The sequence below is a fragment of the Oncorhynchus clarkii genome, chromosome 33 (assembly GCF_045791955.1).
Source record: "Oncorhynchus clarkii lewisi isolate Uvic-CL-2024 chromosome 33, UVic_Ocla_1.0, whole genome shotgun sequence".
Classification (NCBI taxonomy): domain Eukaryota; kingdom Metazoa; phylum Chordata; class Actinopteri; order Salmoniformes; family Salmonidae; genus Oncorhynchus; species Oncorhynchus clarkii.
Window position 1 is genome coordinate 25,214,095 of NC_092179.1, and position 72,089 is coordinate 25,286,183.

At 42.8% G+C, this 72,089-nt stretch overlaps 2 protein-coding genes across 7 annotated transcripts; one reads left to right on the forward strand and one right to left on the reverse strand.

The window, feature by feature from the left end:
* Positions 1–10,750: 10,750 nt before the first annotated feature.
* Positions 10,751–19,821, reverse strand: LOC139392505 (troponin I, slow skeletal muscle-like). Of its 6 annotated transcripts, none has more exons than XM_071140511.1 (8): positions 19,025–19,151; positions 18,751–18,774; positions 17,565–17,609; positions 17,049–17,090; positions 16,732–16,863; positions 12,812–12,901; positions 12,369–12,557; positions 10,751–11,955 (listed from the first exon to the last, which is right to left on the reverse strand). In XM_071140511.1, exons 3-8 carry the CDS (start codon positions 17,586–17,588, stop codon positions 11,857–11,859), a joined length of 576 nt encoding a protein of 191 aa, XP_070996612.1. In that variant the 5' UTR covers positions 17,589–17,609; positions 18,751–18,774; positions 19,025–19,151; the 3' UTR covers positions 10,751–11,856. The 6 variants fall into 6 exon arrangements, with proteins under 6 accessions (XP_070996612.1, XP_070996615.1, XP_070996613.1 ...); XM_071140514.1 differs by having other exon boundaries at positions 18,751–18,862; positions 19,025–19,134; XM_071140512.1 differs by having other exon boundaries at positions 17,890–18,862; positions 19,025–19,134.
* A 10,457-nt stretch (positions 19,822–30,278) lies between these two features.
* Positions 30,279–52,937, forward strand: LOC139392819 (ST8 alpha-N-acetyl-neuraminide alpha-2,8-sialyltransferase 1). Its single transcript, XM_071141098.1, has 5 exons — positions 30,279–31,101; positions 32,292–32,436; positions 45,565–45,674; positions 46,370–46,462; positions 48,785–52,937. Exons 1-5 carry the CDS (start codon positions 30,923–30,925, stop codon positions 49,263–49,265), a joined length of 1,008 nt encoding a protein of 335 aa, XP_070997199.1. The 5' UTR covers positions 30,279–30,922; the 3' UTR covers positions 49,266–52,937.
* The last annotated feature ends 19,152 nt before the right edge of the window (positions 52,938–72,089 follow it).

A 72,089-nucleotide genomic window follows, 5' to 3' on the forward strand; every position in this document is an offset into this window, starting at 1 on the left:
TCAACTCCATATACTCCAATAGAATCAACTCCAAATACTCCAATAAAACCAATAGAATCAACTCCAAATACTCCAATAAAACCAATAGAATCAACTCCAAATACCCCAATAAAACCAATAGAATCAACTTCATATACTCCAATAAAACCAATAGAATCAACTCCAAATACTCCAATAGAATCAACTCCAAATACTCCAATAAAACCGATAGAATCAACTCCAAATACTCCAATAAAACCAATAGAATCAACTCCAAATACTCCAATAAAACCAATAGAATCAACTCCAAATACTCCAATAAAACCAATAGAATCAACTCCAAATACTCCAAACTATACCTTTGCCACCCCCAGAGATGACTGCTGTTTACTGGTTTCCTTCAATTGTTAATTTTACTACATTACCGTTTTATTAATAGGAAATAGAGTGGATGGATACAGAGGACCATGTGCATCAACCTTCCATTGAGAGGCCATTATTCTAATGTCGTGCTCAAGGAGGAGTTGTATGGGAGGGTGCGACCGTATTAATGCCATGTGAAATCTTTATTGGGTGCATCTCATTGACCCCGGTGGCTCTCACGTCCAGCTCGATACCAATCACCTCTCCTCACCCCACCCTGTTCGCTCCTGTCCGATCGATAAGGAGGAGGGCCGGGGGCACTGCCAAGAGTGACACGGCCGAGATTAAATCTAGCTATCAGGAGAGCTGGGGGAGAAAAGTGTGGATTGTGCATTTCTTGGATGAAGACACAAATTGGACATCAAGTATTGGGTCTGTGGTTACGGGTTAGGGATAAAGTCCAGTAATTGATTGATTGATCCCCCCCCAACAACTCCAGGTAGCCTCTGCCTGTTTCAAACCGCTTGGTGCCGAATAAACGTTCCGCTTGTCTCCATCCAGGCTGAGAATTAGGGATCCTTTGTGTCAAAACTTGTTTTGCAAGTACGATTTTCTTTCTTGTTCCAAGAAATGTATTGAGAGAGAATTTGCATGGCTAAGATATTCTGACTCATTTCAGTCAATACATTTAAACACACGAAATATAAATACTTACTCAGCTAGTAAATGTAAAATATTTGCTATTTTTATAGCCCTTGCTTGCCAATGGGTCTAGCGATCAGCTTTGATCCAAGTTAGCAGAATAAACTGATAAATACTGAACAGAGGGCTTTTGTACTTCCCCTATACTCATTATACAGGATCAGTCATTAATAAAAGGAGGTCAACACCAAATCATTAGACCCACTATCTAGTGTTTACCATCGTTAATAATGAATGCTCTCTCTTGCTTGCGTACTCAAATAGTACACACACACACACCACACACACACACACACACACACACACACACACACACACACACACACACACACACAAATGGTCTTCACACACACATAGTCTATTCATACACACATAGTCTACACACACACACACAGTCTTGACACATGCAAATAGTCTACAAACACAAATGTGCGCGTGCACACACAAAGATACACACAAAGCATTGATTCATATTGTTCGTTGTAAGCCCAGGTCAGTCCCTTCTTCTTGCACCCAGCTCCCATCATGCTCTGAAATCACCACTGGTGTCCCTAAGGCTTCTTCTTCAGCATGGCTCCTTGCTCTGCTCTATGAGAATAGGGGGGGGGGGGACCAGGATAGACCAAAGTGGACTGGTGGTCCTCTGGGGCCTGGCCCCGTCTTATCCTGCCAGAGCAGTGGCTGATGAAACACCCCAGAAACAACCGCTTACTGAAAAGCCTTGTTATGTCAGTGTCATCTTCTCCCTCACAGATGAAGACTCCAAACAGAAAGCTGTGATCCCCCTCTCGTCCACCCCTGATTTCTCCGAATAGGGCCCGTTGCCCTTGCCTCTTCCCCTGTCGCTACGATTAATTTTACATCAAAGGAAAGCTAGCTGAGACACCGACCGGAGCCCCTAACAACCTCCAAGGAAGGCTCCAGACTATAGGCTGACACAGAAAATCTCTAGTCCCCTCTACAGTCTTCCCACAGAAAATAAAATAACAAAATTATTAACTTTGTTTGGCAACACAAGACGGTAAATTACGCTGTTTATGCACCTTTCTATTTTGTGAATACCGTTTAAACCATATTGTGTAACATTTCTGTTTGTGTCAAATTAGCATTTGTAGCATTAGCACTCACCTTACACTACAGTTCAAAAGTTTGGGGTCACTTAGAAATGTCCTTGTTTTTGAAAGAAAAGCACATTTTTGTCCATTAAAATAACATCAAATTGATCAGAAATACAGTATAGACATTGTTAATGTTGTAAATTACTATTGTAGCTGGAAACAGCTTATTTGTAATGGAATATTTACATAGGCGTATAGAGGCCCATTATCAGCAACCATCACTCCTGTGTTCCAATGGCACGTTGTGTTAGCTAACCCAAGTTTATCATTTTAAAAGACTGATCGATCATTAGAAAACCTTTTTACAATTATGTTAGCACAGCTGAAATCTGTTGTCTGATTAAAGAAGCAATAAAACTGTCCTTATTTAGATTCGTGGAGTATCTGGAGCATCAGCATTTGTGGGTTCGATTACAGGCTCAAAATGGACAGAATGAAAGTACATTCTTCTGAAGCTCGTCAGTTGATTGTTGTTCTGAGAAATGAAGGCTATTCCATGCAAGAAATTGCTAAGAAACTGAAGATCTCGTACAACGCTGTGTACTACTCCCTTCACAGAACAGCGCAAACTATCTCTAACCAGAATAGAAAGAGGAGTGGGAGGCCCCGGTGCACAATTGAGCAAGAGGACAAGTAAATTAGTGTCTAGTTTGAGAAACAGATGCCTCACAAGTCCTCAACTGGCAGCCTCATTAAATAGTACCCGCAAAACACCAGTCTCAACGTCAGCAGTGAAGAGGCGACTCCGGGATGCTGGCCTTCTAGGCAGAGTTGCAAAGAAAAATCCGTATCTCAGACTGGCCAATAAAATGAAAAGATTAAGATGGGCAAAAGAACACAGACACTGGACAGAGGAACTCTGCCTAGAAGGCCAGCATCCCGGAGTCGCCTCTTCACTGCTGATGTTGAGACTTGGCCAAACTCTCCGTCAACGCCCAGAGGCCAGTGAGAAGTGAGTGTGTGTGTGAATAACTAGTTTACTAAAATGTACAAATGGAGTAATGATTATAAGTGGTGAGCAAACTGCATTATAAATGGTTTATTACAGACACTTAAAATAAAGTGTTGTCCCATCATTACTTGCATCATTTAATATCCCCCCTTTTTGTTGTTGTTGCCCATTCCACCCCCTCCTCTGGTTGGAGGACCTGGTGGAAAACATTACAATCTAATATACAGTACCAGTCAAAAGTTTAGACACATCTACTCATTCCAGTGTTTTCTTTATTTTGACTATTTTCTACATTGTAGAATAATAGTGAAGACATCAACACTATGAAAAACACATATGGAATCATGTACAGTAGTAACCAAAATATATTTTAGATTTCAGATTCTTCAAAGTAGCCGCCCTTTGCCTTGATGACAGCTTTGCACAATTTTGGCATTCTCTCAACTAGCTTCATGTCACTCGGAATGCATTTCAATGAACAGGTGTTGATTTGTGGAATTTCTTTCCTTCTTAATACATTTGAGCCAATCAGTTGTGTTGTGACAAGGTAGGGGTGGTATACATAAGATAGCTCTATTTGGTAAAATAACAAGTTCATATTATGGCAAGAACAGCTCAAATAAGACATGAAGTTCAATCAATTCAGAATATTTTTTTCTTCAAGTGGAGTCGCAAAAACCATCAAGCGCTATGATGAAACTGGCTGTCATGAGGACTGCCACAGGAAAGGAAGACCCAGAATTACCTCTGCTGCCGAGGATCAGTTCATTAGAGTTACAGGCCTCAGAAATTACAGTCCAAATAAATCCTTCACGGAGTTCAAGTAACAGACACATCTCAACATTAACTGTTCAGATGAGACTGTGTGAATCAGGCCTTCATGGTTTAATTGCTGCAAAGAAATCCCTACTAAAGGAAACCAATAAGAAGAAGAGACTTGCTTGGGCCAAGAAACACGATCAATGGACATTAGACCGGAGGAAATCTGTCCTTTCGTCTGATGAGTCCAAATTTGAGATTTTTGGTTCGAACCGACGTGTCTTTGTGAGATACAGAGTAGGTGAACGGATGATCTCCTCATGTGTGGCTCCCACCGTGAAGCATGGAGGAGGAGGTGTGATGGTGTGGGGGTGCTTTGCTGGTGACACTGTCTGTGATTTATTCAGAATTCAAGGCACACTTTACCAGCATGGCTACCACATCATTCTTCAGCGATAGACGATTTGTGCACTTAGTGGGACTATCATTGGTTTTTCAACAGGACAATGACCCAACACATCTCCAGGCTGTGTAAGGGCTATTTGAACAAGAAGGGGAGTGATGGAGTGCTGCATCAGATGACCTGGCCCCTACAATCACCCACCCTCAACCCAATTAAGATTGTTTGGGATGAATTGGACTGCAAAGTGAATGAAAAGCAGCCAACAATTGTTCCGCATATGTGGGAACTCCTTCAGGACTGTTGGAAAGTAATTCCAGGTAAAGCTGGTTGAGAGAATACCAAGAGTGTGCAAAGCTGTCATCAAGGCAAAGGGAACCTTGAAGAATCTAAAATATATTTGTATTTGTTTAACACTTTTTTGGTTACTACATGATTCCATATGTGTTATTATATTATATTATGTGTTATGATGTCTTCAATAGTATTCTACAATGTATAAAATATATTTTTTTTAATTAAAAACCCTTGATTGAGTAGGTGTGTCCAAACTTTTGACTGGTACTGTATAGACATATACAGTATACATATACATATAAAGCCTCTTCAACAGAACATCTCTAGTGTCCTCCCTTGGAATAAAATGACGTTACAGTAGACAAGGGATGTAGGACAGTGGAGGGGAAATCATGCTGTTTACTCACCTTTCTGCTTTGTGAACACAGTTTACACCATATTGTGTCAAATTTGCGTTCGTGTCAAATTAGCATTTGCATCAAATTAGTGTTTTTGTCAAATGAATGCCAGGATAGTGGGTTCGTTTCCCAGGACCACGTGTAAGTAAAATGTATGCATGACTAAGTCTCATTAGATAAAAGCAGCTGCTTAATGACATACTGTATATTGTATTATAAACTGGCATTTGTAGCATTAGTGCATACCTTAGTTACCAAGCACTTGGCCAAACTCTCTATCAATGCCCAGGGGCCAGTGAAAAATACATTTTAACACCAGCACAGTGATTCAGCTTGAGTCAGAACAGGAAGCAGTTAACCCCTCGAGTGTTAGGTCAAAAGGATTAGCAGCGGTGAATTCCAAACTCATTTAGGGAAGTGAGCTAAAGGTCCATCTCTTTCCCAGGAGCATGTTTCCAGACATCTCGGCGGAAACTAGTCACTAGAGGTGAAAGAGATTCGCAACCTCGTTGGGAATCCAATTAACACTCCAACATGGCTGCCTAATCCCGGTCCGTGGAGGTGTCCTACATGCATTTTTAACCTCTACCCACGCAACACTTTTGGGGAGTTTTACTAAAGTTGGGCATTTCTGTGTATAATTCTTTAAAATAGTACAGATTTACAGGACCAGCACGTGGGTAAATAGGCCTAAAGGATGAGACAATAAGAAGACACAGTGGCAGAATAAGTTCAACCACACTTGTGTTTTATCCCAAAACCGGATAGCAACCTCTGTCCAGTGAAGTCCACAAAGCATATTGCATGTAGAGGTAACAGACAGTTACAAGATCTACAGCATAGTCAAGCAAGTTAATGTTTCCAACATTTTCGGACCACTAAACAACTACAGATTTAGAACCACAGGGAGTTACCGCAAGTCGCAATGAAAACAGGAGCTGCCTCCACTATTCCAGCACCATTTCAACATCATCAAATCACATCTGCTTAGTGTAATACAGTGACAACTAAAAGATACCAAAAACAAATTATTCCAATCAACGTAAGCTAAATATGGTTTGGCTGTCAATGGTTCTGATTTCTCTCTCTCTCTCTCTGTGTGTGTGTGTGTGTGTGTGTGTGTGTGTGTGTGTGTGTGTGTGTGTGTGTGTGTGTGTGATGATTGGCTGTTATTTGATACTTTTTTATCAAGGGAGGCCAAATGCTCACTGGCTTCCCTTGCATTTAATGCTACAGGCGGGAACAATGTCATACTCTTTTTGACCAGACAGCATCAGATAGATGGGCTACACATACAGAGACAGAGGGGCGCTGTTTCGCTCGCTTGGATGCTTTCTCCGGTGAGATACATTCAGCCTGTTGTGAATTGAAGGAAAATTATGAAACACAGATAGATGAAAGATTCATTATTATATATGTAGTTAGAGTATACTGTTTGATTTTTCTTTGATGCCCCTACTTTGACATTGAGCTTTTTATGTTTATGTTAAAAAAATATGATGCCATGTTAGTGTTTGAGACATGTACAGTAAAGAGAGGTGGAAAGGATTGGTCAATCTGTATAAATCTCATGACCATAAATGGAGCTCTTTAGACAGGGGAAGAGATTTGTATCAGTGAAGGCAGGTGGGAGGAACTATAGGAGGATGGGCTCATTGCAATGGCTGGAATGGAATAAATGGCACTGTATAAAACATATGGAAACCACACATTTGACTCCATTCCATTAATTCCATTCCAGCCATTACAATCAGCCCGTCCTCCTATAGCTCCTCCCACTAGCCTCTACTGGTGTGCATGGTGTTACATCGTACTCCTCCCTCCCCCCTGGCCTAGGAACTGGAGAAGCAGAGGACACTTTAATAAGGAACCAAAGATTGATGACATCACATACATACATACACACACACACACAAACACACACACACACACACACAGACACACAGACACACAGACACACACACACACACACACACACACACACACACACACAAACACACAAACACACACACACACACACAGACAGGCATACACACACACAAACACTCCAGTCTGCCCCAGTGTGATCGTTCATGGCAGAGTAAATCACTCATTCTTCCCCTCTTGGGTAATTCCATGGGTGAAATGAACTGAGGGGCCTTGGGAGATCAGCAAGTCATTGTTTATTGTCAGGCTCCACTTCTTCCCCTCACACTGGTGGAAATCCGGTTTCTCTCTCCGCTCACACAGACAGACAGACAGACAGACAGACAGACAGACAGACAGACAGACAGACAGACACTGACATTCACAGACACACAAATACACACACAAACAGACACACACACACACAAACACACACACACACTCACACACGTGAGAGCACACAGCAATCTGTGTAAAAGAGATTTGTATCAGTGAAGTGTCATATGTCCGTCAAGAGGGTGTGTTTGTATGCCATGTTGTATGCTTTGTTGTCGCACTGAATGAAGGATGTCTCCCCAGACTGTGCCGTGAATGTTTGGCCTCGTTGCTTTTGCATTCCATAGGAGATGAGTATGGAATTAGGGATGACTAGACCGTGTTTGCAGCTACAGTGAGTGTGACATGTAGACCTTTTAAAGTCATATCTATGCTTTCCATGGTGACAGTTGAACAGATCAAACTTCCGTCCGTCGCTCATGACCATAGAGATGGACGAAGGGGGCATTTTTTGGGCCCAAAATTACTGTTTTCTTTTAAACTAATTAGAAGCTAAATTGACAAAATAATGTTTGTTTCATTTGCATATGCCATTCTTTGATTTAATAACAGCGCCACAATTAAGTTTGGCACTACAGTAAATTGCTACATTTGAATGATATTTACAGAGTTGTAAGGGGAACCTACCACATGAGTGTGCTGGAGTGACCTTAGATATTCCCCTTTGTCACCGTCTGAACGAAAGGACAACGTGTCTACAATCCAATAGCCCTTGCCACCTCAAATTAATTCAACCCTCTACTTAATCAAGGATAGAGAATGCCTCAGAGCAGGAGAGGTGGAAGAGGGGAGGGAGAGAGAGAGAGAGAGAGAGGTACAGTAGAAAGTCAGGCTGCCTGCCACAATATCTAGAGTGGATGCACACCTAAAAGTAAGTCAATGATCTCATACTTGGCACGAGAAGGGTGAATAGATGGGATGTTCTGTGCTCTGCTCTCTCAAGTCTTCCTCAGAGTGACTAGGAGAACAAGTCCCTTGACCCTCATAGGAATCAATAGGAAGGAGGGCAGCTGGGAGCAGGAAGCATACGTCAAGTGTTTATGCATTGTCAGACAGCAGAACGTTTCCGGCTGCGTTGTGGGTTGAGGGACGAGCGTCGCGTAGGAGTGATGCCAAATTGACGTAAGACAGTGCTGTTTATCATGTTTCAAATGTTTCCATAGTGACTGACAGGAAGTGGTGTTTTTTGAGGGGTGTTGAATCGATCAGTCATTGTCCAAAGTGACACCTACGCCATTATATCATCAATGTCAGCGTGGAGCTTATCAATTCATCGCTGCTCTCGCTTTCAGCCCACACACACACACACACACACACACACGCACGCACGCACGCACGCACGCACACGCACACACACACACACACACACACACACACACACACACACACACACACACACACTTCTGTCTTTTGTAGTGCCTTGTCTCAACCAGACGTTGGCCTTGAGGCCTGTTTCACTGGCTTAATCTCCCACACAGACTAGCGGTGAGCATTCATCTGAGTGATCTCACATTGACTACTGCTCTCTCTTCTACCTGACTTGTGTGTGACAACATCAATGTATGACTATCACTGTGCAAGTAAATATCTGGCTAACTTGTCTGTTCTTTCTTCATTTGACAGAAGTCAGTTGTTTTTAGCTTGGAATCCGGCTTGAGTAAAAGCACACTGAGAGTCTACCAGCCTAAATGAATACAGTTGTCCCAGTTACTACTGTTGACTTGCTGCCATCTAGTGGACACAGCAATGGACTGCAGTTACTACTGTTGACTTGCTGCCATCCAGTTGCCCTGACAATGGACTCCTGTCTTCTCTACCCAAGAAAGCCATTGGTCAACTACAAAACATACAGAATGCTGCAGCACGGGTACTGACCAAGACCAGACGGAGAGCACACATTACACTGGTCTTAAGGTCTCTGCACTGGCTGCCTGTGAGTTTTAGAATTCATTTGAAAATTCTTCTATTGGTTTTTAAATCAATCCACGATTGTGCACCCAAGTACATGTCAGACATGCTTTTATGTTATGTACCCAGTAGGTCCCTCAGGTCCTCTGGCACTGGCCTTTTAACTATCCCAAAGCCTAGGACCAAGAGGCATGGAGAGGCAGAAATGAGTTACTATGCCCCCAGCCTCTGGAATAGCCTGCCAGAGAACCTGAGGCGGGCCGAAACTGGACATATTTAAAAGAGGTCTTAAAACACAACTTTTAACTTTGCTTTTCCTTAGGGTGCTTTTTAGTTGTTCAGTTTTTATTGTTATTCCTTTGTTTTTGTCCTGTGAAGCACATTGCGTTGCAATCCATTTCTTTAAATGTGCTGTATAAATAAAGCTTGATTTGATTTGTGGGTATTGTTCATTTAGGGCTGTGTTGGAAACTACTACTGTATCTTCTTCCCAAAGGTTAGTGGAAGGACAGACAACTACTTTACTTAACAGCTTATCTACATGAACACCAACCACCACACACACACACAGGCGGGCACCGGTAGGTCCCCTGGGTGGCACACACACTGGTGAACCTTCATAGAGGTCTGATGTGTGCCTTTCTGAATAGACACTGAACAGGGGGACAAACACTCACACACACCTGACACCACATTGACTGACATGAACCTGTCAACACTTCCCTCTCACCAGCGGGCCTCTGGCTATTATTGGCCTGGGTGTCTCTCATACTCGGCATGACTGTGTCTGGGTGACAACAGCCAGGCGACCCACGCAGGCCAATAAAGTGAATGATGTGCTCCAGCTCCAGTGTTTGTTTCCAAGGTTGGATTAGACTCAGAGAACAACAGAGCTAAAAATACAAGGTGACTGAGGATTTGATGCAGGGGGACAGGCTTTAAGATTCACCATCTGTTGACAACTGAACTCACAACACCCACAAATGGTTTCTGCTTCTTATTAGGCTGGTGTAGCTGTCTCGTGTGTCCAATAATCTACCAGAAGTTCTGCTGTGATTGTGAGCTGAAGGATAGAGTTTCTTGCATTTCATTCCTATTCCTTAGCTTTAGAAGATTAAAGCGGTCCAACAGTGGGTGTACGACAGTGCTGATGAAGCCTTTGGCCAGGTCATCCAGAAGATCACTACTTTATCATATTAATGTGTTTCCTGGGATATGAAACACTGTGCTGCTGGATCACAACCTTTTGACTGAAGGTCATTGTCAAAGTGTTTTTCCCTCGCCTGTAGGCAACTTCCATTTGAAGTTTACAAAGTAGCAGATGAATAACCCCTAGTATCGCCCAAACCCTTGTTTTTCAATGGCATTGTCAATCTATCGTTTGCCAAATCCATCAACACTGTTAACCCAAATTACAAAAAATGACATGTTGGTTTCCAAACCAATATGATTGCAGTCATACCGTGTCTATAGACTTCTTACAGGGTAAGGAACAACATGTAATTTTGTAATTTGGGTGAACTATCCCTTTAAGCTGCTACCCATGGCCATTCATGCCTCTATTAGATCACTGAGTACCAGACAATAGAAAATAGACACTGATGTGAGTTTGCATAACAAACCAAGGACATCCTTTGGTGATTCATGTTTTATAATGCCATAAATAAAAGACACATACATCTAATATTCCATAATAAATAGCAATAGCTTTTCAAGAAGTGGTTAACTGTCCCAGCGTGATAGGCTAAGTCGTCAATGACAGGGTGGAGAGATCATGTGCAAGGATGTCAGCGAGGGGTTAAATCATGCTGTTTTACCATTGACATTAGCCCTGAAGGAGTCCGAGTCCGAGAGAGCAACATGTTGCTTAATTAGTTAGGAAATCATCATGATATTGACAACTGTAAACGTTCATCAGCCTCAAGCCTTTCCTATTTCTGTAAGACTATCAGCCTAAAGGTTTGACTCAGTGGAGGACTATGATGACTTCACTATTCTACATTACTCCAATCATTCACTTAACTTTTATGGAACTTCATCGTGTTTAGGTAGTTCACATCTTCACGTGCTTTATAAACGCAGCAATTCCTAGTCTCTCGTGGACAGATTATGGAACATAAATGTTATCGTAACGTCTGTCAAAAGTTGGTGGGAAGTGACGACTAACGAGGAGCAGTAGTTTTGGTGCTTTTCCGTCACTGGTTATTTGGACGTATCAGGATTGGGTGAAGATGGTGCTTTAGCTGAGAGTTTCCGTTTAAGGGGTGGAGACTTTGCTAGTCTTGTTAGTATCTTATCTCATACATCTCTCCCCATAACTTAATTGAGCGTTTGACGCAATTACGCAATTTTTTTGGGGGGGGGTTTCCAAGACTACCTCATAAAGTCTCATCTGAGGGCTTTGTGGTATACTGTTTATGTTGGGTTGGGTTCCAAAACGAGTTTATACAGGGTGGTAAAATATTTGGTAAGTAGTACCTGAAAGAAATCGCAGGCTCTGTAAAACTCTTATAGAAACCCTTCCACTCCAGCAGAGAACTACAACCTGTTTTACAAAACTACAAATCCATCTAATGGACTGCTCAGCACTGGACTCCTCACAATTTAACCCCATGCTGCCTTTCTACTGTGGTAGGGTGTGTGGCGGGGCACTTTCAGGGACTACACAGCTCCTCCTCCTCTTCCTCCTCTCTGGACCATGTCCTGCGCGTGGTTCCTGTCCCAAGGCTGTAGCATGGCTTACTGGCCGCCAGATGCGTCAAACATCTTCTTGCGGCCCTCCATGCCAGACATGGCCTCCACATTCTTACGCCAGTCGGTCACCTCAGACGTGAGCACCTGAGAGGGAAAAGGAACAAATACTGTGCTGTCAGACATCAGCGTTTAACTAGCTTTAGCACCCAGGCCTCCTTGTGTTCGTGGAGACTTGTCTCAGGTGGCCACATTACAACCTATCCCCATGTAGAGGGAAAACAAATAAAGAGTAGTGCTATGCTAACTCATGTTTGATTAGCTAGCTAGCTACTATAATAAGCTAACGTTATGGTCTCAGATACTCTCAGTTTAACCATTAGATGCAAATGCTTGGAGGTCCATAGTATCATGGTTTCCAGTACCACGCCATCTCCGCACAAGCCAGTGCTTACTAGTGCCAGAGAGGTTTCAAATTTCAAGGTGAGCTAACTTAAAGCTTCAGGAGAAAGGAAGGATGCATTGGTAAAGTATTTGTACATGGCCCAAGTCCCAGTTACCTTGTCTTTGTCCTTGTTGGTGTCTTCCTTCTTGACAGACTTGAGGTTGGACCTGAGGTCCATAGAGCCTTTGTGTTTGGTTCCCAGCAAAGCTCTCATCATCTCGTCTGCAGAGACGCGCACCTTCCTCAGGGCGGGCTTCTTAAACTTCCCTCCTAAGTCCTGCACCTTCAGCTTCAACTCATGGATCTGTAGATTTAATCGAAATCTACTATTAAATATTATAGCAACTTAAGCCAACACCTAGCAACCTCTTCAAGAAGTGTTGGTTTGATACTTGCTGGACCTGGGTTCCAATCCTGGCCAGGGCCAACCCCAGGAACTGGCACTGACCATTGATTTGGCCCTGACCCAGCTGCAAAACTGAGACTAACACCCATTTGTTGCCTCCACAAGAGGCAGGACCTGAGGATAACATCTCACCCAAAGGGCCGAAGACTTACATCTTTGTTGTGCTTGGTCACTTTGGCCTCACAGTCGTATCTCTCCTCATCTACCACATCTATCTTTCCATGGAGCTGCTTGCATAGGTCCTGAAAAAAATAGATAAACATACTAAGATTAAATATACACAAAAATAGGTGATATCTAGAACCTAAAAGGGTTCTTCGGCTGTCCTCATAGGAGACAGACATGTAAAACCCTTTCCACAGAGGGCCCCAAAAAGGGATCTACCTGGAAACCACAAAGGTTTCTTCTATGGGGACAGCCAAATAACTCCTTTGGAACCCTTTTGTCTAAGAGTGAAGAATCAAATCTCATTGAGATGCAGTACCAGTCAAAAGTTTGGACACACCTGCTCATTCAAGGGTTTTCTTTATTTTTACTGTTTTCTTAATTGTAGAACAGTAGTGAAGACATCAAAACTATGAAACAACACATATGGAATCATGTAGTAACCAAAATAATGTTAAAACAATCAAATTCTATTTTATATTTGAGATTCTTTAGTATCAAATCAAATTTCAAATCAAATTTATTTATATAGCCCTTCTTACATCAGTAGCCACCCTTTGCCTTGATGACAGCTTTGCACACTCTTGGCATTCTCTCAACCAGCTTCATGAGGTAGTTTCTTGGAATGTATTTCAATAAATAGGTGTGCCTTGTTTAAATTTAATTTGTGGAATTTCTTACCTTCTTAATGCATTTCAGCCAATCAGTTGTGGTGTTGTGAAAAGGTAGGGGTGGTATACAGAAGATAGCCCTATTTGGTAAAAGACCAAGTCCATATTATGGTAAGAACAGCTCAAATAAGCAAAGAGAAATGACAGTCTATCACTACTTTAAGTCAATTTGGAAAATTTCAAGAACTTTAAAAGTTTCTTCAAATGCAGTAGCAAAAACCATCAAGCGCTATGATGAAACTGGCTCTCATGAGGACCGCCACAGGAAAGAAAGACCCAGAGTTACCTCTGCTATGATGAAACTGGCTCTCATGAGGACTGCCACAGGAAAGAAAGACCCAGAGTTACCTCTGCTATGATGAAACTGGCTCTCATGAGGACTGCCACGGGAAAGAAAGACCCAGAGTTACCTCTGCTATGATGAAACTGGCTCTCATGAGGACTGCCACGGGAAAGAAAGACCCAGAGTTACCTCTGCTATGATGAAACTGGCTCTCATGAGGACAGCCACGGGAAAGAAAGACCCAGAGTTACCTCTGCTATGATGAAACTGGCTCTCATGAGGACCGCCACGGGAAAGAAAGACCCAGAGTTACCTCTGCTATGATGAAACTGGCTCTCATGAGGACTGCCACAGGAAAGAAAGACCCAGAGTTACCTCTGCTATGATGAAACTGGCTCTCATGAGGACCGCCACGGGAAAGAAAGACCCAGAGTTACCTCTGCTATGATGAAACTGGCTCTCATGAGGACTGCCACGGGAAAGAAAGACCCAGAGTTACCTCTGCTATGATGAAACTGGCTCTCATGAGGACTGCCACGGGAAAGAAAGACCCAGAGTTACCTCTGCTATGATGAAACTGGCTCTCATGAGGACTGCCACGGGAAAGAAAGACCCAGAGTTACCTCTGCTATGATGAAACTGGCTCTCATGAGGACCGCCACGGGAAAGAAAGACCCAGAGTTACCTCTGCTATGATGAAACTGGCTCTCATGAGGACCGCCACGGGAAAGAAAGACCCAGAGTTACCTCTGCTATGATGAAACTGGCTCTCATGAGGACCGCCACGGGAAAGAAAGACCCAGAGTTACCTCTGCTATGATGAAACTGGCTCTCATGAGGACTGCCACAGGAAAGAAAGACCCAGAGTTACCTCTGCTATGATGAAACTGGCTCTCATGAGGACCGCCACGGGAAAGAAAGACCCAGAGTTACCTCTGCTATGATGAAACTGGCTCTCATGAGGACTGCCACAGGAAAGAAAGACCCAGAGTTACCTCTGCTATGATGGAACTGGCTCTCATGAGGACCGCCACAGGAAAGAAAGACCCAGAGTTACCTCTGCTATGATGAAACTGGCTCTCATGAGGACTGCCACGGGAAAGAAAGACCCAGAGTTACCTCTGCTATGATGAAACTGGCTCTCATGAGGACTGCCACGGGAAAGAAAGACCCAGAGTTACCTCTGCTATGATGAAACTGGCTCTCATGAGGACCGCCACAGGAAAGAAAGACCCAGAGTTACCTCTGCTATGATGGAACTGGCTCTCATGAGGACCGCCACAGGAAAGAAAGACCCAGAGTTACCTCTGCTATGATGAAACTGGCTCTCATGAGGACCGCCACAGGAAAGAAAGACCCAGAGTTACCTCTGCTATGATGAAACTGGCTCTCATGAGGACCGCCACAGGAAAGAAAGACCCAGAGTTACCTCTGCTATGATGAAACTGGCTCTCATGAGGACTGCCACGGGAAAGAAAGACCCAGAGTTACCTCTGCTATGATGAAACTGGCTCTCATGAGGACTGCCACAGGAAAGAAAGACCCAGAGTTACCTCTGCTATGATGAAACTGGCTCTCATGAGGACTGCCACAGGAAAGAAAGACCCAGAGTTACCTCTGCTATGATGAAACTGGCTCTCATGAGGACTGCCACAGGAAAGAAAGACCCAGAGTTACCTCTGCTATGATGAAACTGGCTCTCATGAGGACCGCCACGGGAAAGAAAGACCCAGAGTTACCTCTGCTATGATGAAACTGGCTCTCATGAGGACTGCCACAGGAAAGAAAGACCCAGAGTTACCTCTGCTATGATGAAACTGGCTCTCATGAGGACTGCCACAGGAAAGAAAGACCCAGAGTTACCTCTGCTATGATGAAACTGGCTCTCATGAGGACTGCCACAGGAAAGAAAGACCCAGAGTTACCTCTGTGGCAGAGAATAAGTTAAAGTGACCAGCCTCAGAAATTGAAGCCCAAATAAATGCTTCACAGAGTTCAAGTAACAGACACATCTCAACATCAACTGTTCAGAGGAGACTGCGTGAATCAGGCCTTCATGGTAGAAATGCTTCAAAGAAACTACTACTAAAGGACACCAATAATAAGAAGAGACTTGCTTGGCCCAATAAACACAAGCAATGAACATTAGACCGGGTGAAATCTGTCCTTTGGTCTGATGAGTCCAAATGTTTGATTTTTGGTTCCAACCGCCATGTCTTTGTGAGACGCAGAGTAAATGAACGGATGATCTCTGCATTTGTGGTTCCCACCGTAAAGCATGGAGGAGGAGGTGTGATGGTGCTTTGCTGGTGACACTGTCTGTGATTTATTTTGAATTCAATGCACACTTATCCACACTTAACCAGCATGGCTACCTGTTTTTTCAACAGGACAATGACCCAAAACACCTCCAGGCTGTGTAAGGGCTATTTGACCAAGAAGGAGAGTGATGGAGTGCTGCATCAGATGACCTCAACCCAGTTGAGATGGTTTGGGTTGAGTTGTACCGCAGAGTGAAGGAAAAGCATACAACAAATGCTCAGCATATGTGGGAACTCCTTCAAGGCTGTTGGAAAAGCATTCCAGATGAAGCTGGTTGAGAGAATGACAAGAGTGTGCAAAGCTGTCATCAATGCAAGGGGTGCTTACTTTGAAGAATCTAAAATCTAAATTATATTTTGATTTGTTTAACACTTTTTTGGTTGCTACATGATTCCATGTGTGTTATTTCATAGTTTTGAGGTCTTCACTATTATTCTACAATGTAGAAATTAGTAAAAAATAAATAAAAACCCTTGAATAAGTAGGTGTGTCCAAAATTTTTACTGGTACTGTATATTGAACAGAATAACCATGCTGGAATATTTACTTGAGTGTTGTTCAGTTACAGTCTCATTGTTTAGCTTTGTGATTGGCCCACTAGTTTGGCCCAGTCGTATTGCTTGTCTCCCACCTGTAGCTCAGCCAATGACAGTCCAGAGAACTGCAAGGGGGGCAGTCGCTCTCCCAGGTAGCTCAGTTTCTCCTCATCCCTGTCCTGCGTCTCCTGTTCCAGCTGCTCCATCGCCCTGGTGAGCAGCATGATCTGATTGGACGAGAGAAAGATCCGTCATTCCAGGGGTGGGCCAGAGGCGGAGGACGCAGTCTAATACCACCATGCAGTAGTTAGTCGTCCTCCATGCTTCACGGTGTCACTACAGCTGTATCCGTAATAAAGAATGACTTAGTTATAATCAATGTTAATTGTTAACATAATGCATGGTAATTTACCTTCAGGGAGAGCTTACGCGAAGCCGTAATCTTCGACTTTGGCTGTTGGGAAAAGGACACAATGTTATTGCAAATGTGTGCCCAGTGCTGTATACTTAAAAGTGAAAATCGATTTTGTCAAGATCGGTGACCTATTCATTTATTGGGACATTTTTGTGTTGGCCCAAAAAGGTTTAGGTGGTCACACAACTGCCACTCACAACAAATCTACTATGGACCTAAAGCATTGGCCTACAAATGGGCCTGTTCCTGGACACAACTAGTCCCAGAATGAAAAACTCTTTCAATAGAGATTCTCCATTGAGTAAACTTTTTACTCTCTTTATAGCATACGTTTATCCATACAGGGAGCCAGTTACAGTTTAGTCTGAATGTGGTCACTCAAAAAACATTGCCCTTGATTGCTGACAATAACCGATAAGACTGAAGTGGCAACCTTGGGACAACGTGTTCCCTCTCTATATAGGGATTAACACTGTTGAACCAGGGCTGTCTCTAGTTCTGGCTCTAGCTCACCTTGTCAATTAACTTGGGATTCATTGGCCTGGGTTTGTCTTGCTCCTACAGGGACAGAGGGAACATGTCAGAACATTGTTCAAAATTATCGAAGTATACACACTTCTATGAGAGGTAGCCTGAAAAATGTGTCTCCTGATTGATTGGACTTTGTTCAACATTGCATGTAAGATTCAACTAGACGTGAAAGAAATGCTTGGCATAACATACAAGTCCAAATAGAATGAAGAATTTTGGTGTCCTAAATATAATATGATGATGATGACGATGGTCATGATGATGATGATCGTGATGACGGTGAATTTATAAACATTAAAAGACTTACCTCACTTAAATTTGACCAGGTTTATGGGCACAAAAAGACAAGGGAGACACATAAGTAAAAAATAGCATTAGTGAAAAGAAAAACATAATTTGTAACCTGCTGGAGGTACATTACATTGTAATAGGAGACAGACAGACAGACAGACAGACAGACAGACAGACAGACAGACAGACAGACAGACAGTCAGTCAGTCAGTCAGTCAGTCAGTCAGTCAGTTAGTTGCAGCCTTGTCCCCAAGCCCCATCATCATTTTACCCAAGGATTAGGAAAAGGACACTACAGGAAAAAGCCATTCTGCCGCGTATAGCATTGTAGCACCCCCTCAGTTTTAGCTCTGTGTATGGCTAACTGGCAGCTTAATTAACATAGTCATTCTGTGTCATTTGCAAGAGAATGTAAGTTGCAAGAGATCCACAATCAGGTAGAACGGACGTATCATACCCTCAGAAGCAGTTATTCTAACATACATACATTTTAACATTATAACTAGGGTCTACAACATGCTGCTACTGTAAGACTTAAATGGTTTATCATTTCAAGACAATAGGTAGAACACACGTATCATACTCCCAAAAGCAGTTATTATATACTTACATTACGTATATTTTTACTTAGGCTACAACATGCTGCTGTAAGACTCAAATGGCTTGTCATCTCAAGACAATAGGTCCACTTCATTATAATAAGGCTTAGGCTACGTATATTTATAACAGATAATATGATGTATTTTTTAATAGATAACACACTGAGATTGAGCTATACACAATCATTAAAGCGGTATTATTAAAAAATGTACTTGAAGGGAGCTATATGCATAATTAATTAACAGTCAAGCCGACCTATTGTCCCAGATAACAATACTCACTCATCAGCCATTATGAAAACCTTGGTTGGAGAGAGAAAATTTGATTTTGAAATCCGATCCAGGCAATTCAATTAGGGCATCTTCCCTTTGTTGAATCACCTGATCAGCCTGAAACCCTCAGATCATTTCAAATCACTGACAACAGCAACAAAACGCCACCATTCACTTAAGTAATTATTAAGTAAACTAAATAAATTCTTAAGTCATTTACTTAATAAATACTTAAGTTTGATTCTGAATCACAGAATCCCCAACCCAAATGAGTATTACCTGGAATAGGGTGGACCACAGTCGGGTCGGGTACAGTACTCTCTCTCTGTCTCGCTCAAACAACAGAGGGATCTGAGACAATGGGGGGGATTTTCTCTTTTATGTGGGTCTGGGCAGGGCTGGGCAGCGGGTGGACAACAGATATAGCCTAGCACCAGAGTCCTGCAGGAATGGGCTGGCTGGACACCAGGGATGAAATATAACCTCCTGTGACATTGTGACAATGCAGGTCAAAATGTAATAATAAATCATGACCAATGCCTTAATGGCATTGTCTGAAAACTTCTGTGAATTCCTCTCGCTGCCTTTTGCAAAAAGCCCTTGTTCCTATGGAACACTGTAAATGAACAGGGTAATGTTGTTTGGGTTATTTTGTTGATTTGGAGGATACATCCTCTTTTTCACTTGTGTGGTTTATATTCTCATTAAAGCCTATGAAAGTGATCATCTTGTCCTGAAATGAAAAGAATACATGTGTATACTGGTTGTTGTGATTTTGATTATCATAAAATATAAGTAAATGCCGAAATAATGGAAACACCAACATAAAGTGTCTTAATAAGGCGTTGGGCCACCACAAGCCAGAACAGCTTCAATGCGCCTTGGCATAGATTCTACAGGTGTCTGGAACAAGAAGTTCCATCCTTTGGTGTTTTGTTGATGGTGGTGGAAACCGCTGGATCAGGCGCCGCTCCAGAATCTCCCATAAGTGTTCAATTGGGTTGAGATCTGATGACTGAGACGGCCAGGGCATATGGTTTACATCGTTTTCATGCTCATTAAACCATTCAGTGAACACTCGTGCCCGGTGGATTAGGGAATTGTCATCCTGGAAAGACCACGCCCATCAGGATAGAAATGCCGCACCATAGGTTGAAGGTGATCACTCAGAATAGCTGTGTATTAATTGTATAAAATGATTTTCCATGCCAGAACCCTCATTTACTCAAGTGTTTCTTTTATTTTGGCACTTACCTGTGTATCTTAATAGGCTGCTGTGACAATGTACAGTAGTTGAAGCATTTTTTATGTGATGTGACAGGTTTAATAGAGGTTAATCAGGGACAACAAATCAGAAGGCTCGTGAATGTTTTCCACGGCTATTTCAGGCACTTGTCAGAGCCTGTTATTGTGATATATGCAGAAGTGAGATGTGATATTTAAGCAATAAGGCACAGTGGGGTGTGATATATGGCCAATATACCACGGCTAAGTGCTGTTCTTTTGCATGACGCAACGTGGAGTGCCTGGACACAGCCCTTAGCCATGGTATATTGGCCATATACTACAAACCCCCGAGGTGATATTATAAACTGGTTACCAACATAATTAGAGCAGTAAAAACAAATGTTTTGTCATACCTGTGGTATACGGTCTGATATATCATAGCTGTCAGCCAATCAGCATTCAGGGCTCGAACCACCCAGTTTATAATATGCAGCAAAACACTGACATTCATAGTTCCAGTAGGATAGTAAAGTTGTCCTCAACTTTAATGATTGGTATAGCTGAAGTATTGCTAGGCCCAATGTTCTGGAGCCGGTATTCTATGTGGCTCGAGCTTCTTGTGATCTTGTCTCCCCCCCGGCCTCCCTCTCCAGATAATAAAACATGTAGTTATGACAACGGGGACAGGCATGTCCCTCCTGTCACCAGTAATATGCCACATAACTGTTCAACTTATCCTCCAGACATTCCACATGCTTCCCCTGGCCTATACTGTACATGAGTTGTGTGCAAAATGGCAGCCTGTTTATAGTGCACTACTTTTGACCAGGGCGTTGGTCAAAAGTAGTGCACTAGGCTACATCCACGCAATAAGGACCGAGAGGGTGTGGTGTATGGCCAATACCTCGCCTAAGGGCTGTTGTTAGGCGTAATGGGAAGCCATGGTATGTCAAGGACAGCGTAGCGATACTCCAGATACAACAGTAAAGAAGTATTTTTATGTCGTCCCGGCTAGAATGCTGTTTTAGCCAATCAGACTACCCGTTTTATGAATAGGGAATGGGGTACCATATTAGATGTGCTCATGGTCTGTCTTTTTGGAGTTCAAAAGCCAGTAAACACACTCTTATGGTATTTATAAGGAATTTATTATACATTTTATGAGACCATACTTATTATTAGATAGTCAATTGTTGGCATGTCATAAAGTTTCAAGGGATTGGAGGAAATATAGCAGTCAGACACATGAAAACATATCAGTCGCCACAATGCCACTCTGAATCAATCCCCACAATGTCTATAACGTAGCTGTATACTGTAGTGTTTATAGGCCTGTACTGTTGTGTTTGCCCAGGGCTCAGAGCATATACTGGATGGGAACTACAGGGTTCTCATTGGTCACTGAGCTGATACCCCCCTCTCGGATGGAAAAGGGGTACGAGGGACAGGAACAGGGGTACAGGAGGGACAACAATGTCCGAGGGGGGTGGAGGCAAATGTTCTGTCATCACTCCCTCAGTGATCCCCAGCAGGTGGGCTGGCTATTTCTGCAGCAACCTGACACACACACACACACACACACACAGCTATCTGAGACATTCTCAACATGCACTTCTGCTGTCGTTATGATTTCTGATAGGTACTGACGACTCAATATGTTGCCCCGTACGTGCCTCCATAATGTGCTTACGCTTGTAAATCTGATCACCGCAGCCATAACCTGTTCTGTTCATGAGTCCTAGGCTTATTGTCACCTGTGTTTTTGTCATTTGCCTGTTATAAGATGATGCTCTCCTAAGGGGTATACTACGAAGCAGAATCAATGAGCTAACTTACCAGTTGCCTTAGCATTCTGAAATACATTTGGACAAGTTTGAAATGGACATGGTCTAATTAATTCAACAACCAATTAGGTTGAATTCGAAAATCATTAGTTATTTCAGGTTGTTTATCAAAGTTAGCTGGCTAACTCATTGATCCTGCTTTGTAGTATACCCCCCTGGTTCATGTCCAGCCCCGCCCAGAATAAACTTTCTACAGATACTCTGAAACAGTTTGTCAAAAAAATTTGCTCCAATGCTTTGGTGGCAGGTAGCCTAGAGGTTAGAGCGTTGGGTCAGTAACTGAACGGTTTCAATATGTGAGCTGAGCAAGGCGCTTAACCCTAATTTGCTCCAAGGGTGCTGTACTACTGAACCTGTAAAACAACACATTTCACTGCACCTATCTGGTGTATGTGACAATATTTTTTTATTTTTAACATATCGAGATTCCAGAAGGGCACCAAACCTTTCTCTGGCTTGGGAATCATCTAAGAACACAACAACCTTTATATAGGACGTGATGTGACCTGTTGAAGCCAAAGTCTGCCTTTTGACAGTGAGCAAACAACTGGCAACAACTGCTCTGTCTTTAGTGAACAGCTGACGTAGGTTGAGCCCAACATCATGCCAGGTTATTCTCTGTCCAGGAGGGTGGCTAACCTTGATACTACCCACTAGGGTTCGCTAGTGGGGGGGGGCAGAGATGGCACATACCCCTGTATGCCTCAGTACCCCCCCTCACTAAATATATCTCTCTGTCCATATCCCCGCAGCGAGCAGGCTAACCAGGCTAACCAGGCTGTCAAATCCCATAGTTCAGTTCAGTCAAATTCCCTCACGGAACTGGTGGTCTTCTACACAGATCTGGCTCGGTCAAGATGCTTAACATTGAAAATCCAGGCTACAATAATGGGCTGATGATGGAATGCATAATTAAATAGACAGTAGTTTCTCTATGTGATGAAATTCATGCTCCATACTCGGCCTATGGTTGCTTCCCAATAAGCACTCCTTTCTCCCAAAGTGTGCACTTCTTGAATACCCTTCATGGATTTGACAGGAAATGACTTTTATAAGAAACTCCCTCAAGGCCATTCCTACACCAATGCTCTTATATTTGTGAGGAGTAGTAACCTAATAACATAGCTGGCATAGAAAGATGCCTTTCACTGAAAACGGAAGTTAGGTTGAAAATACTGTAAAAAAAAAACAAAAGCATCCACTTTCTGTGGAGGGTGGGGGAGTAGTGAATGAGTGCACACTTCAGGAGAAAGGAGAGATTATTGGGATGCAATCTATGAGGGCTAGAAGTTTTTCCTACCATGTGACTTGACCAGGAAAAACTCTGGGCTATAGTTTTAGGTTATTGCCTGGATGATTTCCTTATCAGCTCATGTGGTCCTACCTCTGAGATAAAGAGCTTATAATGCACTGGCATTCTTAATTAATAACTTCTTATGGCTGGGGGCAGTATTGAGTAGCTTGGATGAATAAGGTGCCCAGAGTAAACTGCCTGCTACTCAGGCCCAGTTGCTAATATATGCACAGTATTAGTAGATTTGGATAGGAAACACTCAAAAGTTTCTAAAACTGTTTGAATGATGTCTATGAGTATAACAGAACTCATATGGCAGGCAAAAACCTGAGAAAAAATCCAACCAGGAAGTGGGAAATCTTAGGTTTGTAGTTATTCAAGTCATTGCCTATCGAATATGCAGTGTCTATGGGGTCATATTGGACTTCCTAAGGCTTCCACTAGATGTCAACAGTCTTTAGAACCTTGTTTGAGGCTTCTACTGTGAAGGAGGGGGGAATGAGAGCTGATTGAGTCAGGTGTCTGGCAGAGTGCAATGAGATAATTCAGGCGCGCTCCCATGAGAGGTAGCTGCGTTCCATCGCATTTCTAAAGACAAAGGAATTCTCCGGTTGAAACATTATTGAAAAATTATGTTAAAAACATCCTAAAGATTGATTCTATACATCGTTTGACATGTTTCTACGAACTGTAACGGAATTTGTGGACTTTTCGTCTGGCCTGCATGTCGTGAATTTGGATTTGTGAACTCAGGGCGCGAACAAAAAGGAGGTATTTGGACATAAATGATGGACTTTATCGAACAAATCAAACATTTATTGTGTAACTGGGTTTCCAGGGAGTGCATTCTGATGGAGATCATCAAAGGTAATACTATTTCTACTATTTCTGACTTCTGTTGACTCCACAACATGGCGGATATCTGTGTGGCTTGTTTTTGTGTCTGAGCGCCGTACTCAGATTATTGCATGGTGTGCTTTTTCGGTAAAGCTTTTTTGAAATCTGACACAGGGGTCGCATTAAGGAGAAGATCGTCTAAAGTTCCATGCATAACACTTGTATTTTCATCAACATTTATGTTGAGTATTTCTGTATATTGATGTGGCTCTCTGCAAAATCACCGGATGTTTTGGAAGCAAAACATTACTGAACGTAACGCGCCAATGTAAACTGAGATTTTTGGATATAAATATGAACTTTATCGAACAAAACATACATGTATTGTGTAACATGAAGTCCTATGAGTGTCATCTGATGAAGATCATCAAAGGTTAGTGATTAATTTTATCTCTATTTCTGCTTTTTGTGACTCCTCTCTTTGGCTGGAAAAATGGCTGTGTTTTTCTGTGACTAGGTACTGACCTAACATAATAATTTGGTGTGCTTTCGTCGTAAAGCCTTTTTGAAATAGGACACTGTGGTGGGATTAACAACAACTTTATCTTTAAAATGGTGACCGCTTCAGCGATATGATAGCATTTCGCAAACCCGCTCCCCCCGTCGCCCCAAGATGAATGGTTTTGGCCACTAAAGTTTTGCTTCACTCCACGTTCAACTGCTTTGATTGGTGTAACGTTAGCTAGAACCATAAAGTGTATATCCAGATAATAAAAGTCACCTGCAAAAGAAAATTCAAGGAACTTATGTCATTTGCGGCGTGCATGATCATGAGCAAAGTCATGGTAGCCTATCATTTCACTTCCCCTGGCAAAATCCTGCCATCCTGCCATCCAGTAAGTAAGCATTTCACTGTAAGGTGAATATACCTGTTGTATTCTTGGCAGGTGACAATAAAATGTTTATTTGATTTACCAGGCGGTGTCAGAGGAAGGCCCTAAAGACTCCAGCCACCCTAGTCATAGTCTGTTCTCTCTGCTACAGCATGGGAAGCGGTACCGGAGTGCCAACTCTAGGTCCAAGAGGCTTCTAAACAGCTTCTACCCCCAAGCCATGAGACTCCTGAACATTTAATCAAATGGCTACCTAGACTATTTGCATGGAGCGCAAAGTCTAGATCCAAGAGGATACTAAACAGCTTCTACCCCCAAGCCATGAGACTCCTGAACATCTAATCAAATGGCTACCCAGACTATTTGCATTGCCCCCCCCTCTTTTACACTCCTTCTACTCTCTGTTATTATCTATGCATAGTCTTTTTAATAACTCTACCTACATGTACATATTACCTCAATTACCTCAACACCGGTGCCCCGCACATTGACTCTGTACCGTTAACCCCTGTATATAGCCTCGCTATTGTTATTTTACTGCTGCTCTTTAATTATTTGTTACTTTTATTTCTTATTCTTATTTTTTGTAGGTATTTTAATTTATTGTTTTATTTTTACTGTATTGTTGGTTAGGGCTTGTAAGTAAGTATTTCACTGTAAGGTGAATTCCTGTTGTATTCGGAGGATGTGACAAATAAAATTGGATTTGAACATGAGCACGGGCTGACTTGGCTTTGCTGTACTGCACCTGAAGCCTGCCTGCAGCCTACCTACCAAAGGTCCATTACAATGCAGAGCTTAATCTTATTCTTTCTAACTATTTATATGGCGGATTCGAGGCCACAATTTATTAAAGATGCTAAAACTTGAGATAACACTAGATGGCGAAGTCAAAGATGGGCCAGTGGTGTCCATATGTGGCCAAGTTTGGCCTAAATCAATGCTTATGACTTATCCAGCTTCAGAACCAGACATTTGTTTCAATAAAGTGTTGTAAAAAATGTTTTATAGCTGTAACAGATAACATTAGCAAGATAGCTAGCTAACTACACTGAGGTCAGCATTCTAGGTACCCACTGGACACCGACATAAATGCAATGTCTATTCCACGTTGGTTCAGTGTGCCCAGTTGGTAGTGACACTGAGAGCTCTCAGAGCCCTATTTGTTGATGTTTATCATCTCCACGTGGAAATTCCTACACCCAATTCGTGAATATGTATAAGTAGCCTTCATCAAAGCCTTCATCATTATAAACGTGAATTTCCTCTCTAGGACAGGAAATTATGTCGAAATAGTGACCTATTCAAACAAATCTAGTATGGCAAGGTTCAGATTTCATGGATCAAAGAAAATGGACAGGGTCAAACAAAATACAATGTCATAGTCTGCAATGGTATCATTAGGAAGGGCAAACATCCATTCAACATGCTCAGTACACATAAGAACGCTGTCACGATGTACATTCAACATAATGTCATGCATTTGGCAACATCAGATTAGAGTGATTAAAAGCTCATGTCTTTAAACACGGGATGCAAATGCATGAGATCATGTTCAATCAATATTTACTCTATTCCAGTCCAGACTATGAAATTGTCCTTTGTCTGAAAGAGAAAAAATGTCTAGCTTTTCTTTGGTTAAAAATTAGATTTCACCATATGTAGGCCTTAAAGGAACTGACCCTTTTTAAAATTTTCGCCTAAAATGACATACCCAAATCTACCTGCCTGTAGCTCAGGACCTGTAGCAAGGATATTCATATTCTTGATACCATTTGAAAGGAAACACTTTGAAGTTTGTGAAAATGTGAAATTAATGTAGGAGAATATAACACATTAGATCTGGTAAAAGATAATACAAACAAAAAACATGTGATTTCTATATTATCATTTTTTTCATCATCTTTGAAATGCAAGAGAAAGGCCATTAAATCACATAGGAGTTTAGGCGCAATTTAGATTTTGGCCACCAGATTGCAGCAGTTTCAGACTGATCCAATGAAGCGTTGCATTATTGCACCAAATTTTGTATCAAGTCTAGCCAAATGTGCCCGAATTGGTCAATTGATACATTTTCAAGGACATAAGTATAGACAACTTACAAAAATTATATGGTAATGCAAATTTTGAGTTTGCACACTCCCAGGAATGTCATAAATGATGGATAATTAGCTTCCCTACAGAAAAGACACTAACCTGTTCGGCCAGACACAACAGGGGTTCAAACTGTAGGACCCAAATCCTACATTTGAATATAAAAAATTATTTTCTCAAGCAAAACTACGCTACATTTTATCTCTGGGACCCTCAAGATGACAAATCAGAGCAAGATTACTGAATGCAAGTACATTATTTACTGTGATAAAAGTTTTGTTGTTGTGCACTCTCCTCAAACAATAGGATGGTATTTTTTCACTGTAATAACTACTGTAAATTGGACATTTCAGTTAGTTAGATTGTCCTGTCAATCAGAAAAATCGGCCTTTGTTTGTACCAAGAGGGGTGTGGCAGAAGGCATCATCACCATTAGTATCCCAATCAATCAAAGAAAAAGATGAGGCAAGCCAACCTGCTGTCATTAAATAGAATATTCCGCAGGGGGCAGCACAAGACTGTGCTAATGGCACCCGTTCACAGCAGGGAGCGACGAGGCGCATTCCCAGCAGCATAAGAAACACTTTGTTCCAGAGATAGGGTGGGTTGCAAGGGGAGAGAGAAAGAGGAGGGATCAGCCTGGTCTCATAGACTAGACGTAACATAGTACATTTACATCCGGGACACTCAAATTAGTATGATATGCTATGTTTAGTATGGTTACATAAGACAGAAGGTTACTTAAGGCAAAAACAGAAGTAGGGTGGTTGGTCGGGGTTGATGGGTTGGCATATAACGTGAACGTCTAGCAACTCAAAGGTTGCATTTTAGATCATTAGCAACTTTGCAACTATTACTACTTTGTAGGTAATTTGTACATGTAGGTAGGGGGGGTCAATGTAAATAGTCCAGTGGCCATTTGATTAATTAATATATGTTGCTCTAAGAGTTGTGAAAAGTTGGTAGAATCTTAATTAAAATAATTCACAGCTGTAATGGCTGTCAAAGATGCTTCCACAAGTATTAACTCAGGGGGTGGAGACTTATCCAATTAGCCACAACAAATTGGAAATTGTAACATATCATTTAGCAAAGCTGTAACATATTGTATGAATTGCAATTCATAACATATCATATTTGTTTTCACATTTTGTTGCCTTAAAATGAAATGTAAAAAGGGATTAAATTAGACAACCTTCTAGAACATTTCCAAATTAAGACTAAATAAAACAACTGAAATATCATAATTGGATAAGTTTCCACCCCCCTGAGTTAATATTTGTGGAAGCACCTTTGACAGCCATTACAGCTGTGAATCATTTTCATTAAGATTCTACCAACTTTGCACAACTCTTAGGGCAACATATATCCATAATTTAAAAAAACATTCTCAGGCTCAGTAAATTTGGTTGGGGATCATTGATGGACAGCGATTATTTAAACCTCAGATTTCTTAAGCAGATTTAAGTCAGGACTGAGATTAGACCACTCAGGAACACTTAGCACCTCCATTCTGGTGTATATTTTGCATAACAATGTGTGTAATTGTTAATCAAATGGCTACCCGGACCATTTGCATTGTCCCCACCCCACTCCCGCTGCTGCTCCTCTCTGTTTATTATCCATGCCTAGTCACTTTACCTTTACCTCTATTAACTCAATTACCTCGACTAACCAGTGCCCCCGCATATTGACTCTGGTTTTATTTTATTGTTTCTCCTAATTATTTGTTATATTTCCATTTTTTTCTTAAATGTTGATGCCAAAGACACACCAGAATGGCTTCCCAAGAGGTGTTAAGTGGCAGCAGGTAGCCTAGTGGTTAGAGGGGTGGCAGGTAGCCTAGTAGTTAGAGGGGTGGCAGGTAGCCGAGTGGTTAGAGGGGTGGCAGGTAGCCTAGTGGTTAGAGGGGTGGCAGGTAGCCTAGTGGTTAGAGGGGTGGCAGGTAGCCGAGTGGAGCGTTGGACCAATAACTGAAAGGTTGCTGGATCTAATCACTGAGCGAATAAGTAAAACAATTTGTTGTTCTGGCCCTGAAGAAGGCAGTTAACCCACCGTTCCCTGCTAGGCCATCATTGTAAAGAAGAATTTGTTCTTAACTGACTTGCCTAGCTAAATTTAAAGAAATCCAGTGTTCCTGAGTGGTCTAGACTCAGTGTTGACTTGAAACTCAGAGACAGGGTCTGAATATTGCTGTCAATCAAATATTCCCTTCCAAATTTAGCTTGAGCAATGTTTTTCAAAATATATGTTGCCCTAAGAGTTATGCAAAGTTGGTAGAATCTTATCCCAAATGATTCACAGCTGTAATGGCTGCCAAACATGCTTCCTTCAAGTATTACAGTTTTTCCTTGGATGCTTGAACACATCTGTCCAAACAGAATTCCCTTTTTTAAAACAATAACACGCAGCCCCAAATTGAAACACGTTGGCCAAAATGACACATTTCATTTGCAAAATGCATTAAGACTCTCAAAACATTAAATATGGCAAAATCAGCTACCTCCATCAAAACATACAACTTGTTTATTAAAAGTTATTTCAATCAATCATTACACGATGGCCCAATAAATACTAACTACAACTATCAATATACCTAACATGGTCAACCCTCTTTTATATGTCTGTGCCATTTGTTGATACTATAATTATAGTATGCACCATTAAAGGCAAGTAAACATATTAGCACAGCATGGGTTGTACTATTCTTTCAACACCCTTTTACCTGAGAGCTGAACTATTTTCCCCGCTACCTCTCCTTTGTCCTTGTCCTTGGTCCATTCTTGCAAACAGCAACTCAGAAGTGACCACTCTTATGCATGAATAAGAATTGATTGCTGAATGAAAAATTGTACAAAGAAGTTTTGTGCAGAAGAGGTTCACAATCATGGGAGTCATTTGTATCAGCTGTGACCAAATGTTTTGATTTGGTTTGTTATGATTTACTCAATTGAGTTTTTATCTTTTATGGAGAATAGTGTTTACTGTTTTGCCTACCATTTGTGTTGTGTTTGAAAGCAATGAGAAATGACTTAGTTTTGTACAAAGTAATATTTTTTTGCTCATTAGGTTATGTTGGAGATCAAGTGGACCCGGTTTCATTAAAAGTGTGTTACTAATCGAGAAGAACTGTCACTGTTTTTTTCTTAATTTTTAAAAATGTGCTTTAACTTTCTTTCATTGTAGTAAAACAATCTAAATTAATCCCTTTAGATTGAACTTTAAGGTAGACATTTTTGAAAAAAGTTAAGGGGGTGTAGACTTTCTATAGGCACCATAAGAAATGTAACCCACTGTATCCTGGAGTGTCCTGGATTTACGTTTACTATGTTACGTCTACCCCTGAGTCTAGGTTGGAGGGATGTAGAACTATGGTAGTTAAAGTGGGGGAGAGAAAGAAAGAGATTCAATGGATTTTGCCCAGTACACTTGCAAGGTTTCCAAGAAGATCCAGCAGGACAAGGAGAGAGGAGATGAGGAAGGGGTAGCATGGTCCATTCGGGTTGGATGTACCAAAATAAGTGACCACAAAGGGCGATGGGAACCGGGCAGGGATTTCACACAAGACCGCTGTTGTGTAGGGAGAGAGCGGCGGACATCTAGGTGATGCATGCGGGGTCAGTGATGCACCAAGACGAGTCTGGTGGATTCCAGCAACCCGCCGCTGCAGAGAGCGAAGCCCGCTAGCTTACCGCCGGCCGAGATGGCGCATGGATAGCGGATCCCTTCATACTACAAAACATGACCAAGCGTTTATAACAAAACCGGCAGTTTGGAGGCTAAACTAAGGAATTCGATGCTTGCACTAGCAGGAAGAATTACAAACCCGCATTTCCATTGAGACTCCGAGGCTTCTGGATGAGAAAGGATGCCATCTCCATAAAACCTATCATACATAGCTAACGGAGAGGGCCAGCTTGCGTTTTTTCCACCATACTAGATTGGTTTGAGTAGGCCGGTTGTGATTCGTGAACCACAAGCTGTAACGATGTTGGTGAGATGCCACCGGAGCAAGCTGTCGGTGTGGGCCGTTCTCTGTGTGCTCGTGTTATGCTGGCTCTACATTTTCCCAGTGTACAGACTCCGGAGCGACAAGGAGATAGTTGATGAAGTGCTGCGGCAGGGACAAGTATGGCAGAGGAACCAGACGGACATCGATCTGTTCAGGTGGGTTTTCACTCATCTCAAAACATTAGGCCTATGCGATTTGGCCCTCATAAATAATTCATAGCAATATTAACATTCTACAATATAGCAGAACATTATTACATGATTGTGTCCAAGTAGCCTAACATCTCCTACAGTCTATTTCTGCACATAACAAGACAATACATAGGATAATTATAATAATAATGTTTATTAAATGGAAAAAGAGGAATGGAAATGGTGAAAAGAAAATCTATCACGATCAAGCTGAATCTCCAGGGCACAACAGTTACGGTATGCTAGGCCCATTTGTTGTATCTTGTCGCATTCTCACGAGAATATGACGGGATTCGTAGGCTAATGCACTGAGGAAAGCAGATTAGGGAAATGCGCAGAACGTGGCACCTGCACGGAAAGGCACAGAGACGCGTTTTATGATGGTGCAAGAGGGAATTAGAATAATTGAATAGGATCTCTATGGTTCAGCACGTTTGGAGTTGAAAAGGTTGCCCCCCAATTCGAAGCTGTGTGTGTGTCCATGGAAACGACAGAAATGCAACTGAACTGATGGTGCTGAATCTAGGACAAAGTAACCATCAACAACCAGCCTTTTTCCATTTTCCATTTCCACACTTCCACGCTTCAAATTCGCCAATTGACGCCCACAGTTGGACTGAAGATGATATTATTTATCATATCTGTGCAGACTCCTAATTTATTCCAAATGCATTTCCACTACTCAGGCTCCCCCACAGTAGGCCTACTGTCGATGCAGACAGGATTTATGAAGCATGTATGAATGTGTCATTGTGTTAAAATAGCATGCATGACACTTGGACACTGTATCAATTGAGACAGTTGTCTCATGATCTGAATTATAGTTGACAGTGCTCACTCTGCAATGAGTGTTTATTTAATCAATAGAGAATGCTCAAATTACATGTGGCCCAGAGTCCCGGACTGGTAACTATAATTCAGATCAAGAGACCGTCTCAATTTATACACTGTCTGAGTGTCACTCAATGACAAATTCTCTTCTCATTTTGACTGTCTATTTATAGCTCAGGGTTAAACGTTTCCCATATTTACCACAGATCTTGGTTCAGCTTACCCTCCCCAAATCCCAAACTCACACATAAGTGATGACACCCTAAATTTACATTAGATCAGTGTTGAGATACAACGTCATCCTACTTCCTCTCTCGTTACAGGAAGCTGCTTTCAGAGTGCTGTGACCCAAGGAGAATGTTTGCGGTGACCAAGCAGAATTCACCTATGGGGAAGGTCCTGTGGTACGATGGAGAGTTTTACCACTCACACACAGTCAACAATGAGACCTACTCTCTCTTTGTGCAGGTAGGCCTCTACTCTGGTCCTGGAGGCCAGCAGTGTACAGGCTTTTGTTCCAGCCCAACTCTAACACACCTAAAAACACAATCATATATTTGTGTGTGTGTTTGTATGTGTTTGTGTCTGTGATCACACTTGCATGGTCACTGATGGTAGTGTAGAGAATTTGTGCATTGTCCATATGTGGAATTGAACTCCAAACCCCCTGACCCCAATAAAAACACACCAACCATAGTCTGTGTTAATGGTCAACACTCTTTTAAGATTTTAACAAGGGCAGGTTCTCTACAGTAACTTGCTTCACAATGATGGCCATAAATATGTAACAACTTAATGAGTTTTTCACCACCTTCCCTTTCACCCAAGCTCAACGGTGAAATCCCCACGCTATCACCCTTTTCACAGGTCTCCAAGATAACATTACAATCTCACTAAAACACTAAGTGAACAATATACACGTTGAACTGAGAAGTGAGTCTAACCTTTGCAACATACACTGTAAAACATGTGACACGTCGATAACCTAACTAACTGTCAGTGTTTAAAACCAATAGGCATTTAGATTTGCCAATAAATGTTCTCATCTTAAACACAGGGGTTTAGAATGCAACATTAAACATGACAGTCAGCTGTTTCCAGTTAGTGTCCAACCAGGAGAACACTAAGGATTGTCGTTGTTGGAAGAAGGTGAGGACCAAGGTGCAGCGGGGTACGTGTTTTGCATTTTATTAAATATAACCGTCAGGTGTAACACACACTAAACAGAAAATAACTACACACAACCCGTAGTGGGAAGACAGGCTGCCTAAGTATGATTCTCAATCAGAGACAACTACAGACAGCTGCCCCTGATTGAGAACCATACCCGGCCAAAAACAAAGAAATAGAAAAACATAGAAAAAAAGAACATAGAACGCCCACCCTAGTCACACCCTTGTCTAACCAAAATAGAGAATAAAAAGCCTCTCTATGGCAAGGGCGTGACAAACACCTATATCTGCTAAGTGTTCAGATTTGAACCACTGGAATTTACTTTCCCATCGTCCTGTTTGGAGTGCTTCTAGTGCTTAGAAATTGATGTGACTTTCAATGCCTTTTATTCAGATCAGTGTTAGTAATGTCTGTCACCTTACCTACATTTCAGCACAACTGAAAAGGGCCCGGCTTCCTGATAGCGATGGCTAACGAGTGTTTTAACAATGCATCTTTCTTGCAACGGCCGAAGATGTAACATGCGTTTCCTAAAACACCACTCAGAGAGAACGGTTGCTAAGGGCGTCGTTGGAGCATGTGTCGATCGATACTGATAAGATCTAAATAAAGGGAGCGCTGCTCTCGGATCAGCTTTCTCCATTCAAATCTTTCCTTAACATTATAATTTTTTCACAATACTGATGACAGATCAGCTCCTACAGAGATATTACCACCTATGGCTGCAAATGTTGAGGCGGCTTATTCTAATGCTTACCCAATAACCCAACTAGGCCATAACTGAAGGCTGAGGAGAACTAGGCCATAACTGAAGGCTGAAGAGAACTAGGCCATAACTGAAGGCTGAGGAGAACTAGGCCATAACTGAAGGCTGAGGAGAACTAGGCCATAACTGAAGGCTGAGGAGAACTAGGCCATAACTGAAGGCTGAGGAGAACTAGGCCATAACTGAAGGCTGAGGAGAACTAGGCCATAACTGAAGGCTGAGGAGAACTAGGCCATAACTGAAGGCTGAGGAGAACTAGGCCATAACTGAAGGCTGAGGAGGACTAGGCCATAACTGAAGGCTGAGGAGAACTAGGCCATAACTAAAGGCTGAGGAGAACTAGGCCATAACTGAAGGCTGAGGAGAACTAGGCCATAACTGAAGGCTGAGGAGAACTAGGCCATAACTGAAGGCTGAGGAGAACTAGGCCATAACTGAAGGTCTTATGACATGTATAGTATGTGGTCATAAAGGGTTTACTTTGAATTATTATTTATTTATATATTAGGATCCCCTATTATTATTAGTTATTACATTACATTTATTTATTTACACTTTTTAATTGAGGATCCTAATAAATCAAATAAATCATAATTAAAAGTAAACCCTTTATAACCACATACCATACATTTCATACATTGTGGTATGAAATCTGGCTCATGGGCCACATCAGACCTGCAAGTCACAATAAATACATTAAATAAATAACTCATCCTTGGGTCCAAACAAAATACATAATATACATCATATACATAATACTACATAAAACTACATAACACTGCATAATATACATAATACTACATAAAACTACATAACACTACATAATATACATAATACTACATAAAACTACATAACACTACATAATATACATAATACTACATAAAACTACATAACACTGCATAATACTACATAACACTACATAATACTGCATAAAACTACATAACACTACATAATACTACATAACACTACATAATACTACATAATACTACATAATACTACATAATACTACATAACACTACATAATACTGCATAAAACTACATAACACTACATATTACTACATAACACTACATAATACTACATAATACTACATAATACTACATAACACTACATAATACTACATAAAACTACATAACACTGCATAATATACATAATACTACATAAAACTACATAACACTACATAATATACATAATACTACATAAAACTACATAACACTACATAATATACATAATACTACATAAAACTACATAACACTGCATAACACTGCATAATACTACATAACACTACATAATACTGCATAAAACTACATAACACTGTATAGCATTACATAATACTACATACACTACATAATACTACATAACACTACATAATACTACATAACATTACATAATACTGCATCATCTCCTGCCTCTGCCTCACGCTTCAGAAACAGGAGATGGCTCCTGCCCTATAAGCCCTTCCTACATAATACAATACATAATACAATACAAAATATATAAAAATGGCTGTCTCTTCACACTCCTCGTTGTTCCGTAAGGTGTTCTTTTATACGTTTTTATGCTAGCTTGAGTTACCTGGGGTGGCAGAGAGTTCCATGTCGTCATGTCTATATTTAATACGGTGTTTCCCAGCCTCTGTACTGGACCTGGGGACTGTGAAAACCTCAGATTGCATGTATTGTGTTGTACCGATGAGTGTCCGAACTGTGTGACAACTGCTTGAACAGACAGTTTGCTACCGACAAACACATCAACACCTCACACAAAGACCAATAGTGATGCAGTCAATCTCTCCTCAACTCTGAGCCAGGAGAGACTGACATGCATGTTACTGACATTTACTCTCTGTGTACATCTAAGTGAGATACCTGCTGCTTTGTTCTGGACCAACTGCAATTGACTTACAGTATGTCCCTCTTCGCCGCACATGACCACATAACTGGGCAGTAGTCACCGCAGCAGGCCGTTTGCCTCTTGGTAGGCCGTCATTGTAAATAAGAATTAGTTCTTACTTGACTTGCCTGGTTCAATAAAGGTTCAGTAAAAATAAATAACTAAATGAGTCCAGATGCGACAGAACTAGGACCTGTCTGGTCCACTGAGATGTCCAGAAAGCACAACCACAGACCTCTTCTCATTTCAGCAACCATTGAGTCTATATGTTTTGACCATGACAGCTTGCTATCTAGGGTTACATCCAGCAGTTTAGTCTCCTCAACTTGCTCAATTGACACATTTTTTTCAAAAATAGATCTAGATGAGGTTTAGGGTTGAGTGAGTGATTTGTCCGAAAAGATACTGATCACCAGCCTATCGCTAGTTAAACCATTGTAAAACTGACTGGAGCTCTATGGGGGTCAGTTATTTATTTTACTGTCATAGCCGACGTGTATACTGTTGAGTCATCAGTGTACATAGACACACAGGCCTTATTCAAGGTCATCAACCTAGTGTAACAGTAAACCACTAAGGGGGAAATGTCAATAGTCTGTGGTTTCCTCTCCTTGTCTCCTCTCCTTCAATCTGCACTGGTCTGAAAAGAGTCGAGAGGTGAAAATCTGTTTAGTTGAAGGAGAGGAGACACGGTAGAGGAATCTATTTTAGATGATTGAGATACCCCCTAAATTACTCAGAAGGGTATAGGAAACTTAAAAATGCTTCATCCATCTAGAGACTAAAGAAGGGAACAGATTGTGCTGTTAGGAAATGATTTGTCATAGGTCACGAGCCCCGGGGAACATGGGAATATGACACCCTGAATGCAAGCTGTAGGATTCGAGATGGATGCCACTTCATCATGACAGAGAGGACATAAAGGAGGATGTGAAAACCCTCATTGGATCAGATAACCGGAGATATTCAGTCCTCAAAATGTGGAGAAAAACACAGATGGGTTGTCAAATTGTGGCCCTCATCAGATATATCCATTAGCCTGTATAGGCCTACATGTTTTTTGCCAGGTGGTGTGTGTGTGTGTGTCTGTGTCTGTGTGCGTGTGTCTGTGTGTGTGTGTGTGTCTGTGTGCGTGTGTGTATCTGTGTGCGTGTGTCTGTGTGTGTGTGTGTTCTAAGCAGAACATTGAGAGTAATAATGAAAGAAATGTTGGACTCTTCCTCTTTCATTTGTATCTGTCCCTCTGGTTACTAACAACAGACCATCCCTTGTTACTCAGAGCAGAACATGCAGTATGACGCCCCCCACCCCACCACCCCGTTGCAGGTGTTAATGGTTTCAAGGAGAGGTGGAAAAAGCTACTGTGAGTCCCAGCCCCCAGGACTGTTGATGCATGGCCTGCTCGCCCACTACTACCTAGCCCTGAGAAAACACTAGTGTGACAAGACAACTGTTGTTGTTATTCTAGGTAGGGACAATGTGTGTGTATCTGTAGAGGGGGGTGTAGGTGTGTGTGTGTTAAGGCAAGTGTCTGGATGTGTGTGTGGTGTGTCTTGTGTGATTGTATGTGTGTGTGCTGTATTTTGAGTGGGAGAAGATGAGGAGGAATAGAGAGAAAACAATTCCACTGCAGAGGGAGAGAGAAACGGCAGCATTTTAGCTACATAACCAAAAAAGACATTTCCAGAAAAACAACAATCTACAGCCTAGGATATTCATTCATTACACATATATGTACTGTACATTCATGTGACTCGATGCTACACTCTTAGAGAAAAGGGTTCCAAAAGGGTTCTTCAGAAGTCCCCATAGGAGAACCCTTTTTGGGTTGAAGTGTGAAGAGGAGGTGAAGTGTGTGTGTAATATGTGCCATAAGGTCATGGTTCGTTATCTACACCAAGTCCACAGACAGAAGAGGAGAGGAAGTAGGGAATCAACTCAAACACAAAGTTCCTTAATACATATTGGGTTACAAATGTTACCATATAGGAAGATGTGAAGATATTTTGAATTCCTTCTACATTGTTTTCAGTTCCCTAAAAAGGGATACAGTCAGTTACTTGTGTTCTCTTTTGTTCCTCGCTCTATCCCTCTCTTGCTCCCACTCCTCTCTCATTCGCTCAGATATGCCATCCTTTAAAAAAAATCTCTCTCTGTCTCTCACACCCTAATGTTCTCCATCTCCCCTTCTCTTCCTCAACCCCCTCTCCCCCTCCTCTCTCTTTCTCTCTCTCTCTCTGTATCTCCCCCCACACACTCCTGATTGAGCTCTGCTGAACCTATTTGGGGTCATGGTGATCACTCATTTATCTTTTTCTCCATGGCTACCCACTGGACATGAACGTCATCTCAACGTTGTCACGTTCGTCGCATGAATCGGACCAAGGCACAGCGTCGTATGAATCGGACCAAGGCACAGCGTGGTATGAATCGGACCAAGGCACAGCGTGGTATGAATCGGACCAAGGCACAGAGTCGTATGAATCGGACCAAGGCACAGCGTCGTATGAATCGGACCAAGGCACAGCGTGGTATGAATCGGACCAAGGCACAGCGTCGTATGAATCGGACCAAGGCACAGCGTGGTATGAATCGGACCAAGGCACAGCGTCGTATGAATCGGACCAAGGCACAGCGTGGTATGAATCGGACCAAGGCACAGCGTGGTATGAATCGGACCAAGGCACAGCGTCGTATGAATCGGACCAAGGCACAGAGTCGTATGAATCGGACCAAGGCACAGCGTCGTATGAATCGGACCAAGGCACAGCGTGGTATGAATCGGACCAAGGCACAGCGTCGTATGAATCGGACCAAGGCACAGCGTCGTATGAATCGGACCAAGGCACAGCGTCGTATGAATCGGACCAAGGCACAGCGTGGTATGAATCGGACCAAGGCACAGCGTCGTATGAATCAGACCAAGGCACAGCGTCGTATGAATCGGACCAAGGCACAGCGTCGTATGAATCGGACCAAGGCACAGCATCGTATGAATCGGACCAAGGCACAGCGTCGTATGAATCGGACCAAGGCACAGCGTCGTATGAATCGGACCAAGGCACAGCGTCGTATGAATCGGACCAAGGCACAGCGTGGTATGAATCGGACCAAGGCACAGCGTGGTATGAATCGGACCAAGGCACAGCGTGGTATGAATCGGACCAAGGCACAGCGTCGTATGAATCGGACCAAGGCACAGCGTCGTATGAATCGGACCAAGGCACAGCGTCATATGAATCGGACCAAGGCACAGCGTCGTATGAATCGGACCAAGGCACAGCGTCGTATGAATCGGACCAAGTCACAGCGTCGTATGAATCGGACCAAGGCACAGCATCGTATGAATCGGACCAAGGCACAGCGTGGTATGAATCGGACCAAGGCACAGCATCGTATGAATCGGACCAAGGCACAGCGTGGTATGAATCGGACCAAGGCACAGCATCGTATGAATCGGACCAAGGCACAGCGTCGTATGAATCGGACCAAGGCACAGCGTCGTATGAATCGAACCAAGGCACAGCGTCATATGAATCGGACCAAGGCACAGCGTCGTATGAATCGGACCAAGGCACAGCGTCGTATGAATCGAACCAAGGCACAGCATCGTATGAATCGGACCAAGGCACAGCGTCGTATGAATCGGACCAAGGCACAGCGTCGTATGAATCGGACCAAGGCACAGCGTCGTATGAATCGGACCAAGGCACAGCATCGTATGAATCGGACCAAGGCACAGCATCGTATGCGTACATTCTTTATTATTATAAGAATGAACACTGAACAAACTAACCAAAATAACAAAATGACACGTGAAGCTATACAAATGAGTGATGACAGGCAACTACACATAGACAAGATCTGAAAAACACCAAAGGGAAATGGCTACCTAAATATGACCCCAATCAGATACAATGATAAACAGCTGCCACCATAGACATACACATCACCTAGACCTACAAAAACTCTAGACATACAAAAAACCCTAGACAATACAAAAACTAGCGTACCCACCCTAGTCACACCCTAACCTAACCAAAATATAAAGAAAACAGAGATATCTCAGGTCAGGGCGTGACAAACGTCTAGTTTTGATATACATTTGGTTGAGATGTAAACTAACGTCAATTCAATGTGAAGTCAACAAACATGTCATTTGATTTAGGATAAAAGTTGGTGGTACAGGGGGGGTGGTGGGGTCTCTGGTCGTTGTGGGGGATTGGGAGGAATGTAAGGGGAGACTCAGGGGATGGGTGGGTGGGAGGGGGACTGGTAAGCAACCTCGGTTGCTAGGTGGGATGGAAAGGGGTGGGAGCCATGCTTTCTTCCGGTCGGGGAGAGGGGCTTTTATTGTGTGTGGGTGTGTGTCAGTCTCCCTACTAGTAAAGGTTGCCTTGACACCATCTAATGTACCTGTTTATGACTGAGGCATTGACGTTACAGCAATCCTCTTGACTTGACGTGGAGAGAGAGGGATACAGAGAGTGTGTGTGCGTGTCACTGTGCGCTGGCGTGTAAGTCCTGTGAGATCTGTGTGCTGTGTTTGCAGAGCATGTGAGTGAGTGTGTGTCAAGTGCGTGTTTGTGTACCCTATCCTCCCACGTCCTAACCACCAGTGGCTACTCACCCACACACATTATACACAAGGACAGCTCTAGACAGCACTGTATAATCACTGCCTGACAAAAATAGAGCCTGAAGCAGGGAAGAGGAGGCACACACTCACATACTCACTCACTCACACACACACACTCAAGTATTCATACACTATTTGCCTACTTTTTCCCTGTGCATGAATGTTATAAACTCATAAACCCTCTCTGTTGAGCGATGTCTCTCTCTCTCTCTCTCTCTCTCTCTTTTGACATGGACACACACACTTGGGTTGTCATGAGTAGGACTAACTTTTCTGTCTCAGGCGGAGCACTAATTGCAGGTCTGGGCATAGAGAGCGAGCCATGCCTGACCAGAACTGGCAGTGCCACCATGCTCATGGGCACAGCAAAACAGAGCCCTTCTGACCACGCAGTGAAGCGTTGGCATCGCCGTCCATTGGAGGAATGTGTCATTTAGGAGTTGGCTGATTAATGGAGAAGCTTTGTTAGCTTTGATCACATAGAAAGGGCTTTTAGGCTTTTAGGCTGTGATCGCTTCTGCCCTGGTCAGTAGTGCTCATCATCTCTCATCCTCTCATTTGTTTGGTTAATAATGTGTTGTTTTTTAAAGTATGGCCTGTTTTTTTTTTAACCGTCTTGGTCTGTGTGTTGGTCTGTGTTTTGGTCTGTGTGTTGGTCTGTGTGTTGGTCTGTGTTTTGGTCTGTGTGTTGGTCTGTGTGTTGGTCTGTGTTTTGGCCCGTGCGTTGGTCTGTGTGTTGGTCTGTGTGTTGGTCTGTGCGTTGGCCCGTGCGTTGGTCTGTGTGTTGGTCTGTGTGTTGGTCTGTGTGTTGGTCTGTGTTTTGGTCTGTGTGTTGGTCTGTGCGTTGGCCCGTGTGTTGGTCTGTGTGTTGGTCTGTGTGTTGGTCTGTGTGTTGGTCTGTGTGTTGGTCTGTGTGTTGGTCTGTGTTTTGGTCTGTGTGTTGGTCTGTGTGTTGGTCTGTGTGTTGTTCTGTGTGTTGGTCTGTGTGTTGGTCTGTGTGTTGGTCTGTGTTTTGGCCTTTGTTTTGGCCTGTGTTTTGGCTTGTGCTAGCCCTACTCTCATCTCATAATACTTCTCTCAGTGAGATATAATAAAAATATAACTCATGTTTGGATAACATGTGTTACAATGATATGGAGTGATATGTTCCCAGAACTGTGAGCTGGCCATTGTTCTCCTCTAGCTGGCTCAGCCCCTTTCATGGTTCACCAGACACCCTGGGGGGAACACAGAGGGGGGGGGGGGGGGGGGGTAGAGAAATAGGAGGATGAGGGGGTCTAGTCCTCCACTCCAAAGGGAATAATGAGAGCATTTGTTTCTCTCAGGACTCTGTTCATCGCTGGCACCGGCTCAAGCAGGGCGCAGACTCACAGCAACAGGCCAAACGAATAGAAAGGATTTGCCTCAAGAGGCACCCATAGACACCCCATTCACTGGCCAACACTGGCCATGCTTAGGCCCTTATGGTCGGCCTGTAATGGAGGTTGAGAAGAGAGTACCCAGCTATCCGTCTGGGAACCTTCCCAGGACTTTTAGTTCACATTCCTAGTACGTTCTAAATGTATAAAGTGCATTTGTTTATTTACTTTACATGCATCCAAATTTAACTCATCACAAGAACTGGTCAAAATATTATAGCAATGGAAAATAAGTGAATGTCCTCTGTCCACTCAATGTTTGCTGTCTGTCTGTAGCAAACCGTGAGCAGACATGTATTGCTTTATACTTTTTTAGGGAAGTAGTCAACATTTACAGTACATTCAGAAACCATTCAGACCCCTTGTTTTCATTCACAATAAATCCATGATTTATTTTAGACATGTCTAAAGAAGCATTAAATGAAGAAAATGTAGACTATTTCAGAAGAACAGAATAACATACTCTGAGTTGTCCTTGTGTTAGGTCCTGATGTGGATATGCCATATGGCTGTGGGCTACACTAGTTCATTTAGCAGGCAAGATTTGCTTAAAATTCCATTATTTTAAATTATTTTATAGTATGAAGAATACAATTGAACAAAGCTGAATAAAGTAGGAAGGATATTTTCTCCCAACGATTTGACTGTTGCACATGCGGCTATTCTGTGTTGAGCGGTTAACATAGAAATAGGTATCCTATATGCTTCATTTAGAGTTATTCATGTAACTTGTTCTACAAACGTTGGGCTATATGTTTTGATTTTTAATTTTTAATACATTGTAAGGCTGCATGATGCGACTTGAAAGGCATGTTTTTTACTCAGGCTGCACACACTTTATCAGTTTCTCTTTCACAATTTGACAAACACTTGATAATGCCTCGAATTTCACAGCGGCATCCCCTTTGTGTGGTCACAAATGTGTTATAATGCACCCTAAAAAAGTCCATGCCTTTTGCGGCCAGTGGCTGCTGTGCTCTTGGCACTGAGTGCTGCGTTGTGCCCTTCCCCCTGAGTGCTGCGTTGTGCCCTTCCCCCTGAGTGCTGCGTTGTGCCCTTCCCCCTGAGTGCTGCGTTGTGCCCTTCCCCCTGAGTGCTGCGTTGTGCCCTTCCCCCTGAGTGCTGCGTTGTGCCCTTCCCCCTGAGTGCTGCGTTGTGCCCTTCTCCCTGAGTGCTGCGTTGTGCCCTTCCCCCTGAGTGCTGCGTTGTGCCCTTCCCCCTGAGTGCTGCGTTGTGCCCTTCCCCTGAGTGCTGTGTTGTGCCCTTCCCCCTGAGTGCTGCGTTGTGCCCTTCCCCCTGAGTGCTGCGTTGTGTCCTTCCCCCTGAGTGCTGCGCGCTCCAAAGCACCTCTCACGCACATTGCTCTCTATCACGTGATTGAGTGTTTCTCACAGGTTACAAGTGAAGACAGAAATATCTGGGACGCAATTGCCCGAGTCCTTATCCAATTCCAAGGTCCATATTGAAGATATTGGAAGAACTGTTCACATTTACTTTTCGTCTGCCAACAAGATGAGTAGTCCTAACAAACAGCAAAAGCATTAGCCTATGTCAATCTACTATCCCTCATAGTACAAAAGTTGACCTATTCTGTGTGAGAAATAAATATTCCAAACATAGTCTGGGACAGTTGTGGGATGCGATAGATCCCAAATTAATACAACCATTAGCATCAAAAAACCTTTTTCACGCAATGTGGTTGACTAAACAGATCAGAACATTTAGCTTTAAATGCTGTTAACTATTAGGCTATTTCTTCACATTATAAGAACAGCTTATTCACACATGGTAGTAGGATATAAGCATAAAAGTTCCATTAGCGGAAAACACCATTATCAAAAGTGCTTCTTAAATAACTTTAAGAAGTTATTTGGCCACTTTAGTTGTGAAACTCACATATAGGCCCAAGAGCTAGGCTACATGAGGTGTGCGACTATGATCACTTTTTTTTAACAAAAAGTTTGTTTCTTATGCTGGGCATCATTCACAAGTGATAATATATCATTCACAAGTGATAATATATCATTCACAAGTGATAGGCTAATATTGTCACCCATCAGACTATTCTTGATTTAATCTTGTCTTTACATATACTAAATAATATGTGTGAAATGTATTTTGATTTAGAATGGACCATTATCATGCACCTGTCTCCAAACAGGGGCAGCTGGGAAAATACATATCACCTATACACTTAAAAACTTCTTAGGGCTGCAATCCCGTTAACGGGATGATATGACAACAGCCAGTGAAAGTGCAGGGCGCCAAATTCAAAACAACAGAAATGTCATAATTAAATTATCCAAACGCTAGTGCAGGTCGAGCATTACTTCGGACGAAAACTTCAAAAAGTTATATTACAGGTCGAAGACACACTTCAAACTAAGTATAGAATCAATCATTAGGATGTTTTTATCATAAATCTTCAATAAAGTTCCAACCGGAGAATTCCTTTGTGTTTAGAGGAGCAATGGAACGCAGGTCGATATCATGTGGAATGCGCATGACCAGGAAATGGCTCTCTGCCAGTGACCTGACTCATTCAGCTCTTATTCAGTCCCACAAGACAGTAGAAGCCTCATTAAAGTTTCTAAAGACGGTTGACATCTAGTGGAAGCCCTAGGAAGGACAACTTCATTCATGTCCCACTGTGAATTCAATAGGGCCTGGGCTGAAAATCGACCAACCTCAGATTTCTCACTTCCTGTTTGGATTTCTTCTCAGGTTTTTTGCCTGCCATATGAGTTCTGTTATACTCACAGACATCATTCAAACAGTTTTAGAAACTTCAGAGTGTTTTCTATCCAATATTAATAATAATATGCATATATTGGCAACTGAGACTTTACTCTGGGCACCTCTGGGCACCTTTCATCCAAGCTACTCAATACTGCCCCTGCAGCCATAAGAAGTTAAATAGCAAATGGAGGACACTTTTCCCATGGTTCATTTTCATGCCAGCCAGGTATACTCCTGCCAGCCAGGTAGGCTATACAATTTTTTTTGGTACATTTTAACCCCCTTTTTCGCAATGTCCCATCGCTGCAACTCCCGTATGGACTTGGAAGAGGCGAAGGTCGAGAGCCATGCGTGCTCCGAAACATGACCCTGCCAAGCAGCACTGCTTACTTAAACCGAAAGCCAGCCGCACCAAAGTGTCGGAGGAAACACCGTTTTTGACCAAAGTCAACGTGCATGCGCCCTGCCCGCCACAAGGAGTTGCAAGAGTGCGATGGGACAATTACATCCCAGCCGGCCAAACCCTCCCCTAACGATGCTGGGCCAGCTGCGACACAGCCCGGGATTGAACACGGGTCTGTAGTGATGCCTCAAGCACTGCGATGCAGTCCCTTAGACCTCTGCGCCACTCGGGAGGCTTCCTGTTGTAGAGAGAAGCAATGTGCTTAATATTAGGAAAGTTTAGAAATAAATTTAGAAGACCATCAGCAGCATCAAAGCTTGGAGAAGTCTAATTACCCTGACTAAACGGTCACGTGGAATTTGACTGCCTTCATGACTCGTGACTGCCGGCGTGATGGTAATATGGTCGTCGCAACAGCCCTATCTATCCCTCTCACCTCATTTGACTTGTCGTTACCGTTGTCTTTGATTGTTCACAAACGTTTCAGGCCAGTCCACTTCAGGATGTGTGTGTGTACGTGTGTATGTTTACCCACTTCATGACACTCACTTCCCTCTTGTTTACCAGGAGACACCTCTTCAGCATCCCCTCAAAAAGTGTTCGGTGGTGGGCAATGGAGGGGTCCTGAAGCACAGCGGCTGTGGGAAGGACATTGACCAGGCTGACTTTGTCATGCGGTAAGAGAGGGGCTGTTCGCTCCAGTGCCCGTCCAAATATGATTTGGCCGTCCTGCGCTCGCCGGGGCCAGAAAGAGCAGCCATAGAACATCAGCCATCAGAATTAATGAGAACAGGTGTCATATCTGAGAGAGAGAGAGAGAGAGAGAGAGGTGTCATAAGAAGTGCTTGGGTTTTGAAGGGGGCAGATGAAGTCAAGTAGTGAATCATTTTGGCTCTGGAGCCTTGAGGACTAACAACAGAGGGTCTGATTTAGTTGACTAGACTAGTTCTACCTTGGATCACTGTTGTCCCCCCCCATCTCAGGCTTAAACCAGGCTTAAACCAGGCTTGAACCTGGGAAAGGCAAGACTGAAATAATAACTTTGGAGCTCCAACTCCATCCAAAGCCTATAGGCTCACTGGCTGCCTGACTGGAAGTTTGCACTATAGAAATGTTGTGTTCCTTCAATGCAGATAAAACTATTTTATAAGTTATAATTTTGTTATAACTTTAGTATCACAATGTGTTAACATTAAATGGCTAAGAAAAGGCAAGACAAAAAGCTAAAAGCTAGTTCCATTCTGAAAGCAAAACATGAATAACCACTATTTGCAATCCTGACCAAGTTGTCAAATAGTGAACGATTTATGGCCACTGTAAAGTCACTATCAGTATATTAATGCACATGTGTACTTGTGTTTTTCGTATCTAGGTGCAACCTTCCACCACTATCTAGGGAGTATGTTGAGGATGTGGGGACCAGAACCAACCTGGTGACAGCCAACCCCAGCATCATTGAGAAGAGGTACACTCCTTTCCTTTCAAAACTGCTGTTGACTGTGAAATGTATGGGTGTGTGGAACAGCATCCAAGTCTTCTCCTTTTCAGTCCTCTCCCTCTTTCTCTCCATCCTTTCTCTCTACTTCTCTGTTTCCCATTCTCTCCCCGCCCTATCTCTCTCTCACTCTCTTATTCTCTCCTGCTATCTCTCCTCTCCAGTTCTCTCTCTCTCTTTCCCTCTCTCTTTCCCTCTCTCTTTCTCTCCTACTATCTCTCCTCTCCAGCTCTCTCTCCCTCTCTTATTCTCTCCTGCGATCTCTCCCTCTCTTATTCTCTCCTGCGGTCTCTCCCTTTCTCTTTCTCTACTGCTTTCTCTCCTACCAAGGCCTCTGTCTTCTCTCCCTCTCTGTCTTCTCTCCCTCTCTATATTCTCTCCCTCTCTCTTTCTCTACTGCTTTCTCTCCCCCCAAGGCCTCTGTCTTCTCTCCCTCTCTGTCTTCTCTCCCTCTCTATATTCTCTCCCTCTCCCTTGCTTTCTCCCTCTCATGATGTTTACTGTCAGTTCCAGATGTTAGGTCCTAAGAGCTTTGTCTGTTGTCTTGTCCTAGCAGCAGCTTCCCTCCTCCAGACTGGTGTTTTATAGAGGAGCCATGATCCAGAGCCAAAACGTGTGTGTGTGTGTGTGTGGTCTTGTTCTTCTATCGTTGTGGGGACCTGAAATCCCCAAATGGCCCCCACAAGGATAGTACAACAAGAAATATTCTCCCTCATGGGGACTATTTTAAGCTTAGGGGTTAAGTTTAGGGTTAGGGTAACAATTTGGGTAAGAATTGGGGTTAGGGTTAAGGGTTAGGTTTAGGTTTTATGAATGGACATACATTTTAGGTCCCCACAAGGAGAGAAGAACAAGTTTGTGTGTGTGTATGTTTGAACAGAGCCTCTTTGTGTCTGTTTAGAATGCTACTCTGTGCTGCTGAAATGTGTTCCCGTTTTCAGCAATGCGTTTCCTCTCAGTGTGTTTCTGAACCACGTTGTTGCCAACACACCCCCTGCTGCTTCCCATCATCTCACCTCTGTGCATTTAAAGATTGACATCTCGAGACATTATCACTGGATGTTGGCACAACCTCACTCCTGTCCTCAAGACATTTTGTTGATATTTTGAAGCTCAATCACGGTGAGGGCAGGTAGGCTGTACTGTATATTGTTTACATTTGGGTTGATTCGAAATGCAATGCAGTACAATTGAATCCCCGCCTCCACAAGCAACTACACCGGCTCCTATAAACCGGCTAGATTATGTACAACACATACGGTATGACATATCCCGAGAGCACATATCCATAATACCATAGTCCATAAATACCCATGGAATGAGGACGCCAATTCTATCAGAACTCTATAGATACTTCCAGAACCCATTTCACATGACATCCACAGTAGATTTAGCCTGGAATGCATGACCAGATCAAATAGATTTACCAAAACAATCACCCTCTGTGACCATAGTGTGTGTGTGTGTGTGTGTGTGTGTGTGTGTGTGTGTGTGTGTGTGTGTGTGTGTGTGTGTGTGTGTGTGTGTGTGTGTGTGTGTGTGTGTGTGTGTGTGTGTGTGTGTGTGTGTGTGTGTGTGTGTGTGTGTGTGTGTGTGTGTGTGTGTGTGTGTGTGTGTGTATGTGTGTGTGTGTGTGTGTGTGTGTGTGTGTGTGTGTGTCTGTACATCCACGTGGCTCTACTGGCATAGAGTTTAGAATTCCAAAGGCAACATTAGCATGGATAAACAGCAAGTGGTAGTTACCGTAGAAATATAATGACTACAACAGGGAAAGCCCCCTCTGACCATAGCAATGCAGATGTCGCTCCACCATTTCCTGGTGGCAAAATGTTCTAATGTGTAAATGTTCTAATAGTTTGCCTAATTTCAGTTTGTGACAAAACAAGTCATTGTGTAGAGAATCATTGTACCATCTAAACCACTGTGAAATAAATATAATTTAAATTACCAAAAATATTGTATTTTCAGCTGTTTGAAGCTGGTGCACTAAACCAAAAGAAAAAGACGCAAAAACTAAACTTAAGAATGGAAAGTATAGAAATAGGGCACATAGAGCTGGTCTTCCGCTTCTTAGACTTGCTTTCAATGAGAATTACAGATCTATAACACATTTCTATGTGAATTTGATCAGGTCTACCAAAAACATACATATTGTAGCTTTAGCTGTACACTCATGGGTACACCAATATGACCTCCGGTCCACTGTCATGGAACGTTGACTGGGGCTGTCCATTCTATAGGTTCTATGGTACTCACACATTCTCATCTCTATCTCTCTTTCTCCCTACTCAGGTTTCAGAACCTTCTTTGGTCGCGGAAAAGCTTTGTGGAGAGCATGAAGGCCTACGGCTCCAGCTACATTTACATGCCAGCCTTCTCCATGAAGCCGGGCACCGACCCCTCCCTGCGGGCACACTACGCCCTTGCCGACACCTCGTCCAACCTCACCATGCTGTTTGCCAACCCCGAGTTTCTCAGGACCGTGGGAAAGTTCTGGAAGGGTCGCGGAGTGCATGCCAAGCGCCTGTCCACAGGCCTCTTCCTGGTCAGCCTGGCGCTGGGGCTGTGTGAGGAGGTGACGGCCTACGGCTTCTGGCCATTCAGCGTTGGGCTCGACGAGCAGCCCGTCAGCCACCACTACTACGATAACGTGCTGCCGTTCAGCGGGTTCCACGCCATGCCTGAGGAGTTTGTCCAGCTCTGGCAGTTGCACAAGAGCGGCACACTGCGTATGAGGGTGGGGCACTGCCCATCTCGGGAAGGGGCTATATAAGACTCAAGGGACCCTCCCCTAATAAATCTTCCCTTCCTTTCGCTTACAACCCACCAGCCCCCTGCGATCGTCCCCAGCAAACCACCCGCAAACTACCACCTCTTTCTTCACCATTAGCATGAGAATGTAACCCATGGTTACCCACCCAGCCGAGAAAGCCCCCACACACCCCCTCTCTCTATCCTGTCCTCCATCCACTCTCACTATGTGTGTGTTTGTGTGCGTGCGTGTGTGTTTGTGTGTGTGTGTGCGTGAGTGCAGAGAGGAGGTCTACTAACGGTCTCAGCTGGGGCTGGAGGATTCTTTGTGTTTTGACTACTCAATGTGACATAGGGTGCAGCTGGGCCCAATGCCCCCACTGAGTCTTTGTTAAACAGAGACAGAAGGAACAATCCTAACCAAGAGGTTTTCATAGAAGTCTTAAGAGAACAGACTGAAATACTTGAAACACAGAAGGAAAAAGGAAAGGAGGAAGCAAGATGTCCTGGTACCTAGGTGTCCTGGTACTAGGCTATGAGTGTCCTGGTACCTAGATGTCCTGGTACTAGGCTATGAGTGTCCTGGTACCTAGATGTCCTGGTACTAGGCTATGAGTGTCCTGGTACCTAGATGTCCTGGTACTAGGCTATGAGTGTCCTGGTACCTAGGTGTCCTGGTACTAGGCTATGAGTGTCCTGGTACCAAGGTGTCCTGGTACTAGGCTATGAGTGTCCTGGTACCTAGGTGTCCTGGTACTAGGCTATGAGTGTCCTGGTACCAAGGTGTCCTGGTACTAGACTATGAGTGTCCTGGTACCAAGGTGTCCTGGTACTAGGCTTGTATGAGAGCAGACTAAAAGGGAGAATGAAAGATGTCTTGGTACCTTGCTCGTTCGAAGGAGTTTGTTATTTTTTGTCTTGAACAAAAACCCTTCACGGACATCTTAAGCAACCAATCAGCATTGAGGTTCAAAGTAGGATCCAATAGAAAAGGAGAGTGAAGCACGATATCGAGCTCCTAGAATGTTCCATTTTACAGCCAAGCTGAACAGATCCCTGTTCACTAAAAGGGAAGCCAAGAACATTGCAGTGTTTGATATATCCGTATGTTAATTTATATTTGTTAATCATGACTTTAATTATACATGTTTTTCATTTTATATAGGTTGATGTTCTACGTTGATTTAGTAATGTTACGATTGAGAGCTGAGTATGTATTTAAATCTTTTCACAAAAATCCACTGCAGAGAAAAAGATGTGAGCTTTACAAATCATGACCTCATCTGTGTGTGTTCATCGAGAGGTTGTGGCCTTGAAGGTTCACCCCCCGTTCACGCTACGAGTGCTTATTGGTATGGTCCACTTACAAACACACTCCATTGACAAGCTACCATATCTTTCACTCTTGACTGAGTGATGACAACACGGCATGTTTCTGTTCAGGTGCCGGACACCTGTTCACATTGAACTTGAACATTCATACTCTTCTTCATCACCATCGTCATCGTCCTCACCATCATCAGTGTGCGTCTGAATGTCAGGTCAGTGACCTGAACTTTGCTGTCCTGCATTTATTTCTAGGTGTTTTTTTTATGTCATTCATAACAGGGATTATGGGATCCTGTAACAGGGATTATTGGGATCAATTCCATTTAAACTCGGTCAATTCAGGAAGTAAACTGATATTCCAATTGAAATGGAATTGACTCCAACCCTGATCCGTATACACATACAAGGGAATGAACATATGATGTGTAGTAGGTGCTAGTTCTTCTGTCCTTCTGTCATCATCAAACAGTTGAGACAGTGGAAGAGGGCTGGCCCTTTAGGTTTTACATGGACTCCTGTCTTGAATTTTGTTATGATACGTTTAAATGTTGTTACTGTCATTGATATTTTGGTTGTGCAAATGTGACCAGTACCAAATCATGTCATGGGCCAATCTAGGTCTGCATGGGTCATGCACGGAGTCTAGCACCAACACTGAAACAACATTTAAACAACGTTTGGACTAACCTACAGGTACAGAACAGATCATGTGAATTATGAGGTTTCTTCAAACCCATATCTACTGTATAATGAAAGGTTTTTGTGCCTTCAGAATTCACCAAGGAAAAGGGAAATGCTAGACATTACTGTATGCTATCTTTAGAATGACATTTTCCTTTGTCCCCCTTTTGAAGCTGATTTCCACAATCACAATGTGACACTGCGACATCACAGAATAAAATAGTACTACAGTAGAGAGGATCATATAGGGAGGTGGTAATACAGTAGTATGAATTATTTGAGCCATTTGAATGTTTGAAGTATTTCAAGTGTGCATCTGAAATGGCACCTATGTAGGTATTACTTGTGACCATAACCCATAGGGTGCACTACATCTGGAATAGGGTACCATTTCTGACAGTACCAAGTCAAAATGACCCCCTTGACCTCTATATGAAAACCATTTGACTAAGGAAACAAGTCCAGAGTCTTAGATTGAGCTGGTTGTTGTTAGACCATGTCAGTTAATGTTAAACCAAACCTGTTTAAAGTCTCTTCATTGCCAGTCTTGATGAAAACTTGTGCTCTCTTCCAACCAGGAATTGAACTGTTGATCATTTTTAAAAACGAATGTGATTAAATTGATGACACGTATTTGCACCTTCGGGCCCACTTCATTTGGATAGTCTGGATAGTCCATCTGTAGATGGTCTTACTTACTGATTGCTAAGGTTAGGGTAAAGGTTAGGGCTAGGGTAAAGGTTAAGGTTAGGGTAAAGGTTAGGGCTAGGGTAAAGGTTAGGGCTAGGGTAAGGCTTAGTAGACATGTTGACATGTTGACATGTTATCCAAATAAAGTGTTCTCACCGTCTGGTTCCTCTGCCCAGTATTGTGAATGAGAAATATTTCACTGTGTCATTTGCAGTAAGCATGACTGTGACTCTGTATGTGTTTTGGGGTTCTGACTTTCAAACTCATTCTGTCCATTATTTTGTGAAGCGCCATATTGGGTTGATTATGCCCCAAAATAAATAGCGCAAATTGTACCTCAATATCGGTTTTGCTGGCAATCCCTTTTAGCCTTAGTATGGGTACCAGTCATTTGCCAAAGGACAGAAGTGGCAAGGAGTGGAATGTTAGCTAACAATACTGGTACTCAGTCTATATTAGCCTACTCTGGGGTTGAATTGTGACGTAATGCAAACACAATGTGACGTTCTCAGCTACACAGTGTGTGTGAGCGAATCCTACTTACTGTGTCATGAATAAGATGACGTCTAGTTAACGAGGGCTTCTGCACAGTGCTACTTTGAATCTTTCCTACGTATATTTAGATGTGTTTTTAGTGTATGCCATTACCAGGTTCATTTGGACAATAGATATAAATGTGTTTTCTTAGCTTTGCCTTGCCTTGAATTTGTTTTGGAAAAATACTTTGGAAAGGAAAAAAGCAATGAGGTTTTTACATTATTAAACTGTTAATGTGTATTCAAACCTTGTGTCAATCACCTTACGTCAGCTCAATGCTGTTTTTGGCGAGAGTACCCTGCCTGAGCATGTTGGAATACAGGTCAAGTCAATACATACAAGTCAAAATGAAGGACTGAAATGTGTTTTATGTGCCACCTGGACTATGCCAAGAAAATCATTGCATCCAAATAAGAGGTAAACACTGGTATCCAATAAAGAAGGGGATAATATTGAATCACTACCACTCTTGTGTTTTGTTTTCACTCTTCTTTGTTCTCAAATGATTCCATTGTCTTTTAATTCAATGGGGCTATGGTCTCCTTCACTTACAGATGGGCAACATCTGTTATCGTAGCTAATGGTCATTAGTTAACCAGCACATTTAATTGATTGATGAAACGCAGATGGGTGCCATTAACCCATTGTGCCTCAGAAAGCCTATTGTAGTATAGCCTTGTGCAAACCATCCTGATCCCGTGAGCTTACTACAAGGATAGCAAAACAGAATGGAAACTCGCAAGATCTAGATGGTTCGTACGAGGATAATTGTGATTGGGCCTGCTGTTCAACTCAAGGCAAGCCTATGGGAGAAGGGCGTGTACAACTACTAAACTATTTTGCGAAGGATCTTTTCATTTGCCTTGTCATTGCGTGATATGGGGAATTCCATGTAACTGAATTACCCTGAGACTCTGACGTTTCACTTTAGAATGTAGTATGCCAAACAAAAAACATGGATTTCAAAGTTTAACAAACCAACTCTGCGCAATGATGACTTTGAACAATTCACACAGAACATTAAAAAAATATTATTCTGTTACCTAACATTTCTTCCAGTAAATGTGTTTTGTCAAATTCTCAGTGGAAATTGTAAAAACTAGTCCTTGTACATAGAGTTGTATGGTTTGTTAAACTTTGAAATCAATATGTTTTGTTTGTTATACATTGTAAAGTGAAAAGTCTCAGCGTAATTCCGCTACCATGGAATTATTGCCCATATGTAATCTTATCCACCAGCTGGCTCTCTCTCTGTTTAACCTATGGAGTAGCAATTGAGCCTGGGGACGAAGTTATGTGATATGCCAGAGCTGAACCACAAATCGATGTCCCTCAGGTGCTTCTGAGTTTTGTTTTGTCGGATGTCTAGCCCGGATTTTCTGTACTTGAAACACTTGTGCTTTGCTTTTCAACTCGCTAAAAGCTAGCTAGTTGGAGTCTGTGTTTACTTCTGTTTGTACCACCTCACGGTAAAGCAACGCACGAGTTGAAAATATTGAAGGCATGCAGTACACAGAATGCACCGCAGCTTAGTGCGGAACCCCCAAAGTAGGGTTCCGGACTGCTCCTTTAAAAATTAACAACTTCCGCTGAAATGCAAAGAGTTTGATGCATCTGGTGGACATGAGGTGTCAGGCACAAGAACTTATGTGAACTCAGAAAGCAGGTGTTGGTGACATTACATTAACTTCCTGTTGTAATGATTGCATGTGTGTTTATAATGCATAAGGAGATAACTCTGATGGTGGTCAAGTTCAGAAAATCTATTTAATATGCAGAAATCGCTCCTCCATTTCCTGGTTGCTAAAAATCTAATAGTTCGCACCATTTCAGTTTCAGTGTAGAGAATCATTTTATCATCTAAATCTCTGTGAAATATATTTAGTATTATCAAAAATATTGTATTTTCAGCTGGTGTACAAAACCGACAGTAAAAGGTGCTAAAAAATGAAACTTAAGAACAGGAAGCGTAAAAGGAAACTTAAGAACAGGAAGCATAAAAATGTAGCACATAGAACAGCTTTACCAATTCTTAGACTGTCTTTCTATGAGAATGACAGCCAGTTTGCTCTGCTCTGTGAAGGGAGTAGTACACAGCGTTTTAAGAGATCTTCAGTTTATTGGCAATTTCTCGCATGGAATAGCCTTCATTTCTCAGAACAAGAATAGACTGACAAGTTTCAGAAGAAAGGTTTTTGTTTCTGGCCATTTTGAGCCTGTAATCGAACCCACAAATGCTGATGCTCCAGATACTCAACTAGTCTAAAAAAGGCCCGTTTTATTGCTTCTTTAATCAGCACAACAGTTTCCAGCTGTGCTAACATAATTTCAAAATGGTTTTCTAATGATCAATTAGCCTTTTAAAATGATAAACTTGCATTAGCTAACACAATGTGCCATTGGAACACAGGAGTGATGGTTGCTGATAATGGGCCTCTGTACTCCTATGTAGATATTCCATAAAATGTCAGCCGTTTCCAGCTACAATAGTCATTTACAACATTAACAATGTCTATACTCTATTTCTGATCAATTTGATGTTCTTTTAAAGGGGGAAAAATGCTTTTCATTCAAAAACAATTAACTTCTTCCTAAGTGACCCCAAACTTTTGAACGTTAGTGTATTTGTCCAGGTGTGTTAGGGGTTACAACAGGGTAATTGTGTTTTATAGTATGAATAATGGAGGTGCTGTAGAGTGGTGGCTCAGCCTCTGAAACGTCGATTAACACAGTCAAAGTGGCCTAGTTCCTTGGCCCATGCATTTTGGACCATGTGTCAGCAAAAACTCCCCAGCTGCTCTTCTGTCCCAGACGCAGACATTTCAGCATCACAGGGTTATTTTTATGATCAAGGCTGTCATTTGTAAGTCTGGAGAAAGAGAGAGAAGGAGAGAGAGAGAAAGAGAGAGAAGGAGAGAGAGACAGTCTTACAGGAGTGGAGAATAAGGGATATGGAGAAAGATATGTGTTATTAGATGACAGGTGTTTATCCGTGCACAAACAGTCATTTTGTGTTTGTGCGTGTGTGTGTGTGTGTGTGTGTGTGTGTGTGTGTGTGTGTGTGTGTGTGTGTGTGTGTGTGTGTGCACAGTACCGGTGGGCATGAGGAAATGTTTATCTTTTATATGCACTGATTCCTAAACCAAGGATCCGTAAACCACCTGCCATTATCACTTATGGTTTACGGTTGCAGATAAGACTTGGATTTACAGTTACTGGAACAGCATTATCGTTTCATACTTTATCTGCAACTTGCTGTTTGCCATCATTTCCTAGCGTGACCTTACTGCTGAATGGTAATCTGATGGAGATCTAACGTTTATGAAACATGATATTATCCCAGATAATGGGCACCAGAGGAAAGCTTTAAAAGCCACCAGGAAATGGATTTCAGCGCCTACACACTGACTAACACGCACAAAGACATGCACGAACACATACGCACACCCACCCATACTGCTTTCAGAGAGAGCATATCATTTGCAGGAGAGAAATCATTGCAATTTTCACACTGCTGTTTATTCTTGTTTTAGTTAACCAAACTCTCTGCAGCACACTGATCTGCCCTGAGGTGGGATTTATTCTACAATTCGTCATATGATTCTCCACTCTCTCTCCCTCTCATTCTCTCTCTCATCTGCTGCATTCGTCTCCCACTCACTCCTTAGTCGTGGACCTCTATTCATCTTTCCTGCTCTCCTGTAAACCCCTTTCTTCTTTTTTAGAGGGATGCTCGCCTCAGAGGATGAGCTGCAAATAAATTCAGCTCCAGAATGTTAATAGAAATAGGTTGAAAGAAGAGCCGCTACCTTGATCTGTATCCAAGCCTCTGGAGTAGACAGACGTATTGAGCAGAACAGATACTCATGTCAATGTTTGCAGATGTTGTTTGTTGATGTCTGTACTGACGTGGGACTGTCCTACAGCTATCTATTTTGTCTGGTGTTTTACGCAGTATCCACTGTATAGACCAGTGTTTCCCAACCCTGGTCCTCCAGTACCCCTATAACAGCCCAACCCTGGTCCTCCAGTACCCCCAACAGCCCAACCCTGGTCCTCCAGTACCACCAACAGCCCAACCCTGGTCCTCCATTACCCCTAACAGCCCAACCCTGGTCTTCCAGTACCACCAACAGCCCAACCCTGGTCCTCCAGTACCACCAACAGCCCAACCCTGGTCCTCCATTACCCCTAACAGCCCAACCCTGGTCCTCCAGTACCACCAACAGCCCAACCCTGGTCCTCCATTACCCCTAACAGCCCAACCCTGGTCCTCCATTACCTCTAACAGCCCAAACCTTGTCCTCCATTACCACCAACAGCCCAACCCTGGTCCTCTATTACTGTCACACCCTGATCTGTTTCACCTGTCTTTGTGGTTGTATCCACCCTCCTCCAGGTGTCGCCCATTTTCCCCATTATCCCCTGTGTATTTATACCTGTGTTCTCTGTTTGTCTTGTGAGGGGAATTTTCTGTTAAACCCTACTCATGCTTGTGTACTAAACAATTCTTCTTCAAGCCTGGCATTGGGCTTGAGATAGTTTCTTTAACCTACTCATATAAGATAAGAAAAGTGTGTGTGCGCATTGAGAGAGGCCTGTTCTAACTGTTCTGTGCGTGTAGAGGGACCCATGATGTCTGGGCACTCAGCCAAGAATATGACAGAAACTGACTGGTTCCTCTTGATCCTAGACAGAGTAAAGGTTATATCCTGAACACCAGTAACAGAGACATTATTCTGTTTTGTATCCTGTTTCTGGGGAAAGATTGTGGTGGAGAAATCTGAATTAGCTAAGTAGCAAAGATAATTAAGATGTCTTATCTGCAGAATATGCTTATGATTGGACTTTTGAACTCTTGCCATTATAATATCTCCTTTCGTACTCTGGTGTTGGAAGCTGCACTTCCTGGGGAAGTGGGGAACCATTCACTTGTCTCCACAGTGTGCATCAGTCACCTCCTCCTAGGGGGAGACTTTTTTCTCCCCTAGTTCAAGGTGTAAACTAAGTAACAACAAATGTCCTAAGTTCTTAGTACTGAACAAAGCAACAAGTTCTTTGTAATTGGGGCCGAAGGTCTGGCACAGGATTTGTGGGCTTGGTGTTTGGAACCATTGTACGTCATCTCTGAGGTTGCACCTATACTGACCTATCCTGAGATAGCTTCTGGGTTATATACTAACTCCACTCAGTGGGCTCTCACTCCATCTCTCCTTTTGCCTCTCCTCGTTATTAGTTAAAGGTAGAATTTCCACCACAGTCTGTTGCCAGTTTGTCTTGTTTGTCAAGTCAACCAGCATTTTTCTCAGCTCCTGCTTTTTCCCAGTCTCTCTTTTTCTCGCCCCCCTGCTTTTGAACCTCTGCCTGACCAGACCATGACCCTGCCTGCCGTCCTGTAGCTTTGTCGCTGCCTGCCTTGACCTGCCTTGACCTATAAGTAAAATTCTTTAATAATAAATGGGTATATATCGTTAATTCTGTTATTATGCCTCTCTTTAGGGATGGAGGGGTATTTTGAAGGATGGAGGGGTATTTTGAGAGAAAGAGGGGTATTTTGAGGGTATTTTGATGGGTGGAGTAATATTTTGATGGCTGGATGGATATTTTGAGGGGTGGAGGGGTATTTTGATGGATGGGGGATTTTGATGGATGGAGGGGTATTTGGATGGATGGAGGGGTATTTTGATGGATGGAGGAGTATTGTGATGGATGGAGTGGTATTTTGATGGATGGAGGGGTAATTTGATGGATGAAGGGGTATTTTGAGGGGTGGAGTGGTATTTTGATGGATGGAGGAGTATTGTGATGGATGAAGGGGTATTTTGAGTGGTGGAGGGGTATTTTGAGGGGTGGAGTCATATTTTGATGGCTGGATGGATATTTTGAGACGTGGAGGGGTATTTTGATGGATGGTGGGGTGTTTAAAGGGATGGAGTAGTATTATGAGGGGTATTTTGAGGGGTTGTTTAAAAGTCTTACTCACATCGGCTGCGGAGAGCATGATCACACAATCGTCCAGAACAGCTGCTGCTCTCATGCTTGTTTCAGTGTTACTTGCCTCGAAGCGAGCATTGGAGTTATTTAGCTTTTCTGGTAGGCTCGAGTCGCTGAGCAGCTCTCGGCTGTGCTTCCCATTGTAGTCTGTAATAGTTTGCAAGCCATGCCACATCCGACATAAAACAAGTTTATATTTGGAGTTCTGGTGGGCTGACTGTTGAACTAAGCTTATGAAGCATTTATAAGTGATATTCTTCAATAATAAATTGGTATATATCGTTAATTCTGTTATTATGCCTCTCTTTAGGGATGGAGGGGTATTTTGAGGGATGGAGGGGTATTTTGAGGGATGGAGGGGTATCTTGAAGGAAGGACAGGTATTTTGACGGAAAGAGGGGTATTTTGATGGATGGAGGGTTGTTTTGAGGGGTGGAGGGGTATTTTGATGGATGGAGGGGTATTTTGATGGATGTAGATTTATTGTGAGAGTTGGAGTGGTATTTTGATGGATGGGGGTATTTTGAGGGGTGGAGGGGTATTCTGATGGCTGGATGGATATTTTGAGGGGTGGAGGGGTATTTTGAGGGGTGGAGGGGTATTTTGATGGATGGAGGGGTATTTTGATGGCTTGAGGGGTATTTTGAGGGAGGCAGGAGTATTGTGAGGGATGGAGTGGTATTTTGATGGATGGAGGGTTTTTTGAGGGATGGAGGGGTATTTTGATGGATGTAGATTTATTGTGAGAGTTGGAGTGGTATTTTGATGGATGGGGGGTATTTTGAGGGGTGGAGGGGTATTTTGAAGGGTATTTTGAGGGGTGGAGTGGCATTCTGATAGCTGGATGGATATTTTGAGGGGTGGAGGAGTATTTTGAGGGGTATTTTGAGGGGTGGAGTGGCATTCTGATGGCTGGATGGATATTTTGAGGGGTGTAGGGGGTATTTTGAGGGGTGGAGGAGTATTTTGATGGGTGGTGGGATATTTTGAGGGATGGAGTTGTATTTTGAAGGGTATTTTGGTTGATTGCTTAAAAGCTGCGGAGAGTGTGATCACACAGTCATCCAGAACAGCTGCTGCTCTCATGCATGTTTCAGTTTTACTTGCCTCGAAGCGAGCATTGAAGTTATTTAGCTTGTCTGGTAGGCTCGTGTCACTGGGCAGCTCCCGGCTGTGCTTTCCTTTGTAGTCTGTAATAGTTTGCAAGCCCTGCCACATCCGACATAAAACAAGCTTATATTTGGAATTCTGGTGGGCTGACTGTTGAACTAAGCTCATGAAGAATTTCTAAGTGATATCCTTTAATAACAAATGGGTATATATCGTTAATTCTGTTATTATGCCTCTCTTTAAGGATGGAGGGGTATTTTTAGTGGTGGAGTGGTATTTTGATGGATGGAGGGGTATTTGGATGGATGGAGGGGTATTTTGTGGGGTGGAGGGGTATTTTGATGGATGGAGGGGTATTTTGATGGACAGAGTGTTATTTTGAGGGGTATTTTGAGAGGTGGAGTGTCACGACTTCTGCCGAAGTCGTTGCCTCTCCTTGTTCGGGCGGTGCTCGGCGTTCGACGTCACCGGTCTTCTAGCCATCATTGATCCTTTTTTTCATTTTCCATTGGTTTTGTCTTGTCTTCCCATACACCTGTTTTCAATCCCATTCATTACCTGTTGTGTATTTAACCCTCTGTTTCCCCTCATGTCTTTGTCAGAGATTGTTTTATTGTCAGTGTAGTGTGATTGTTGTATAGGTGTGCGTCGGGTCCTCGTACCCATGTTTATGTACATTTAGTGTTATGGAGCATACTCCGTGGACTTTATTAAAAGACTCCATTTTACACTCCATTTGACTCTCCTGCGCCTGACTTCCCTGCCACCTATTACACCTACGCATGACATGGAGTGGTATTTTGATGGCTGGATGGATATTCTGAGGGGTGGAGGGGTATTTTGATGGATGGAGGGGTGTTTAGAGGGATGGAGTAGTATTTAGAGGGGTATTTTGGGGGTTAGAGGGGTATTTAGAGGCATTGTTTAAAAGTCTTACTCAGTTCAGCTGGGGAGAGTGTGATCACACAGTCGTCCTGAAAAGCTGCTGCTCTCATGCATGTTTCAGTGTTACTTGCCTCAAAGCGAGCATTGAAGTTATTTAGCTTGTCTGGTAGGCTCGTGTCACTGGGCAGCTCTCGGCTGTGCTTCCCTTTGTAGTCTGTAATAGTTTGCAAGCCCTGCCACATCCGACATAAAACAAGCTTAAAGTTGAAGTTGAGTATATTGTGATAAACTGCAGGCCACACTACTTGCCTCGAGAGTTCTCAGCTATACTTTTCGTGGCTGTTTATTTACCACCACAGACAGATGCTGGCACTAAGACCACACTTAGTCAGCTGTATAAGGAAATAAGCAAACAGGAAACCACTCACCCAGAGGCGGCGCTCCGAGTGGCCGGAGACTTTAATGCAGGGAAACTTAAATCAGTTCTACCAAATCTCTATCAACATGTTAAATGTGCAACCAGAGGGAAAAAAATCTATCTCCCTTGCACTCCATTTGGTAAATCCGACCACAACTCTATCCTCCTGATTCCTGCTTACAAGCAAAAATTAAAGCAGGAAGCACCAGTGACTCGGTCTATAAAAAAATGGTCAGATGAAGCAGATGCTAAACTACAGGACTGCTTTGCTATCACAGACTGGAACATGTTCCGGGATGACATTGAGGAATACACCACATCAGTTACTGGCTTTATCAATAAGTGCATTGAGGACGTCGTCCCCACAGTGACTGTACGTACATACCACAACCAGAAGCCATGGATTACAGGCAACATTCGCACTGAGCTAAAGGGTAGAGCTGCCGCTTTCAAGGTGCGGGACTCATCAAACAGGCAAAGCGTCAATACAGGGCTACGATTGAATCATACTACACTGGCTCCGACGGTCGTCGGATGTGGCAGGTCTTGCAAACTATTACAGACTACAAAGGGAATCAGAGCCGCGAGCTGCCCAGTGACACAAGCTTACTAGACGAGCTAAATCACTTCTATGCTCGTGTCTTTACTGATATTTTCAACATGTCCCTGATTGAGTCTGTAATACCAACATGCTTCAAGCAGACCACCATAGTCCCTGTGCCCAAGAACACAAAGGCAACCTGCCTAAATGACTACAGACCCGTAGCACTCACGTCCGTAGCCATGAAGTGCTTTGAAAGGCTGGTAATGGCTCACATCAATACCACTATCCCAGAAACCCTAGACCCACTCCAATTTGCATACCACCCAAACAGATCCACAGATGATGCAATCTCTATTGCACTCCACACTGCCCTTTCCCACCTGGACAAAAGGAACACCTATGTGAGAATGCTGTTCATTGACTACAGCTCAGCGTTCAACACCATAGTACCCTCAAAGCTCATCACCAAGCTAAGGATCCTGAGACTAAACACCTCCCTCTGCAACTGGATCCTGGACTTCCTGACAGGCCGCCCCCAGGTTGTGAGGTAGGTAGCAACACATCTGCCACGCTGATCCTCAACACTGGAGCTCCCCAGGGGTGCGTGCTCAGTCCCCTCCTGTACTCCCTGTTCACCCACGACTGCATGACCAGGCACGACTCCAACACCATCATTAAGTTTGCTGACGACACAATAGTGGTAGGCCTGATCACCGACAACGATGAGACAGCCTATAGGGAGGAGGTCAGAGACCTGGCCGGGTGGTGCCAGAATAACAACCTATCCCTCAATGTAACCAAGACTAAGGAGATGATTGTGGACTACAGGAAAAGGAGCACCGAGCACGTCCCCATTCTCATCAACAGGGCTGTAGTGGAGCAGGTTGAGAGCTTCAAATTCCTTGGTGTCCACATCAACAACAAACTAGATTGGTCCAAACACACCAAGACAGCCGTGAAGAGGGCACGACAAAGCCGATTCCCCCTCAGGAAACTCAAAATATTTGGCATGGGTCCTGAGATCCTCAAAAGGTTCTACAGCTGCAACATCAAGAGCATGGCTGTTTGCATCACTGCCTGGTACGGCAATTGCTTGGTCTCTGACTGCAAGGCACTACAGAGGGTAGTGCGTACGGCCCAGTACATCACTGGGGCTAAGCTGCCTGCCATCCAGGACCTCTACACCAGGCGGTGTCAGAGCAAGGCCCAAAAATGGTCAAAGACCCCAGCCACCCCAGTCATAGACTGTTCTCTCTACTACTGCATGGCAAGCGGTACCGGAGTGCCAAGTCTAGGACAAAAAGGCTTCTCAACAGTTTTTACCCCCAACCCATAAGACTCCTGAACAGGTAACCAAATGGTTACCCGGACTATTTGCATTGTGTGCCCCACCCCAACACCTCTTTTACGCTGCTGCTAATGTCTGTTACCTTACCTTATATGCATAGTCACTTTAACTATACATTCATGTACATACTACCTAAATTGGCCCGACCAACCAGTGCTCCCGCACATTGGCTAAACGGGTTATCTGCATTGTGTCCCACCACCTGCCAACCCCTCTTTTTACGCTTCTGCTACTCTCTGTTCATTATATATGCGCAGTCACTTTAACAATACCTACATGTACATACTACCTCAATAAGCCTGACTAACAGGTGTCTGTATATAGCCTTGCTAGTCTTTTTTCATAGGTCTTTCTACTGTTGTTTTATTTCTTTACTTACACACACACACACACACACACACACACACACACACACACACACACACACACACACACACACACACACACACACACACACACACACACGTGACAAATAAACTTTGATTTGATTTGATTTGAGTTCTGGTGGGCTGACTGTTGAACTGAGCTCACGAAGCATTTGTGAGTGATATTCTTTAATAATAAATGGGTATATATCGTTCATTCTGTTATTAGGCCTCTCTTTAGGGATGGAGGGGTATTTTGAGGGATGGAGGGGTATTTTGAGGGAAAGAGGGGTATTTTGAGAGATGGAGGGGTATTTTGAGGGAAAGAGGGGTATTTGGATGGATGGAGTGGTATTTTGATGGATGGAGTGGTATTTTGATGGATGGAGGGGTATTTTGATGGATGGAGGGGTATTTTGATGGATGGAGGGGTATTTTGAGGGGTATTTTGATGGGTGGAGTAATATTTTGATGGCTGGATGGATATTTTGATTGGCATTTTGAGGGGTGGAGGGTATTTTGAGGGATGGAGGAGTATTGTGATGGATGGAGCGGTATTTTGATGGATGGAGGGGTATTTTGAGAGGCATTTTGAGGGGTGGAGGGTATTTTGAGGGATGGAGGGGTGTTTTGAGGGGTATTTTGACGGGTGGAGAGGTATTTTGAGGGATGGAGTAGTATTTTGAGTGGTATTTTGACGGGTGGAGAGGTATTTTGAGGGATGAGTGGTATTTTGTGTGGTATTTTGAGTGGACGTCCTTTAGGGACAACAGATTTTTTTATGAAAACAGCTAACTTCCTGCATTTCAACACATTATGCCATGCGGCAGAGAGAAAAATGTGATGCTTTATAGCTCAACTCATGCCCTTCACATTTTGCCTTGAAGATGTGAGAACATTTTGCACTTTTAAGTGAGAACATTTTGCACTTTTAAAGCTACATTTTTGCTACTCTACACATTTTGCCATTAGGTTGAGAGAAAGTTACTGTCCAGGGTGAAAATCTCACTTTTCAAAGTTCTTATTCTGTTAACTCGTACACAAATAATGTTGTAAACTCATCCATAATTGTATGTGTGGCCAAAGCATAAATTGTACTTTAAACAACCTTTCTCAAATGTGTATCTCGACCAGACTATTTTGATATACCCACACTATTTTAAAGCAGAAAATCTGCTTTTTAACATACTTCATTGCAATTTTGGGGAAGGAAAACTATTTAACTCATAGTGTAATGAATTATAGGTCATAGTTCATAGAAATCTGGAAACACTGGACAGTTACTTTAAATAACATATTTCAACTGTATAACTGATCAATGCCCCAACATACCAGGTCATGTAATGATTACATGTAAAATACACATTTGAGGTGGGGTTTTAGAATGATTTTTTTCTCAAATTTATGCTTTGGCATCAAACATGAGTATAGGAGTCAACAACATTGCTTGGGTATGAGTTAAAAGAATATGAGATTTTAATTTGACAGTTACTTTAACCACATCCTTCTGGCATTAACACAATAGTTCAATGTTAGGAAATGGATTTGCAATGTGTAGGCCTCTTTCCCTTTTGTTTTCAGTCGGTGTGCATTTGAAGCAGCTGTGCTTGCCATATTTTGGTCATAAAACACCCTGTCTTAGAAACAAGATGTAGTAGCCCTGTGAATAGAAGGTGTTATCTGTGTGAGCCAGGCTTTTTATTAAAAGCTATAGGCAGACCAATCAATAGTGAAATATCATGGAGCGGTCTCCCCATCCGGTGAGAGGCCTGTTTCCCTGGCTACCAGCTTGGTCTCACTCACTCACTCACTCACTCACTAATCAACATTTTTTCCCAGGTAGGCTTCTTTGTATGCTCCATTGCTTACCTGGTATTGAGAAAAAAATCTGAGAAAGCATGGAAGAGGAGCTAACTGTTGAGCTAGAATGTATCCTGACATGATTATCAGTCACGGCAGATAGATTTTGATAGAAACAAGAGCGCAGAATAACAGGATGTTGGTGGTCTAAAAGCAAACCATGAGATGTGCTAGAAAACAAACACAAACTGTTGCCAAAGAGTCCTACAGATAAGACTTCCTTCCGGTCTGTTGCTTGTAGAATATCCACATCTCAGGAAATCATTCGAGAGCCATTGATGTTTGACGGCCAGAATGTCTGACGAATATCGAAACTTAAGCCAATTTTACCACGTTTTTTCAACAAGCTTTTCGCTAAAGATGTTTTTCTTTGCTCTTCCACGCACCTGTCGGGTAAGGTTGAACTCCTCCTCTCCTAATCAGCCTCCCGAAAAAAGCTTCTCCCAAGTGGGTGGGACACCTACTCCTGTTGCCTGCTGCACTGCGGCTTGGATCCCACCTGGCAATCTGTTCCCCATCTGCCCTGGCCTGTCTCACCATGTCTGGTACAGGTACCTCCATCACACTCACCCCTCTCTGTTCCCCATCTGCCCTGGCCTGTCTCACCATGTCTGGTACAGGTACCTCCATCACACTCACCCCTCTCTGTTCCCCATCTGCCCTGACCTGTCTCACCATGTCTGGTACAGGTACCTCCATCACACTCACCCCTCTCTGTTCCTTGTCTGCCCTGGCCTGTCTCACCATGTCTGGTACAGGTACCTCCATCACACTCACCCCTCTCTGTTCACCGTCTGCCCTGGCCTGTCTCACCATGTCTCACCTGATCTGAATTTTATGTAGGCTAAGGAACTTGTGAAGGTTATTATGTCAACTTACTCAGAAATGCTTTAATGAACTAGTATAGGCCTACAATTTATTTATTTATCTCTTTTATAGCCTACTGGACTCATAGAGTCCTACTGGACTCATAGAGAGCTACTCTCGGAAGTTATCTTGTTGGGGAGAGTTACACTTTGACCTTAAAAAGGCCCCAAGTCGTTATATTTGTTTCTTGCGCTTTATGTTATTTGCCCCATGACTCCTGCTTGCTTTGTTGACTATGAACTGACTTGTTGAAACCGACCACGGGACAGACAATGTTTGTTCCAACACACGCGACTGACTCTCTATTGGTTACACGGACTCTTGGCCACTGGCCCGTCTACTGTTGCTAGCCCCAATCCTGACTGGTGCCCTGTTTTCTGCTTCTCTGATTTCTGCTCTTGTTAAAGCCTGGGTTTTCTGCACGTTAACACTGGAAGCTTTGTGTGGGTTCACAGCTCCAATCCAGTTGTGTTGGTCATTAGTGAGACGTGGTTAAGAAAGAGTGTTTTGAATACTGATGCTAACCTTTCTGGTTATAATCTTTTTCAGCAAGACAAATCTTTCAACGCTGATGTATTGACAATCTTTACCAAGGAACACCTCCAGTGCTCTGTTGTCTCTACCAAGTCTGTCCCCAAACTATTTGATTTGCTGGTTTTAAGCATTAAGCTTTCAAATAGATCTTTGTTGACTGTTGCTGGGTGTTATCGTCCACCATTGGCACCAGACTGTACCCTACCTGCCCTAAGCTCTCTCCTTGCCACTTATACTAAGTCTGAATTTGTCCTGCTAGGTGACCTAAACTGGGACTGTTGTGGAAATATTGGTCCAAATATTTCACAGACACCAGAACTCGTGAATACAAATAGACTTTATTACAAAAGTAACAGAAGCCGAGCACTTCCATGGAACAACTGACCTCTCCGGTCTCAGCACTCTGCTTTTATACAGTTTTGCCCTTACACAACATACATGGTCACTCCTCTCTTTGTAAATGATTAACACCTCTTGGCATTTTGCCACTAGTATCTTCCTGTCTCGCTTCTGGCTTGTTCACACCTACTTCTGACTTATTTATGCTCGTTTTAGGTTATATTGGTGGCGTCACCATAGTACTAATACAAACAATAATATATATATTACATATATATGTTCACAACAGAAGTGTATGTCTAATATTATTTGATTAGTACAAACATATCTTCTTATTACAGATACATGGCTTGTGGTGCCTATATTAATTAACTAAGGTAAACATTTCTGCTTACGTTCTGTTTTTACATGTCTAGTGATGAACTCCATGTTGATCCAGCCTTGTACTCTCCCATAGATTCTGTTTACGTTTTGTTTTTACATGTCTATTGGTTAAGTCTATGTTGATCCAGCTCTGTACATTCACCTGGGCTCAGCCTTTATTCTGCTTACACGTCTCCTATGTTGATTCTGCTCACGTCTTCTGGGAGAACAGTCTAGGTACTGGAATATCCCCATATTACTGGAAATTCTCCAACAGGACATGCTTAAACCACCTGACCAAGTCCCTAAATCTTTCTCAAATGATTACCAATCCCACAAGGTATGACTCCAAACACCCAGAAAAGGCTACTCTCCTTGATATTATCCTCACAAATAATCCTGATAGGTATCAGTCTGGTGTTTTCTGTAATGACCTTAGTGATCATTGTTTTACAGCCTGTGTTCAGTTAAATGACCTGTCCTGATTTGTCATAGACAATTGCTAAAAAACTTTAATGAGCAAGTCTTCCTTCATGACCTGGCCTCTATAAATTGGTATAGAATCAGCTTGATCCTGTTGTGGAAAATTACAAAATTAGACATACTATGCTGTTTTTACTTAGAGAATTGTCCATTGTTATATGATAGTGTATTTTTTGCTGATGCAGGCTTGTCTTGTGTGACTTAGTCATCAGTCTGAGCCTACAGATAAGAGCCAGGTACGACCTCAGTATGTGACATCCCGTACTATCTGCAGGAACTCCTCTGTGTGGAAACTTGCAGGAAGGAATAGACAACGGTGGCAACATCAGCGATCTTAATCTGCACAAACAAGCTAAACACCTTTCATACACTATGTTCCCCACCCCTGTTTGCACACATCTGCTAACTGCCACAGACAAAGATGTTGGACTTTTCTATAAAAGGTGAGAACCAATTCTGTTCGTGAAGCTTTCAACTCTGACTATTGTTAGTGATGGCTGATTGCTTCATTTTTGCAAATATTAAATGAAAATAGTTGTTTGAAAGAATCTACAGAATTTCTCTGACAATCCCCTTTTTTGATATTTTCAGTGGTATTGTTAACAAACACGCCCCCATAAAGAAAATGAGAATTAAAAACAGGTTCAGCCCCTGGTTCGACAGTGATCTGGCAGTTACTCCACCTCAAGAATTCCATTTGGCGAAAGGCTCGGCACACACATACTCAGGCTGACTGGCTGTCGTTCAGGCAAAATGAGAAATAAGTGCACTCAGTATATCCACAAGGCCAAAGTTAGTTACTTTAAGGAGCAGTTCTCTCTCTGTGGGTCTAACCCCAAGAAGTTCTGGAAAACAGTTAAAGACCTGGAGAATAAACCCTCATCTTCACAGCTGCCCATGTCCCTTAATGTTGATGATGTAGTTGTTTCTGAAAAGGAGCCCATGGCTGAGCTCTTTAATCACCACTTCATTCAGTCAAGATTCAAATTTGACTCAGCCATGCCTCCTTGCCCGTCCAACATTTCCTCATTTCCAGCCCTTCTAGCCCCGATGCTCTTTTCCCTCTTTTCCCCCTGCCCCACTACAAAGTTTCTCCCTGCAGGCGGTCACTAAGTCTGAGGTGCTAAAGGAGCTCCTTAAACTTGACTCCAAAAAAACATCTGGGTCAGATGGTTTAGATCCTTTCTTCTTTAAGGTTGCTGCCCCTATCATCGCCAAGCCTATCTCTGACCTTTTTAACCTGTGTCTCCTCTCTGGGGAGGTTCCCATTGCTTGGAAGGCAGCCAAGGTGCGTCCTTTATTTAAAGGGGGAGATCAAGCTGATTGTAACTGTTAGGCCCATTTCTATTTTGCACTGTTTATCAAAAGTATTGAACAAATGTATCAATAATCAACTGACTGGCTTTTTTGATGTCTATATCATTCTGTCTGGTATAAAATCTGGTTTCCGCTCAGGTTATAGATGTGTCACTGTAACCTTAAAGTTTCTAAATGATGTCACCATTGCCCTTGAATCAAAGCAATGTTGTGCTGCTATTTTTAATGACTTGGTGAAAGCTTTTGATACGGTAGACCATTCTATTCTTGTGGTCCAGCTAAGGAGTATTGTGTTTCTGAGGGGTCTCAAAAATGCAGTGTTTAAAGTCAAAACATCTGCTCTCTCAGCTACTGCCTGTCACCAATGGAGTACCACAAGGCTCGATCCTAGGCCCCACGCTCTTCACAATTTACATCAACAATATAGCTCAGGCAGTAGGAAGCTATCTCATCCATTTATATGCAGATGATACAGTATTATACTCAGCTGGCCCTTCCCAGGATTCTGTGTTACAGTTTTTCTCAGTCGCTTTGGTGCATTTCTTAGATCAAAAGTGCAATTCTTGATACTACTTGTACAAATTCCAAATCATCTAGTCACTTGTGCACATCATTAAAGCAATTTCTTATTCCTTTGAACAAATTGCAATTGATAATGTACAAGTGTCAGCTTTTTTCCACATTATCAATTGCTCAGGTCATGTTGATCAAAATATAGTAGATGGTTCTCTGTTGAATAGTCTTACCCCTCAAAACATCTAGGCATTAGTTCCTTGCATAAGCCATTACATGCAAAATTGTTGAACTATTTGTCATAAACTGTCAAGCATAGTTTTACACATTTCTATTAGACATTTTGTACAAAAACGTGAATTGATGAATCGTGCAGGTGAAATTGACCCTCACTCATGAAGGAATGTAAAGTGTTAGTTCAACCAACAACCAACCAGTTGTCTAACTTGCTCAAAGGTGCATCTCATGAAGAATCAATTGGCAAGCATATATAGACAGACCACAACACAGAGTTGCAATTTTCCAATAATGGATGGACCAGGAAACGAACAGGGTCAACAGCCAAGAGGAGGAAGAAGAGGAGCAAGGATGTGTGGTGGAAGGCAAAACAGAGGAAGAGGCAGAAGAGGACATAGGAGCATATCTGATGACATAAGGGCCCCTATTGTAGACCATGTTGTCAATCATGGCCTTACAATGGCTGAGGCGGGTCGAAGGGTACAGCTGAATATTGGGAGATCAACCGTGTCCTCAATAGTTCAAACGTTTCGAAGAGAGAACAGGTATGTCCACCAATGTACAGTGCACTGTTACTGTATATAAGCAGTATACTGTATACTTCCTACAATGCTTCATATTACAGTAGTCCACTTGTATTTCACAGCATACAGAAATATACTCTATACAGATACAGTGGGGCAAAAAAGTATTTAGTCAGTCACCAATTGTGCAAGTTCTCCTACTTAAAAAGATGAGAGGCCTGTAATTTTCATCATAGGTACACTTCAACTATGACAGACAAAATGAGAAAAAAAAATCCAGAAATCACATTGTAGGATTTTCAATACATTTATTTGCAAATTATTATTTAAATTACAGGTTGTAATGCAATAAAATAGGAAAAATGCCAAAGGGGATGAATACTTTTGCAAGGCACTGTAGCAAAACCAGAACCCTCAACTCTCTATGTACATAAATATAAACTACATTGAATCTAATTAGGAAGCTCTGGGGATGTTCATGCATAAAAAAACAGACAAAAGTATCTCTGTTAAGTTTCTAGACAAGGTTAATGGCTAATGTCACCCCGCCACAGTCTAACTTCCTCTTCCTCTGTAAGAGTTGAGGGATAGGCCAATTTAGGGAGACCAATGAAGTTGAGGCGAGACTGTAAATAGAGTTAGTTTGCTAACTCTAGCTTCGCCTGGCCCTCAAATTCAATTTTGTTGTTTAGTTGCAATCGAACCCAGTGGCCAATTCCGGAAACCCCTCCAGGGTTTTTTTGTGTTAAATTCATTTTGTGGAAAAACTCAAAGATGAGCGCCTCTGTGTCAGTATCAATAAAGCTTGAAACATTTTGTCTGAATAACTGCGACAAAGGGACAACCACAAGCAGATAACCGCATATATTTTGCTTGGAGTTTGAATATACAAAACCTGGCCATGAAGAGAGAAGATGAATACTGTCTAATCGACATGTTAATCTAGTTTCTACTATCTCTTACTGACCGGAGGAGGGGTAATAATGGTACAATGTGGCCTGTACTGGACTGTTTGTCCCTGAAATGTTTATCACCATCTGTCTCCATGTATATCTCTCCCTCTTCACCTCTCTCTCTCTCTCTCTCTCTTTTTTTTTCTTGTTATCGTCCTGGCTCATTTTCTCTCTGTTGTATGACCTACCCCCTACCCCTCTCTCTCTCATGTGTACACTGAGTGTACAATACATTAGGGATACCTTTCTTAGATTGAGTTGCACTCCCTTTTGGCCTCAGAACAGACTCAATTTGTCGGGGCAAGGACTCCACAAGGTGTCGAAAGCGTTCCACAGGGATCCTGGCCCATGTTGACTCCAATGCTTCCCACAGTTGTGTCAAGTTGGCTGGATGTCTTTTGAGTGGTGGACCATTCTTGATACACATGGGAAACGATTGAGCGTGAAAAACCCAGCAGCTTTATAGTTCTTGACACACTCAAACCGGTGCGTCTGGCACCTTCTACCGTACCCCATACAAAGGCACTTACAGTATATCACAAAAGTGAGTACACCCCTCACATTTTTGTAAATATTTGAGTATATATTTTCATGTGACAACACTGAAGAAATTACACTTTGCTACAATGTAAAGTAGTGTACAGCTTGTATAACTGTACATTTGCTGTTCCCTCAAAATAACTCAACACACAGCCATTAATGTCTAAACCGCTGGCAACAAAAGTGAGTACACCCCTAAGTGAAAATGTCCAAATTGGGCCCAAAGTGTCAATATTTTGTGTGGCCACCATCCTTTTCTAGCACTACCTTAACCCTCTTGGGCATGGAGTTCACCAGAGCTTCACAGGTTGCCACTGGAGTCCTCTTCCACTCCTCCATGACGACATCACGGAGCTGGTGGATGTTAGAGACCTTGCACTCCTCCACCTTCCGTTTGAGGATGCCCCACAGATGC

What these genes read in the sequence shown, in the direction of transcription:
- LOC139392505 (XM_071140509.1), bottom strand. Translation starts at nt 17,588, where the DNA reads ATGAATCCCAAGTTAATTGACAAG. An exon ending in CGCGTAAGCTCTCCCTGAAG is followed by an intron (nt 16,864 to 17,048) that starts GTAAATTACCAT and finishes TCGTCCAATCAG; the next exon opens with ATCATGCTGCTCACCAGGGC. An exon ending in TGTCATTGGCTGAGCTACAG is followed by an intron (nt 12,902 to 16,731) that starts GTGGGAGACAAG and finishes TATTTTTTTCAG; the next exon opens with GACCTATGCAAGCAGCTCCA.
- LOC139392819 (XM_071141098.1), top strand. Translation starts at nt 30,923, where the DNA reads ATGTTGGTGAGATGCCACCGGAGCAAGCTGTCGGTGTGGGCCGTTCTC. An exon ending in CCTACTCTCTCTTTGTGCAG is followed by an intron (nt 32,437 to 45,564) that starts GTAGGCCTCTAC and finishes CTTGTTTACCAG; the next exon opens with GAGACACCTCTTCAGCATCC. An exon ending in CAGGCTGACTTTGTCATGCG is followed by an intron (nt 45,675 to 46,369) that starts GTAAGAGAGGGG and finishes TTTCGTATCTAG; the next exon opens with GTGCAACCTTCCACCACTAT.